Raw genomic sequence first — 72,089 nt, 5'->3', positions numbered from 1 at the left:
TGGGGCCCACCCAACTCGCATCTGCACTGGGGCCTACCCACCTCGCATCTGCACTGGGGCCTATCCACCTCGCATCGGGACTGGGGGCCTACCCACCTCGCATCAGCACTGGGGCCTATCCACCTCGCATCCGGACTGGGGGCCTACCCACCTCGCATCCGGACTGGGGCCTATCCACCTCGCATCCGCACTGGGGCCCACCAACCTCGCATCCGGACTGGGGGCCCACCCACCTCGCATCGGGACTGGGGGCCTACCCACCTCGCATCAGCACTGGGGCCTACCCACCTCGCATCAGCACTGGGGCCTATCCACCTCGCATCCGCACTGGGGCCCACCAACCTCGCATCCGGACTGGGGGCCCACCCACCTCGCATCGGGACTGGGGGCCTACCCACCTCGCATCTGCACTGGGGCCTATCCACCTCGCCGCCGCACTTGGCCAACCCACCTCGCACTGGGCCCACCCAACATCGCCTTCGCACCGGGCCCATCCAAAATCGCCACCGGATCGGACCTACCGAACATCGCCGCCGGACCTGGGCTCACCAAACATGGCCACCGCACCGCGCCCTACCCACCTCGTCGTTTCACCGGGCTGGCCGAACCGCGTCACCCTACCGACCATCCGCCCACTGGGACCTACCACGCATCGCCCGCCAACCCCGACTCTACTGCTGGGTCCGCCGACCCTGGCCACTCCACCGTTCTCCATCAGCCCGCAGCCGTTGCCTTACCTGCAGCCTGGACTCTTCCCCACTCACACACACACCCTGACCACTCCACACCAGGCATCAGCCTCGGCCTCAGTTCACTCACCTGCCTTCCTCCGACCCCAACCCCCATCCCTGCCGGGTGTTCATCATCCCCCCCGTGACCTCCTCCTCTCCGACACCGAACGGTCGGTCCTCAGCAGAGGTCTTACCTTTGTCCCCCTCCGTCCCCACCTCAATGAGTTCCGTGCCCACCATGGCTTGGAGCTCTTCTACCGTCGCCTCTAGCCTCACAACGTTCTTCCATGGGAAGGAGTCCTCACCCCCTATTAATGATCCCTTTTCCCGTCTCCAACGAACCCTCTCCTCGTGGAACCCCCCTCGTGGCCCTCCGGCTTTAGATCTTTTTATCCAAAACTGCCGGCGGGACATCAACCACCTCAACTTCTCCACTCCCGTCTCACTCCAATCTCTCCCCCCCCCCCCCCCCCCCCTGAACGTACAGCTATCAACTCACTCCACAACAATCCAGACTGGGTGATCAAACCCGCCGACAAGGGAGGTGCCGTGGTAGTCTGGCGCGTCGATCTCAACAAGGCTGAGGCCACGCGCCACCTCCTCCTACCTATCCCTGGACCATGACCCCACAGACGAGCACCAGGCCACTATCTCTAGCACCATCAATGGCTTCATCCACTCCTACTCCCTGCCCCCCCCCCCCCCCGAGCCTCCAACCTCATCGTTCCCCAGCCCCCGCACGGCCCGTTTTACCTTCTACCCAAAATCCACAAACCTGACTGTCCCGGTAGACCCATTGTCTCTGCCTGTTCGTGCCCTACCGAACTCATTTCCACATACCTTGACTCCATCCTATCCCCCCTGGTTAAATCCCTCCCTACCTATGTTCAACACACATCAGACACTCTCCGTCATCTCTGGGCATTCCGTTCTCTAGCCCTCACCCCCTCATCTTCACCTATGGACGTCCAGTCACCTTACACCTCCATCCCCCACCAGGATGGTCTCAAAGCCGTTTCTCCCTCGACCGGAGAACCAACCAATCCCCGTTCACTGATACTCTCCACCGCCTAACGGAGCTGGTCCTTACCCTTAATAACTTTTCGTTTGACTCCTCCCATTTCCTCCAAATACAAGGAGTAGCTATGGACACGCGCATAGGCCCCAGCTATGCCTGCCTCTTTGTAGGGTACGTCGAACGATCCTTGTTCGAGGCGTACCAGGGCCCCATCCCCGACCTCTACCTCCGCTACATAGACGACTGCTTTGGTGCTACCTCCAGCACCCACACACAACTGACTGACTTCATCCCCTTCACCACTAGCTTCCATCCAGCACTCAAATACACCTGAACCATTTCCCTACCATTTCTTGACCTCACTATCTACATCGCAGGTGATAGACTTCTGACCGACATCCACTATCAACCCACTGACTCCCATGGCTATCTGGACTACACTTCTCCCCACCCTTCTTCCTGTAAGGACTCCATCCCCTACTCCCAATTCCTCAGTCTACGCCGCATCTGCTCCCAGGATGAGGTGATTCACACCAGGGCATGGGAAATGTCCTCCTTCTTCAGGAAACGGGGGTTCCCCTCCCCTACTATAGATGAGGTTCTCACTGGGGTCTCTTCCATACCCCGTAACACTGCTCTCTCTCCCCATCCCCCCACTCGTAACAAGGGCAGAGTCCCCCTAGTCCTCACCTTTCACCCCACTAGCCGTCACATACAACAAATAGTCCTCCGTCATTTTCGCCACCTCCAACGTGACCCCACCACTCGCCACATCTTCCCATCTCCCCCCCGTCTGCTTTCCGCAAAGACCGCTCCCTCCGCAACTCCCTGGTCAATTCTTCCCTTCCCTCCCGCACCACCCGAAGTCCACAGGCTGAGCAGAGTGGAGATTCACGCTGGCGGCCCTCGGCAAAGGGATCCCAGGGCTCCACGATGTTGAAATCAGCACAGCCTGAGGCTGGGAGCTCCGCAAACCACAGCTCCATGATGTTGAAGCAGCAGGCCCAACACTCCAGAGCTTCAAACGGCGATCCATGTAAGGCATCGCCCGCTCCGCGGTGAATCCAATATGTATTTTAAACCCAACTTTTAATGACAACATACAGTAGGATCTATAAGTGTCACACTGTCACTGTCGGGTAGTCATGGTCCTCTAGTCGTGGGGGTGGGGGATTGTGGGTGGGGCCTCACAAGTGAAATAGCTTAGGGCCTCTCTTCATCTAAATCCGGCCCTGCCTCTGACCACCCATCATGATGCTTGAATGATGAGGTCCATTGCCATGGTGAAAACCAGCGGAGAAATGGTACAGCCTGCCATTATGCCCACCTCAAGGTGCTGCCAGGCGGTGGTGTTGTCCTGTGTTGTGACGCAGAACTGGAGGTCCTGAAAGTAAGATTTTACCAGCTTTGTGATGACCTTTGGGACCTGGAAACATAGAAAATAGGTGCAGGAGGCCATTCGGCCCTTCGAGCCAACACCGCCATTCATTGCGATCATGGCTGATCGTCCCCTATCAATAACCCGTGCCTGCCTTCTCCCCATATCCCTTGACTCCACTAGCCCCTAGAGCTCTCTCTAACTCTCTCTTAAATCCATCCAGTGACTTGGCCTGCACTGCCCTCTGTGGCAGGGAATTCCATAAATTCACAGCTCTCTGAGTGAAAAAGTTTTTTCTCACCTCAGTCTTAAATGACCTCCCCTTTATTCTAAGACTGTGGCCCCTGGTTCTGGACTCACCCAACATTGGGAACATTTTTCCTGCATCTAGCTTGTCCAATCCTTTTATAATTTTATATGATTCTATAAGATTCCCCCTCATCCCTCTAAACTCCAGTGAATACAAGCCTAGTCTTTTCAATCTTTCCTCATATGACAGTTCCGCCATCCCCGGGATCAATCTTGTGAACCTACGCTGCACTGCCTCAATCACAAGGATGTCCTTCCTCAAATTAGGAGACCAAAACTGTACACAATACTCCAGATGTGGTCTCACCAGAGCCCTATACAACTGCAGAAGAACCTCTTTACTCCTATACTGAAATCCTCTTGTTATGAAGGCCAATATTCCATTAGCTTTCTTCACTGCCTGCTGTACCTGTAAGCCAACTTTCAGTACAAGGACGCCCTGGTCTCGCTGCACCTCCCCCTTACCTAACCTAATCCCATTGAGATAATAATCTGCCCCCTTGTTTTTGCAGCCTAAGTGGATAACCTCACATTTATCTATATTATACTGCATTTGTCACGCTTTTGCCCACTCACTCAACCTGTCCAGGTCACCCTGCAACCTCCTAACATTCTCTTCACAGTTCACACTGCCACCCAGCTTTGTGTCATCCGCAAACTTGCTAGTGTTGCTCCTAATTCCCTCTTCCAAATCATTAATATATATGGTAAACAGTTGCGGCCCCAACACCGAGCCTTGGGGCACTCCACTCGCCACTGCCTGCCATTCTGAAAAGGACCCGTTCACTCCTACTCTTTGCTTCCGGTCTGCCCACCAATTTTCTATCCATGTCAACACCCTACCCCCAATACCATGTGCACTAATTTTATTCACCAGTCTCCCGTGCGGGACCTTATCAAAGGCTTTCTGAAAGTCTAGATACACTACATCCACTGGCACCCCTTCATCCAGAAGAACTGGATGTCACATTTTACTTGTCACATCCTCAAAACATTCCAGAAGATTAGTCAAGCATGATTTCCCTTTCATAAATCCATGTTGAATTGGACTAATCCTTTTACTGCTATCCAAATGCCCCATTATCACCTCTTTAATAATTGACTCCAGTATCTTTCCCACCACCGAAGTCAGGCTAACTGGTCTGTAATTCCCCATTTTCTCTCTCGCTCCTTTCTTGAATAGTGGGATAACATTAGCTATCCTCCAATCCACAGGAACTGATCCTGAATCTATTAACCATTGGAAAATGATCACCAATGCGTCCACTATTTCTAGAGCCACCTCGCTGAAGACCCTGGGATGCAGACCATCAGGCCCAGGGGATTTATCATCCTTCTGTCCCATTAGCCTACCCAATACTATTTCTCGCCTAATGAAAATTTCTTTCAGTTCCTCTACCCCCTTAGATCCTCTGTCCTCCAGTACATCTGGGAGATTGTTTGTGTCTTCCTTAGTGAAGACAGATCCGAAGTACCTATTCAACTCTTCTGCCATTTCCTTGTTGCCCATAATAATTTCACCTGTGTCTGCCTTCAAGGGACCCACATTTGACTTTGCTACTCTTTTTCCCTTAACATATCTAAAGAAGCTTTTACTGTCCTTCTTTATATTCCTGGCCAGCTTCCCTTCATAGTTCATCTTTTCTGCCCGTATTGCCCGTTTTGTTTCCTTCTGTTGTCCTATGAAAGTTGCCCAATCCTCTGGCTTCCGGCTACTCTTTGCTGTGTTATACATCTTTTCTTTTAGTTTTATTCTATCCCTAACTTCTCTTGTCAGCCCCAGTTGCCTCCTACTTCCCTTGGAATCTTTCTTCCTTTTTGGAATGAAATGATCCTGCGTATTCCCGATTATGCCAAGAAATTCCTGCCATTGCTTTGAGTGCAGGATGGAAATTAGTTGTAGAACTAATAAAGAACACACCAAGTACTGGTTCAACAAGTTTATTAGCATACAGTAAAGTTACACTGAAAGTAGTCACCACCGTGACTACATCCCGATTAATGACTAGTGGCTGAAAACGTTAGTAACATATGGTGATTGTAAGGTAAGACCCGTACTGAATTCTGGATCCGAGTGGTGTATAACATATGTGTGTTAGTATTAGGTAGAGCAGATCTACATCTTTATTCTTGAGAAAATAACATGACTACGAATACATATCTGTGAATACAATAAATCAGGTTTAACTGGCGTCTGATAAATTCACCACTGGAGCAGGTTAAGCACAGTCCCCATATCTAAGGGGTGGTTTGCAAATGCGACCCGAGCATGTACGATACAGGCTCGCATCTCCATCCTTCACTGGCGAGATTTGCGAGACCGGGGGCTGGTGGAGCACCGGAGACCCGTAAGACGGGTATGGGGAGACGGGAGAGTGGGACACCAATGGCGGTGGCGAGAAGGCAGGATACGTGCTGGGCGCAGACAACGGAGTCAGGGGTGGGAGAGTATTAGTCATACGGTGACACAGTGCAGGAACATCTGGATGCGGGATTACAGCTTGCGGTTCCTTCACTGCTAAAGGTGTTGATGGTTTCGCCGGTAAGTCCCGCCATCAGAGTCCACCATGTACTAGCATGGTTCTGGTGCCGGGCTGTGGATTGTACCAAGGCATCCGTAACCCTTGTCCATTTGAAGCCTTACAACTTGACCCCTTGCCAGCGGCTCGAGTGACCTGCTTGTCCCGGGCAATGTTTCTCCGTTGAGCGAGTCCAGGTAAACGTCGGTCTTTACAAAATGAGATCTTTCCATCAGCTGTTTGGCACTCCGGACCAAAGATCTTATAGCGGAGCAGATCTTTGCTCCGGACTGCCCTCTCGGCCAGCCTGTTGGATCGAGGGTATTCGGGACTGCTGGTAATGTGATGAAAGTCCCATCGTTGGGCAAAATTCTTGAAGCACTGGCTGGTGAACTGGCTACCGTTGTCCGACAGGAGTTTTGCGGGCGCCCCATGACTTGAAAAGTGTTGCGCTAGTTTGTGAACCACCACTGCTGCAGTGGGGCTGGGAAGCAAGTCAATCCCAAACCAGCCCGAGTACGAGTCGACTAGAACCAGGCATTGTTTATCATGCCATTCGAAAATGTCTGGTGCCAGTATGGACCATGGTAGGGCAGGGACTGGGTGAGTGAGAAGCGGCTACTTAGGTTGATGGGGTGCCAGGCTATTGCAGATCATGCAGGCTTCCACTTTCTTTCGTATAAACTCGGTCATTCTGGGCCAGAGAAACATGCTCTTGGCTCGAAGGGATGGTTGCCGCGATGTCCCCCGTGCTCCGAGTCGAAATACTTGTCTCGTACAGTAGTTGGAATGACCGCCTTGTGTCCTTTGACAATCACACCATCCTGGAGCACTAGCTCGTCACGGACCGGGAAGAACGGGCGAATGGCAACAGGTACCTTGTGCTGTTTTTCCAGCCAGCCATGCCGGATAGTCGAGGACAGGGACTGTAGGGTGTCATCGACTGCTGTCTGGGCAGCCAAGTCGTCCAGGCACTCTGTGGGAAGGTACAACACCATCATCACAATGTACGTGTCGTTGACTGTTTGTTGCTCGCAGGTCTTGCATGGGGCTCTGGATAGTGTGTCGGCTAGGTGCATGTCTTTGCCTGGCGTGTAAACCAGGTTGATATCGTACCTTTGAAGTTGCATCATCATCCGCTGCAGACGAGCGGGAGCAGCATGTGTAGATAAGACATAGACATATACACGGCATGTAATTTAAGATCATCTTTAATCTACATACAGACTTAACAGCACAGTAGCATGTTAGTTGTCACTGCATCCTGCCTGCTACCCGAACTGCGTAGCATAGGAAGTGGGTGTTAATATAAATGATACAGTAAGCTGCATACGTGTCGCTAGATGGCACTGCAAGTCAACCCTGCCAACTGGCCGAACCTCTCCTCCCCAAAAGAGAATTAACGAAGCCTTCGTGTTTCGACAGTTTTAGTGTTCTTGACCCTGGCAAACTCAGTCAGAGACATAACATTACAACGAGTCAATGAACTGGCCTCAACTACATTCTGTGGCAGAGAATTCCAGAGATTCTCCACTCTCTGTGTGAAAAATGTTTTTCTCATCTCGGTCCTAAAAGATTTCCCCTTTATCCTTAAACTGTGACCCCTTGTTCTGGACTTCCCCAACATCGGGGTTAAGGGGGGAATTGATAGAGGTTTTTAAAATGATGAGAGGGATAGACAGAGTTGACGTGGAAAAGCTTTTCCCACTGAGAGTAGGGAAGATTCAAACAAGGGGACATGACTTGAGAATTAAGGGACTGAAGTTTAGGGGTAACATGAGGGGGAACTTCTTTACTCAGAGAGTGGTAGCTGTGTGGAATGAGCTTCCAGTGAAGGTGGTGGAGGCAGGTTCGTTTTTATCATTTAAAAATAAATTGGATAGTTATATGGATGGGAAAGGAATGAAGGGTTATGGTCTGAGCGCAGGTATATGGGACTAGGGGAGATTATGTGTTCGGCACGGACTAGAAGGGTCGAGATGGCCTGTTTCCGTGCTGTAATTGTTATATGGTTATATATGGTTATCGGGAACAATCTTCCTGCATCTAGCCTGTCCAACCCCTTAAGAATTTTGTAAGATTCTATAAGATCCCCCTCAATCTTCTAAATTCTAGCGAGGACAAGCCGAATCTATCCAGTCTTTCTTCATATGAAAGTCCTGACACCCCAGGAATCAGTCTGGTGAACCTTCTCTGTACTCCCTCTATGGCAAGAATGTCTTTCCTCAGATTAGGAGACCAAAACTGTATGCAATACTCCAAGTGTGGTCTCACCAAGACCCTGTACAACTGCAGTAGAACCTCCCTGCTCTTATACTCAAATCATTTTGCTATGAATGCTAACATACCATTAGCTTTCTTCACTGCCTGCTGCATGCCCAATTTCAATGACTGGTGCACCATGACACCCAGGTCTCGTTGCATCTCCCCTTTTCCTAATCAGCCTGGCATACAGTATATGTGTTATTTACACGCCTTTTGATTTAGACACTGCTTTTAAAACGCGTTGACTGTACTTAGATGGGGCATCTTGCTCAATTCAAAATGTCTTGCTTTAAACCTCAGTGATGGTTAAAATAGAATTGTTAAGTTTTGCAGTTTTGACTAAACTCACGTGTCATCAATAAATGCCAGCAGAGGAAGCAAATTCCCCTTCCCTTCATTACGTCAGACTATTGTGAAAAGCAGAAGTGTCCGCACTTTTGAAATGAAAATGTCATGTAGGAAATGTTGAGTATTGTTTTTTTTGTTTTTTTTTTTTTTTGTTTATTTTATTAGAAGTTAATACAATACAAAACAATACAGTGGCACCTAATTTTAGGTGCCAACTATGTCATACCGTAATCCATTCCATGTACAACCTCTAGTTTTATGTTATGAGAGGGAAGTAAGCAAGACAAAAAAAAGAAAACAATAGAAAGGGGAAAGAGTGGAAAAATAGATGATAGAGAGTAGACAAATGTGAAGTGTGTATATAAAAAAGAAAAAGAAAAAAAGAAAAGAAAAAAGAAAAGGTGGAAAGTAGAAATAGAAGAGAAGGCCCCTTAAAAGAGAATTTTTCAAATCTATATTCGGAGATGTAGATCTATCCACGTCATGAACTGAAATCAGCAATCCTTATGGTACCGCTGCATCACATGATTCCAAAACATAGAAACATAGAAACATAGAAATTAGGTGCAGGAGTAGGCCATTCGGCCCTTCGAGCCTGCACCGCCATTCAATATGATCATGGCTGATCATCCAACTCAGTGTCCCGTACCTGCCTTCTCTCCATACCCTCTGATCCCCTTAGCCACGAGGGCCACATCTAACTCCCTCTTAAATATAGCCAATGAACTGGCCTCGACTACCCTCTGTGGCAGAGAGTTCCAGAGATTCACCACTCTCTGTGTGAAAAAATTTCTTCTCATCTCGGTTTTAAAGGCTTTCCCCCTTATCCTTAAGCTGTGACCCCTTGTCCTGGACTTCCCCAACATCGGGAGCAATCTTCCTGCATCTAGCCTGTCCAACCCCTTAAGAATTTTGTAAGTTTCTATAAGATCCCCTCTCAATCTCCTAAATTCTAGAGAGTATAAACCAAGTCTATCCAGTCTTTCTTCATAAGACAGTCCTGACATCCCAGGAATCAGTCTGGTGAACCTTCTCTGCACTCCCTCTATGGCAATAATGTCCTTCCTCAGATTTGGAGACCAAAACTGTACGCAATACTCCAGGTGTGGTCTCACCAAGACCCTGTACAACTGCAGTAGAACCTCCCTGCTCCTATACTCAAATCCTTTTGCTATGAAAGCTAACATACCATTCACTTTCTTCACTGCCTGCTGCACCTGCATGCCTACTTTCAATGACTGGTGTACCATGACACCCAGGTCTCGCTGCATCTCCCCTTTTCCTAATCGGCCACCATTTAGATAATAGTCTGCTTTCCTGTTTTTGCCACCAAAATGGATAACCTCACATTTATCCACATTATACTGCATCAGCCAAACATTTGCCCACTCACCCAGCCTATCCAAGTCACCTTGCAGTCTCCTAGCATCCTCCCCACAGCTAACCCTGCCCCCCAGCTTAGTGTCATCCGCAAACTTGGAGATATTGCCTTCAATTCCCTCATCCAGATCATTAATATATATTGTAAATAGCTGGGGTCCCAGCACTGAGCCTTGCGGTACCCCACTAGTCACTGCCTGCCATTGTGAAAAGGACCCGTTTACTCCTACTCTTTGCTTCCTGTTTGCCAGCCAGTTCTCTATCCACATCAATACTGAACCTCCAATGCCGTGTGCTTTAAGTTTGTAAGTCGATGAAAGGAGACCAACTCCTTAAGAATTGGTCATATTTATCTATTAGTCGGAGTCTCATTTCTTCAAGGCGTGCTATGTCCATCATATTCCTAATCCACAATTTAACAGTTGGTATGGTTGTATTTTTCCAAAATTTAAGTATCAATTTCTTTCCAATTATTAACCCATAATTAAAAAAAACATTTTGGTCTTTATTTAAATTGGTATCTTCTCCTATTATTCCAAATATAATCCATTCCATTTTGGGTTCTATTCTTGACTTGAAGAGCTTTGTAAATATATCAAATATATCACTCCAAAATTTATTCAACTTTGTACATCCTACAAATGAATGTGTTATATTAGCGTTTTGAAACAAACATTTATCGCATCTGGGAGAGACGTTTGGATAAAATTTATTCAACCTCGTTTTTGAATAATATAGTCTATGTAATAATTTGAATTGAATTAAATTATGTCTTGTATTAATAGAACAGTTATGTGTATTCATCAAATACTTTTCCCATCTATCCTTCGAGATCTTTATCATTAGCTTTATAAAACGCGTTGACTGTACTTAGATGGGGCATCTTGCTCAATTCAAAATGTCTTGCTTTAAACCTCAGTGATGATTAAAATAGAATTGTTAAGTTTTGCAGTTTTGACTAAACTCACGTGTCATCAATACATGCCAGCAGAGGAAGCAAATTCCCCTTCCCTTCATTACGTCAGACTATTGTGAAAAGCAGAAGTGTCCGCACTTTTGAAATGAAAATGTCATGTAGGAAATGTTGAGTATTGCAAGGAAGATGAGTAGGTTATAGTTTGGTTAACCCTGGAATTTCCATACTGGGGAGCATGATGGGAAAATGCTCATTGTAGACTTCAGGAAGTCCAGGGGCGGCACGCACACCCCCATCCACATTAAGGGGACGGAGGTGGAACGTGTTTCTAGCTTCAGGTTCCTGGGTGTTAACATCTCCGATGACCTCTCTTGGACCCACAATACCTCAACTCTGATCAAGAAGGCTCACCAGCGTCTCTTCTTCCTGAGGAGACTGAAGAAGGTCCATCTGTCTCCTCAGATCCTGGTGAACTTCTACCGCTGCACCATCGAGAGCATCCTTACCATCTGTATCACAGTATGGTATGGCAACTGCTCTGTCTCCGACCGGAAGGCATTGCAGAGGGTGGTGAAAATTGCCCAACGCATCACCGGTTCCTCGCTCCCCTCCATTGAGTCTGTCCAAAGCAAGCGTTGTCTGCGGAGGGCGCTCAGCATCGCCAAGGACTGCTCTCACCCCAACCATGGACTGTTTACCCTCCTACCATCCGAGAGGCGCTACAGGTCTCTCTGTTGCCGGACCAGCAGGTCCAGGAACAGCTTCTTCCCGGCGGCTGTCACTCTACTCAACAACGTACCTCGGTGACTGCCAATCACCCCGGACACTCCTCCCACAGGAAAAACACTATGTCTGTATATATGCTAATGTAAATATTTATTCAAATCATATGCTATGTCGCTCTTCCAGGGAGATGCTAAATGCATTTCGTTGTCTCTGTACTGTACACGGACAATAACAATTGAAGTTGAATCTGAATCTGAATCTGAAGATAGAATGTAGTTAAAGTAGTTAAAGGGACTGTCCCACTTGGCAATTTTTTCAGCGACAGCCAGCATCATTGACTGACATGTAAGGTCACCGAAAAAGATGTGGCGTGATGCGGCGTGACGTGTTGTGATGACGTAGGTGGGCGGCGCGACTCTTGTCAGCAGCGGCCTCTGCATTCCGTCTGTCTTTTTATTGTTTTCTGTCTTGTTCTATGTAGTTTTTATTGTTTTTTTTGTCGGGGTATGTGTGTGGGGGGGTGGGGGGAACTTTAAGGTCTTTCCCCTGCACGGGAGACCCGACCTTTTCTTTGTCGGGTCTCCGTTGTCGTGGGGCTGCAACGTGGAACGGCCTCCAACAGGAATGACCTGGGGCTCCAGTCGCGGAGCTGCGGATTTACTCACCATCACGGAGCTGGCCGAGTCCTGAGCGGGTGGAGCTGTGGTGGACGCTGCTGTGACCCGACACCCGGAGATTCGGAAGCTCCTACCGCAGGTCTGTGGACAGTAATACCGGGAGCCCGCGGGTCCCTGGTGGGAGACCGCTTTTCGGGGCTTCCGCAATGGCGACTTCTCCCGCCCGAGTTGCAGGGTTGAAGATTACCTGGAGCGGGGCCTTACGTCACCGCCCCGCGCGGCTTGGAATGGCCGCGGGACTTTGTGAGCGCCCGCCGGGGCTCCAACACCAAGACCCGGTGCTTGGCCTTGCACCACCCGGCGTGGTTTTAATGGCTGCGGGACATTTAACATCGCCCGCCGGGGGCTTTGACTCTGTCTTTGACTCTGAAATGGGGGGGAGAGGGGAGTGCAGGGGAGAGATATGTTTAAGTTTTGCCTTCCATCACAGTGAGGAGGACTCACTGTGATGGATGTTTATGTGAATTGAATTGTGTTGGTGTGTGTCTTGGTTCTTTTTTTGTATGGCTGCAGAAACCAAATTTTGTTTGAACCTCATGTGATGTTCAAATGACAAATAAAAGGTTTTGTATTGTATTGTATTGTATTGTTTTGTATTGTATTGTATTGACGCACGGTGTTTCCTCAAGTGTCGCAACATTTTTTTTGTCGCCGCTGGATTTTGAAATGTTCAAAATCTTTCGTCGACCCTGACACGTCATTCAATGACGCCCGCAGTTGCCGAGAAAATCGCCAAGTGGGACAGGCCCTTAAGGCTGATGCATTCTGTTGTGAAACAGGCTTCCTTATCTGTGGGGAGGGGGGGGGGGCGGGGGGGGGGAGGGGGGAGATAGTCCTTCACCATCATTGTGGCCGGATTCACCACATTGTCTTTGACTATCAATCAGTAAATGCTTATCCGCTGGTAATAATATGCTCTCCCATTTCACTTGTTGATTATCTGATACTGTCTTTAACTTCCCTGCCTCTAAAAGTTGCACCACACTATGAGGTGAATGTAAAATTATATTTGCCATCAAAGTAATGTGCTCTAAGATTTCAACTGTCCATGTTGCACAGTCAAGTGCTTGAGCACATATAACCATATAACCATATAACAATTACAGCACGGAAACAGGCCATCTCGACCCCTCTAGTCCGTGCCGAACACATAATCTCCCCTAGTCCCATATACCTGCGCTCAGACCATAACCCTCCATTCCTTTCCCATCCATATAACTATCCAATTTATTTTTAAATGATAAAAACGAACCTGCCTCCACCACCTTCACTGGAAGCTCATTCCACACAGCTACCACTCTCTGAGTAAAGAAGTTCCCCCTCATGTTACCCCTAAACTTCAGTCCCTTAATTCTCAAGTCATGTCCCCTTGTTTGAATCTTCCCTACTCTCAGTGGGAAAAGCTTTTCCACGTCAACTCTGTCTATCCCTCTCATCATTTTAAAAACCTCTATCAAGTCCCCCCTTAACCTTCTGCGCTCCAAAGAATAAAGCCCTAACTTGTTCAACCTTTCTCTGTAACTTAGTTGCTGAAACCCAGGCAACATTCTAGTAAATCTTGGATACTATGCTACTGGCCTCATTCTATCCCCATGTTTAGCTGTGTAGTGTCCTCTTCCATTATCACAATGCAGATCGAAGGGTTCAGTTAAATCTTGGAGTCCCAATGCTGGGGAGGAGGTCAGGGGTTGCTTGATTTTTGCAAATGCCCAAATTTATTTCTCCCACGCAATCTACTTTCCCTCTCTCAACCGTTTGCCTTCCCTCGGGATTTTCCTTAAATCTCCTTCCTGTAAGACAGGGTCTGGCATAATTGACCAGCAGAGCACTGCATGGACCCTCATTTGCATTTTACCGGACACTTGCTGAACTTCCAGCACTTGCATCAATACAAGCATTTACAAAATAATTTATAAGCTCAAAATCAGCAATCTGTAACTCTTGAGCAATATTTTTAAAATGCAGAAATACATTGTTAGTAAGAAAAGCAATGTTGAAAATTATTCCCCAATTGTTCCAATCAAAGAAAGCAAATGGCATGTTGGCCTTCATAACAAGAAGAGTTGAGTATAGGAGCAAAGAGGTCCTTCTGCAGCTGTACAGGGCCCTAGTGAGACCACACCTGGAGTATTGTGGCAGTTTTGGGGTCCAAATTTGAGGAAGGACATTCTTACTATTGAGGGAGTGCAGCGTAGGTTAATTCCCGGGATGGCGGGACTGTCATATGCTGGGAGAGTGAAGCAGCTGGGCTTGTACACTCTGGAAGGATGAGAGGTGTTCTTATTGAAACATATAAGATTATTAAGGGTTTGGACACGCTAGAGGCAGGAAACATGTTCCCGATGTTGGGGGAGTCCAAAACCAGGGGCCACAGTTTAAGAATAAGGGGTAAGCCATTTAGAACTGAGATGAGGAAACACATTTTCACACAGAAAAACGAGAGTTGTGAGTCTGTGGAATTCTCTGCCACAGGTGGAGGCAGGTTCACTACCACAGGTGGAGGTGGAGGCAGGTTCTCTGGATACTTTCAAGAGAGAGCTAGATAAGGCTCTTGAAGATAGCGGAGTCAGGGGATATTGGGTGAATTGAAGGGCCGAATGGCCTACTCCTGCAGCTATTGTCTATTGTCTAATCTATCTTCCTAAATGACAATTTCAAATACATAGTCCAAATGTATACTAATCACAATTTCCCCAAATGCCGATTTTTTTCCTGAAATGTTGGCATCTCATATCCGTAATATTCATATCCATAACTCACATTTCAAACACTTTAACCTGGATTCCACATGGCCAGTTTCTGAAATCAATTAAAAATGAAAGAATTAGGAAGAAAACAAACAGACAAAACACAGATAAAACGAAAAAAAACTGCATCTTTGCACGTCTCCTTCATTCAAACCTTTGTAAGAAAACAAAGAATAAACAGTTAATTTCCACATTGAAAGCTTCTAACAAATGTCCAAAGCATAAAAGATGAATGGGTTTGAGAGGTCCCCTCACACAACTTCTTAATAGGACACTGCCTCTTAAAACACAAGAGGTACTACAAATATATTTCACATAGAGGAGCGGAATCATTCAATCACATCCTAGTCAATTATGCTGTTATATTTACCTTTTGATGTAGGTTCTTTGCCATGGCTGTGAATATAATTACTCCATTTTAATATTTACCCTTTTCTTGTCCCTGCCACCATGCTTTTTCTCAGCAAGGGGTGCTTCCTGATAATAATCTTTCTCTATCATTTTCCCAATTACTCTTTATTGCAGTTGACTATAGTCTGTACTATGGATCGCTCAGGCCCCATTTGATGTCAACACTTTTCTTATCCGTATCTATCGTCAGTCAGCACATCAAATGCCTTACAGGAACTTTATACTGTTTTAAACCACTATTGCATAGAAACTTACAAAATTCTTAAGGGATTGGACAGGCTAGATGCAAGAAGATTGTTCCCGATGTTGGGGAAGTCCAGAACAAGGGGTCACAGTTTAAGGATAAGGGGAAAGTCTTTTAGGACCGAGATGAGAAAAAAAAAATTCACACAGAGAGTGGTGAATCTGTGGAATTCTCTGCCACAGAAGGTAGTTGAGGCCAGTTCATTGGCTATATTTAAGAGGAAGTTAGTTGAGGCCAGTTCATTGGCTATATTTAAGAGGGAGTAAGATGTGGCCCTTGTGGCTAAAGGGAAAGGGTAACCTTTTACCCCTGGGTGAAAATGTCAAAGACTAGAAAGCCTAGATGAGAGGGGCAAAGTTGAAAGGAATTGTGCAGGGCAAGTTTTTTTTGCATGCAGAGAGTGGTGGGTGTCTGGACCATGCTGCTAGAGGCAGATATGACAGGTTTTTAGATAGGCACATGGATGTGCAGTAACTGGGTGGGTGTGGATCACGTGCAGGCCGAGGAGATAAGTTGAATTTGGGATCATGTTCATTACATTAAATTAATTAGACGTTATAGAGTTACAGTGTGGAAACAGACCCTTCGGCCCACAATGTCTGTGCTGACCAGTGATACCCACACACTGGCACTATCCTACACACTAGGGACAATTTACATACGGAGTTGGCACATTCTCCCTGCAATTGTATGAGTTTCCTCCCACGCCCAAAAACAACAACATGTGGGTTTTAGGTTAATCGGCACTCTGACTTGCCAAACCAGTTCTGTCAAACTACACAACTCCTCCCCCTTCAATCGTGGGGTAGGCCGAGACTGACTCTTTCCACCAAGCCTTTCCACTCGTCGCTTTAACTTCATGTTTCATGTATTACATGGAGAGTTTGAGCAGTCTAAGACTTCATTCCTTGCAGGATGAAGGATGATCTTATAGAGGTGTACACAATCATGAGGGGCATAGAATACACAGAATTAGAGTAGGGGAATTAAGAACTAGAGAGCAGAAGTTTAAGGTGAGGGGTAAGAAGCTGAAGGGCAATGCTTTCACATGGTGATATATGGAACAAGCTGCCAGAGGAGTTAGTTGAGACAGGTACTATAACATTTAAAAGATAGGTACCTGTATATGGATAGGAAGTGTTTTGACAGATATGGACCAAACGCAGGCAAAAAGGACTAGCTTCGATGTGGGTCTTGGTCGGCATGGACAAGTTGGGCTGACGGGCTTGTTTCTGTGCTGTACAGCTCTGTGATTGACTCCTTACTTTGTGGCTATTTCCACTTGATCATGACTTTCCCACCAGCGAAATCATCGCAACAACTATCCTGTCAGGAACCCCCAAGCATCTTAAATAGTGCTGTATAGTTTCAGACCCTTTGGCCCACAATATCCGTGCTGCCCATAACGTATAGAACAGCACAGGATCAGGCCCTTCGGCCTGTAATCTTGGTGCTGACCATTATACATAGAACAGTACAGCAGAGAAACAGGCCCTTCAACGCTCTCTCACCGCTCCCCTCTCCCCCCGCTCCCCTCTCTCTCCCCACTCCCCTCTCCCCCCGCTCCCTCCCCACTCCCTCTCTCTCCCCACTCCCCTCTCTCTCTCTCCCTTCTCTCTCTGTGCTGGTTTCACTTCCGCCGCAGGTGGGCGGGGAGAGGCTGTGTCTCACGGAGCGCAGCCTGCCCGGGGAGAGTCAGGAAGGGGAGGGGGAGGGGGAGGGGGAGGGGGAGGGGGAGGGGGAGGGGGAGGGGGAGGGGGAGGGGGAGGGGGGGAGGGGGGGGGGGGGAGGGGGAGGGGGAGGGGGAGGGGGGGGGGGGGGAGAGGGAGAGGGAGAACCCCTATCCCAGGCAGGGAGAGATCAGAGACAGAAAGCCGGTCTCTTTCCCCAAACAGAGACATCAGCCAGATCAGAGTCTCTCCAGAGTGAGAGCAAGGCCCTCTTTCCCTAGACAGAGGGAGATCCCAGGCAAAGAGAGATCAGGCAGAGATCCCAACAGATCACAGAGAGAGATCAGAGATTACAGACAGAGAACAGAGATTACAGAGACAGACAGAAATCTCAGATCTTAAAGATTACAGAGATAACACACACACAGATCACCGACAGAACACAGAGAACGGATACATCACACACAGAGATCACAGACAGAGAGATCGCAGACAGATTGGAGAGTGAGAGGACATATTGATCCCAGATGTCTGAAGAAAGGTCTCGACCCAAAACGTCACTCATTCCTTGTATCCAGAGATGCTGCCTGTGCCACTGAGTTACTTCAGCATTTTGTGGCTGGATTCCAGATATACAGACTGCAGAGATTGCAGAGGGAAAGAGATTTTAGTTTAGTTTAGTTTAGAGATAGGGTGCAGAAACAGGCCATTCGGCCGCAGAGTCCACGCCGGTGGGCAATCCCCGCACACTAACAGTATTCTACACACATTAGGGACAACTTACATTTTTTTTAACTGAAGCCAATTAACCTACAAACCTGTATGTCTTTGGAGCTTGGGGGGAAACTGGAGATCTCTGATAAAACCCACATGGTCACAGGGAGAAAGTACTAACTGCATGCAAACTGCACCCGTAGTCAGGATGGAACACGGGTGGGTCTGTGGCGCTGTAAGGCAGCAACTCTACCGCTGTGGCCAGAGAGAGCAGTCGGACAGAGAGATGACTAATGAGAGTTTTTTGTCAACAGAAGCCGACATTGGGGAGAGCACTTGGTAGCTGACTACCTCCCGCCTACGAGAATCTCCGCAAATTCAAATTACATCGAGTGTTTATACTCCTAAGAACAAAGATAATGTAGAGAATGTAGAACTGGCGATTGAATTGTTGTGATGATAACTGAACATCTGTCAACTAGTTTGTCAATTGATTGAGAGAGGCAGCACGGAAACAGGCCCAGAACTAGTCCGGACCGGGCCGGACCCGGGCCTCTGATGCTGTGACAGCAGCTCTACCAGTTGCGTCACTGTGGCGGCCTGACATCTGTGGGGAACTTTGTGGTTCAAAGTGAGAACTGAAATTTTAAAAGGTTTTATAATGAGGGCATAATGTAAAAAGCTGGTGTACGATGGAACTGCAGATGCTGATTTAAGCTAAAAACCGAGCGGTGCTGGCACGAAGGGCCGAATGGCCTACACCTGCACCTATTTTCTATAGGGGGGGTTGCACGTAAGGTCATCGGGTCAAAGGGCGTGATGCACGTAGCAGCTCAATCCATGTGGAGGACATGGCAGCTTCCGGCACACACTGTTAACACACAGAACTCGTACCTTCTTACCTGTTAAAAACAGCAGAAATTGTCATTTTTAGCGCTATAAATATTTGTGGGTACCGTCATTGAAAGCGGGAAATCTTTGCTCTGAATCTGAGCACCAAGGTGTAAGCGGCCGAAGAAGCGCATCCCTCGGGACAGCCCCTACTCTCCCCCCCCCCGGGGACAGCGGGGACGGGTGGAGCAAGGACGGGTGGAGCGGGGCCACGGCTCCAGGCAACGTCAGCTGCAGCAGAGTTGGGGACGGTCTGCTCCCTCCACCCACCCAATCACTGCACCGACACCCCGACCTCTTCCTCCCCCCCCCCCCCCCCCCCCGACCACCTCCTCCTCCTCCTCCCACCCCCGGCCGTGGGGATAGACGTCCCGGGGTCCGCGGCTGTGCAACCAGTCCGGATGTTGGGCCAGAAGAAGGGCCCGCTGTGCTGCCAGCCATAGTAAATGCTTACCTGCAGTTCATCGCGTGTAATCCAGTTGGCGTTGCGTGGCAACAGTACGGGTCACGGGTCGTGACCTTGACTGCCTGCAACCTCCCTATAGACACAAAAAGCTGCAGTAACTCAGTGGGACGGGCAGCATCTCTGTAGAGAAGGAATGGGTGACGTTTCAGGTCGAAACCCTTCTTCAGAATGAAGAAGGGTCTCGACCCGAAAATGTCACCCATTCCTTCACTCCGGAGATGCTGCCTGTCCCACTGTTACTCCAGCTTGGTGTAAAACGATCTTGTCTCCTACTGGATGTCAAGTAAGTCACGAGTAAATCACAAGGTTCTGGAGGAACTTAGCAGGTCAGGCAGCATCCATGAAGGAAATGGACACATGATGTTTCATGAGTCTGAAGGGCCCTGACCTGAAACGTCATTCCCTCCACAAATGCTGCCAGACCCAATGAGTTCCACCAGCACTTTGTGTTTTACTCAAGATTCCAGTGTCTGCAGTTTCTTGTGTTGTCAAATAAGACATATTTGATGTCCAAGATTGCCCATCATAGTTATCTAATCCTCAATAAGAGCGCAAAACAATAAACAATTTAACAAATATGTTTAACCAATATTCAGCATCTCTTGGCCATTTTTCAATATGGAATAGGTTATTTCAAGTAATTATGCAACATAAATAGCTTTGAAATCATTTAGGTCAAGATATGTAAGAAAGGAACTAAAATACTCTAGGAATGCATTGTTATTTAATAGCAAATATTTTAATGAAAAACATCATCTTTACAGAAAACATTCAAAATCACCTACACAACAGAAACATTTAAATCCTCAAATATTTTAGTATAATGGAAACATTAAGCAAATCTTTTGGGAAGACTGGGATAAAATAATGATTTTGAAAATATATTGAGATTGCATCTGAAATGCTTTTTAAATGCATTTCAAACGTTTACAGGTTACATCATTAATACTTGGGATGATAACAAAACACAAAGTGCTGGAGGAACTCAGCAGGTCAGGCAGCATCTCTGGAGGGAATGGAGAGATGACGTTTCTGGACGCGATTCTTCTTCAGATCAGTAAATCAGTTAACTAGCTTGTCTGGCAGCTCGTTCCATACACCCACTACCCTCTGTGTGATACAGCTGTCCCTCAGTTACCTTTTAAATCTTTCCCCTATCACCTTAAACCTGTGTCCTCTGGTTCTAGATTCTCCAACTCTGGGGGAAAAAAAATTGACTTTTTTGTCAATGGCATTTGAACATAATGTTAAATAAATTGAATGGAATGTAATGGGAAGAATTGTGAGTGAGATGAGGGAGAATTTTACATGAAATGTCTGGTCTTTTGTGGCCTTAATTTTACAGAATGGAGTATCTGCACCTTACAGTTATCATCAGTAAATGTATATCCAACATTATATCAAATATTAGCAGGCATAGCTCGAAGGTTGGAAGCGTAATAGTTTAAAGGAAGTGCAGGGCAGGTTTTCCTGCAGAGAAGGAGGTGGGTGCCTGGAACATGCTGCCAGGAGTGGCAGTAGAGGCAGATACCATAGTGGCGTTTAAGAGGCTTTTAGATATACTGGGAACGGAAGGATATGGAGCACATGCAGGCAGAGATTAATTAAGTCTTCGCATCATGTTTGGCACAGACTTGGTGGGCTGTGGGGCCTGTACCTATGCTGTATTGTTCTATGTACATTATATGCTATGAGTTAGATATTCCGTTGGAAGCTCCTGAACGCTCCTGTAAATCTCAAAGACGAGTCATGATCTCGCCTAACTTGCCAATATCAAATTGCTCTGAATTAAAATATGCTGTGTATTGGCAGCAATTGGAAGCAACAGATGTATATATCATGTGCATCTACCCGATCTATTCCTTTCATGATTTTGTATACCTCTATAAGATCACCCCTCATTCTCCTACGCTCCATGGTATAGGCATATGGATGAGAAGGGAATGGAAGGTTATGGTATGAGTGCAGGCAGGTGGGACTAAGGGAAAAAAGTTGTTCGGCACGGACTTGTAGGGCTGAGATGGCCTGTTTCCGTGCTGTAATTGTTATATGGTTATATGGTTACTTAACCTCTCCCTATAGTTCACATCATCTAGTCCTGGCAACATTCTCGTAAATCCTTTCTGTATCCTTTCCAGCTTGACAACATCATTCATAGAACATTTTGCCCAGAACTAAAAACAATGCTCAAAATGCGGCCTCACCAACGTCTTATACAACTGCAACACGACCTCCAAACTGCAACTGACTGATGAAGGCCAAAGTGCCAAGCCTTTTTGACCACCTTATCTACCTGCGACTCGACCTTCAAGGAATCATGCACTTGTACACTTGCACTCCTTGATCTCTCTGCTCTACAACACAACCCAGAGGCCTGCCCTTGTTCGACACCTCACCTCACACTTCTCTGTATTAAATTCCATCAACCATTCCTCCGCCCACCTGACCAATCGTTCCAGATCCTGCTGCAATTGTTCACAACCATCTTCACTATCTGCAAAAACACTAACTTTTATATCATTAGCAAACATGCTAATCTTGCCCTGTATGTTCTCATCCAAATCATTAATGCAGATGACAAACAGTAACGGGCCCAGCACCGAACCCTGTGGCACACCACTAGTCGCAGGCCTCTATTCTGAGAAGCAACCTTCCACCATCACCCTCTGCTTCCTTCCAGGGAGCCAATTTGCTATCCATTCAGCTATCTCTCCTTGGATCCCATGAGATCTAACCTTCTGGAGCAGCCTACCATGCGGCAGCTTGTCGAAGTCCATACTGAAGTCCATGTGCACATATCAATCTTTTTGCTCATGTCTTCAAAAAAATCAATCAGATTTGTGAGACATGACCTGGATGATGGTGTGATAAATTGGATTAGTAAGTATGCAGATGATATGAAGATAGGTGGGGTTGTGGATAATGAAGTAGATTTTCAAAGTCTACAGAGAGATTTATGCCAGTTGGAAGAGTGGGGTGAAAGATGGCAGATGGAGTTTAATGCTGATAAGTGTGAGGTGCCACATCTTGGCAGGACAAATCAAAATAGGACGTATATGGTAAATGGTAGGGAATTGAAGAATGCAGGTGAACAGAGGGATCTGGGAATAATTGTGCACAGTTCCCTGAAAGTGGAATCTCATGTAGATAGGGTGGTAAAGAAAGCATTGAGTATAGAAGTTGGGATGTAATGTTAAAATTGTACAAGGCATTGGTGAGGCCAATTCTGGCGTATGGGGTACAATTTTGGTCGCCTAATTATAGGAAGGATGTCAACAAAATAGAGTACAGAGGAGATTGACTAGAATGTTGCCTGGGTTTCAGCAACTAAGTTACAGAGAAAGGTTGAACAAGTTAGGGCTTTATTCTTTGGAGCGCAGAAGGTTAAGGGGGGGGGACTTGATAGAGATCTTTAAAATGATGAGAGGGATAGACAGAGTTGATGTGGATAAGCTTTTCCCACTGAGAGTAGGGAAGATTCAAACAAGGGGACATGACTTGAGAATTAAGGGACAGAAGTTTAGGGGTAACATGAGGGGGAACTTCTTTACTCAGAGAGTGGTGGCTGTGTGGAATGAGCTTCCAGTGAAGGTGGTGGAGCAGGTTCGTTTTTATCATTTAAAAATAAATTGGATAGTTATATGGACGGGAAAGGAATGGAGGGTTATGGTCTGAGCGCAGGTATATGGGACTAGGGGAGAATACGTGTTCGGCACGGACTAGAAGGGTCGAGATGGCCTGTTTCCGTGCTGTAATTGTTATATGGTTATATGTACAAAACCATGCTGACTATCCCTAATCAGCCTTGTCAGTCTAAATGCCAGGATATCCCATCCCTCAGAATACTCTCCAGTAACGTACCAACTGCAGATGTTGAGCTCACTGGCCTATAGTTCCCAGCATTTTCCCCGCAGCCCTTCTTGAAGAGGCACACCATTTGCCACTCTCCAATCCTCAAGCACCTCTCCTGTATTTAAGAACAACACGTAAATTTCAACAAGGGCTCCCGCAATTTCCTCTCTAGTTTCACGCAATGTTCTCGGATATATCTGATAGATTTGTCTACCTTTAAATACGACAGTACCTTCAGTACTTCCTCGACGATAACCCTGACTGCTCTCATGATACTTCCAGTAACTGCTCCAATTTCTTCTGTCCTACTGTCTTTCTCCTTGGTTAATACAGAGGAGAAATACTCATTGAGCACCTTGCCCATCTCCTGTGGCTTTTATTCCTGAGAGGTCCCACTCTCTCTCTAGTTCCCCCTTTCCCCCTTATGTATTCATAAAATCTTTTGGGATTGTCTTTTATGCTGCCGGCCAGTGCTACCTGGCCCTCTTTTGCCCTTCTGGTCTCCTTTTTTAGTTTGCTCCTTAGTTCCCAAAATTGCTACAGTGATTGATCCTCCAACTCCTCCAAGGCTCACAGCTTATGGCAAGATATAAAGTTAACTTTACATATTGGTACAAAATCCCTCTGGAAATAGTCAGCAGACCAGGCAGCATCTGTGGAGAGAGAAACAGAGTCAATGTCCCTTCAACAAAACTCAACAATGTTCACATCACGCACTGCTGTGTTAGTTACCCTAACACACCTACATTTTCATGATCTCCTTGCCTTGCATCAAACTGCAAGGTCATTGTGGTTAACAGCCTGAATTAGGCACATTACCAACACGGAAAGATTGAACAAACTTGAATTGTTTTCTCTGGAACGACAGAGATTGAGGGGAAGCCTGATATATTCTATCTATCTACACATACCTAAAACTCTGATCTTTTTATCTTCCGGTTTGGCGGTCATTCTATTTACGCAAAAATGGTTCGCGATAACGCTATGATTTTTCGCCAGTTCACTCACTGTTCTCCTGTGCTGCGATTGCACCAAGTTTCGTTCAGATTGGTTGAATGTCGTAAATGTTAGCGAGGTTTATAAATCTTAAAAACCACGCGTGCGCAGATCGATCTCTTCACCTGGCAATCAGCGCCGCGCGGATTAATCTCTTCCCGTCACTCCCCAGGACGATCGGCCCCTTCCTGCGCCATCGCGTCTTTATAAGGGTGGCCAGCGGAAGGTTTCCAACCGGACTTTCGGAGGGACCCGAAGCAGCCCAGCCCCGCCCCACCCCAAGCAGGTCACCCAATGGGTCCCACTTAGTCTAGTTGCTGCCTGACCCGCTGAGTCACTCCAGCACATTTGTATTACATGACATTTTGCCAGGAATGGCAATATGATCCAATGGTTTAGTTTAGTTTATTGTCACATGTACCGAGGTACAGTGAAATGTTTTTTGTTGCATGCTATCCAGTCAGCAGAAGACTAGTCAGCGGAAAGACTATGCATGGTAAAATCAAACTGTCCAAAGTGAACAGATAAAGGCAGGAGAATGGGGTTGAGAGTGAAAGCGTCTAACATCGGTGGTGGGTAAAATGTTAGAGACAATTATTAAAGAAACACTAACGGGGCACTTGGATAAACATGACTTCATCGGACAGAACCAGCATGGTTTTGTGAAGGGGAAGTCCTGTTTAACGAATCTGCTCGAATTCTTTGAGGAAGTAACAACCCGGGTGGATAAAGGGGAACCGGTGGATGTGGTATACTTGGACTTCCAAAAGGCTTTTGACAAGGTGCCACATAAGAGACTATTGCTAAAAATAAAAAATTATGGGATTGGGGGTAATATATTAGCATGGGTAGAGGATTGGCTAACAAATAGGAAGCAGAGAGTGGGGATAAATGGTTCATACTCGGGATGGCAACCGGTAACTAGCGGGGTTCCGCAAGGGTCGGTGCTGGGACCCCAGTTGTTCACAATTTATATAAATGATTTGGAGGAGGGAACCAAGTGTAATATATCAAAATTTGCGGACGATACAAAAATGGGAGGAAAAGTAGGGGATGAGGAGGATAGGAAGAGTCTGCAAAAGGATATAGATAAGCTAGGTGAGTGGGCAACAACTTGGCAGATGAAGTTTAATACTAATAAATGTGAAGTCATTCACTTTGGGAAAAAAATGATAGGGCAAGTTATTTTCTAAATGAGGAGGAGCTGCGTTGTAATGCAACGCAAAGGGATCTAGGGGTATTAGTACATGAATCACTAAAAGTTAGTATGCAGGTGCAGCAAGCAATCAGGAAGGCCAATGGAGTTTTGGCCTTTATTGCTAGGGGGATTGAGTATAAAAACACGGAGGTCTTGCTGCAGCTGTACACAGTATTAGTGAGACCACATTTGGAATACTGTGTACAGTTCTGGGGTCCATACTTAAGAAAGGATGTACTAGCCCTGGAGGCAGTGCAGCGAAGGTTTACAAGATTAATTCCTGCAATGAGGGGATTGACATATGAGGAAAGGTTAAGTAGGCTGGAACTCTACTCTTTGGAGTTTAGAAGAATGAGAGGCGATCTCATTGAAACATATAAGATCGTGAGGGGCCTTGATCGGGTGGATGCACCGAGGATGTTCCCAATGATCGGGGAAACTAGAACTAGGGGACATAGTTGCAGAATAAGGGGGGGCTCTTTTAAAACTGAGATGAGGAAGAACTTCTTCACCCAGAGGGTGGTTAATTTATGGAATTCACTGCCCCAGGGAGCAGTGGAAGCAGAAACTTTAAATATATTTAAGACTAAAATAGATGGTTTTTTAGCTGCCAAGGGGATAAGGGGCTACGGGGAGAGGGCAGGGATATGGACCTAGGTATGGTTAGTATAGTAAGACCTGAGTGATCTCCTGGACAAGTGTCGATCGCCTGGATTGGGGTCGGAGAGGAATTTCCCGGATTTTTTTCCCGAATTGGACCTGGGTTTTTATCCGTTTTTTTTGCCTCCCCCAGGAGATCACGAGGTTTTTGGGGTGGAGAGGGGTGATAGCGGTATAAAGGGGAGGGTAGTGTCTTGTGTTCTGTGTCTTGTGTCTACTGTTTGTGGGTAAGTGTGTCTGTTTAGTGTTCAGCCATGAGCGAATGGCGGTGCGGGCTCGACGGACCTGGTGGTCTACTCTCGCACCTACTTTCTATGTTTCTATGTTTCTATGAAAGATGCACCAACCATGATTGAATGGCGGAGTAGACTCAATGGGCTGAATGGACTAATTCTGCTCCCACCACATAAATTTAAAAGGGTACAACATTTAGTGCAAGATAAAGTTGGGAGGGAGGTCAGGACTGCAATCTAGTTGGTGAGATGACGGTTCAATTGCATGATAACAGCTGGGAAGAAACTAGCTATTTTAAAACCTAGCCTTGTCGAAACCATGCTTTGGAGGCAATAAGTCATATTTACCTCAAAATGTTAAGCGACACTTTCGGTAAATCCTTTTCTTTGTTTCCAGATGAAATATCTCACATCTGATTTCCAAGTCATGATCAGATGGTTCTGGAATAAATTTTATTTCTGTTGTTGAAGAGAAGAGGCCAGTGGTGGCAACCCGAGGTTGACTATTATGGACAGGCCCTGCATAGGGTTGTTCTCCTTTGAACCACTTCACCTCAATTTTCTGAGGTACATAATCAGTCAACGAAACCGTGAAAGATGCCTCTGTGCTTTCCTCTGGAGCTTTGCAGTTGATTTCAGACACATTGGGGACATTACCTTAAAATAGAGTAGAATATGCACATATTGAGATGGTCTCACTTTCGACAGTGGATAGTTTAGTTCAGAAATACAGCAAGCTGGGCTCTTAGGCCTAGCTAATCCACACTAGCCATAGCTAACATGTTCACACTAGTTCTATGTTATCCCATTTTCTCATCCACTCCCTATACAGTAGGGGACAATTTACAGAGGTCAATTAACTTTTACTTTAGACTTTGGAGATACATAGTGGAAACAGGGCCTACGGCCCACTGAGTGAGCCGACTAGTGATCAGCCCATTCACTAGCCCTAACCTAAACACAAGGGACTATTTACAATTTTACCAAAGCCAATTAACCTACAAACCTGCAGGTCTTTGGGATGTGGGAGGAAACCAGAGCACCCGGAGGAAGCCCACTCGGTCAAGGGGAGAACGTGCAAACTCAGCATAGATAGCACCCGAGGTCAGGATCGAATCCGAGTCTCTGGTGTTGCAAGTCAACTCCACCTCTGCGCCACCCAAAGTTTTCTTTTAAAACCTTAGTACCCGACTGATCAATTCCATCCTTGTTAACAATTTTTTAAGTTAAGGCTTTCCACCAGTTTCACTTACCTGGAAGTGGTAAATATAAGTGTTTGGTAATAACTTCAGATGTAACTTCATCTTTCACCTCAAAGACAAGTTTCTTGTTGTAATGAAAAGCTGTGGGTGTCAGGTCCAGACAGGAGCACAACTGATAAATTCCATCTTGTTCCTCCCTGGGGTCTGTATTCCTGACTCCTTTCAAAATAGGTTTATTGTCCATTAGCCAATTGGTGGTGATTCCATTCTGAGAAAAATTGGTCACGTTGCATTTAAGAACTAGAGGCTGGCCATAGAATGGAGTTTCTGGCTCAAGAATTATATCAGAAAGCATTGGAGTTCCTATTTGGAAAAATAAAACAGACAACAGTTTAGATATTGCTCAATTTTATTATAGTGCAGTTGCCGTAAACAAATCTGCCTTTTCCCAGAACAATTGCACTCAAACTGGCATTTATTTTAGTTTTGTTGTCACGTGTACCGAAGTATGTGTGCTCTCCAGTCAGTGGACAGGCTATACGTGATTGCATTCGAGCCATCCTCGGTGTAGATACAGGATAAAGGGAGTAGCTTGAATATAGTTTAGTGCAATATAAAGTACAGTAAAGTCTGATCAATTACAGTCTGATGGTAGAGAGTAGGTCAGGACCAAAGATCTTATAGCAGAGCAAGATGGCCTACTCCTACGCAAAACATGTAGTACGGTCATGGGCAGATTCATGGGTGATGATTATAGGACTCATTTTAGCAACCAGCCTCCGCCATCTTGTTCCGGGGGGGGGGGAGACATTGTAGTGTGGGGGGAGGCGAGGGAGTGCCGGGGGGGGGGGGAGACATTGTAGTGTGGGGGGAGGCGAGGGAGTGCCGGGGGGGGGGATAGGGTTTAGTGTGTGTGAAGTTGCGGGGAGGTTTACAATGTTTATTATTTAATGTCCCGTCTAGTCTGAAATAAAGTTCATCATTGGATATAAAAATCAGAAGAAATATAATTGTGTGTGTTATATGATTATATACATTTATATCACATTCATGTTTGTGTGTTTATAAACATTTTATTCTTTAACAAGAATTAACAGAAGTATGAACTAACAGAATTATGAATCTAACCCTATATCACACACACAAACTGTTCCCCCGCAACGTTGATTACACTGCGAGTCGGGTCGGGTATGATCCGGTTACTAAAATGGGCAGGGAAAAATGCCCAGGATCCTCTCCATAGCGTACTACACGTCAGCCCATTGCATTTCGCAGGAGTAGCCTATCTTTCCCCGCTATAGGATCTTTGGTCAGGACTGCTCACTAATTGTTGGTAGGATGGTTGTATGAACATTGACTTAACCATATAACCATTACAGCACGGAAACATAGAAAACAAAGAAAATAGGTGCAGGAGTAGGCCATTCGGCCCTTCGAGCCTGCACCGCCATTCAATATGATCATAGCTGATCATCCAACTCAGTATCCTGTACTTGCCTTCTCTCCATACCCCCTGATCCCTTTAGCCACAAGGGCCACATCCCTCTTAAATATAGCCAATTAACTGGCCTCAACTACATTCTGTGGCAGAGAATTCCAAAGTTTCAGGTATGAAAAATGTTTTTCTCATCTCGGTCCTAGTTTAAGGATTCCCCCGTATCCTTAAACTGTGACCCCTTGTTCTGGACTTCCCCAACATCGGGAACAATCTTCCTGCATCTTGTTTTTGTAAGTTTCTATAAGATCCCCCCCCAATCTTCTAAATTCTAGCGAGTACAAGCCAAATCTATCCAGTCTTTCTTCATATGAAAGTCCTGACATCCCAGGAATCAGCCTGGTGAACCTTCTCTGTACCCCCTCTATGGCAAGAATGTCCTTCCTCAGATTAGGAGACCAAAACTGTACACAATACTCCAGGTGTGATCTCACCAAGACCCTGTACAACTGCAGTAGAACCTCCCTGCTCCTATACTCGTCCTTTTGCTATGAATGCTAACATACCATTCGCTTTCTTCACTGCCTGCTGCACCTGCATGCCTACTTTCAATGACTGCTGTACCATGACACCCAGGTCTCGTTGCATCTCCCCTTTTCCTAATCGGCCATCTCGGCCCTTCTAGTCCGTGCCGAACACTTATTCTCCCCTAGTCCCATCTACCTGCACTCAGACCATAACCCTCCATTCCTTTCCCGTCCATATACCTATCAAATTTATTTTTAAATGATAAAATCGAACCTGCCTCCACCACTTCCACTGGAAGCTCATTCCACACAGCCACCACTCTCTGAGTAAAGAAGTTCCCCCTCATGTTACCCCTAAACTTCTGTCCCTTAATTCTCAAATCATGTCCTCTTGTTTGAATCTTCCCTACGCTTAATGGAAAAAGCTTATCCACGTCAACTCTGTCTATCCCTCTCATCATTATAAGACCTCTATCAAGTCCCCCCCCCCACTTAACCTTCTGCAATGTTGGGTAATAATCCCCCCACAAGTTGTCCCCTTCTCCTCACAGTGCCCCACACTGGTGCACATCCATTTATCCTATTATCTCTTCCCTCCCCTTCCACCTGTATCCCTCACTTTGGCTTCACATTGCAACAGAATCAAAGGTACAGGTGCACCACTGATTTTCCAGCACCTGGTGGAACAACACATTTAATCCAGACAAAATTAGGAGAGTGCACTTGTTATCCCCCCCCCCCCCTCCCCAACCCACCCCTGGGAAGTCACCCCAAAAATGTGAAGCCTTGGCTTGGTAAAACGGCCGACCTCGACCTCATCAGGACTTCCGCGGCCGACTGGCGAGTCACATTTGCCCCCTGTGGCCGGCAGATCTGTTCCCAAAGCCAACTTCCGAGGCAGGTGCCGAGCTAAACTGATCTCATCAACTGATACTTGAACCCTATCCCTGCATATCCATGTGCCTATTTAAATGCAATTTAAACGCAGCCATCGTATCTGCCTCCACCACTACCCGTAACAGCTCATTCCAGACACCCACCACACACTGTCTAAAAAAAAACTTGCCCCGCACATCTCCATTAAAGTTACCACCTCTCGATTCATAGCTATGCCTTGCATTCTTTGCATTTCCACCCTGGGGAATAAGGTTCTGACTGTCGACATTATATATGTCTCCATAATATCATATACAGTTGGGACCTTTCTTCAGACAGGAAGAAGAAAAAGGCGGGGAAACCGAACTAGTCCAAGCCACAAAGTAGATGATGAACGCATGACAAGATCATGAGAGGAATAGAGCAGGTAGACTCAAACAGTCGCTTGCCCAGAGAAAGGGAATCAAGAACCAGGGGACATAGATTCAAGGTAAATGGGGGAAAGGTTTAATAGGAATCTGAGGGGTAACTTTCTCACACAAAGAGTGGTAGGTGTATACAATTAGGTAGGTACTTGGATAGGACAGGTTTAGTGAGATATGGGCCAAACGTAAGCAGGTGGTACTAGTGTAGATGGGACATGTTGGTCGGTGTGGACAAGTTGAGCAACTGGGCCCGTTTCCAGGCTGTATGACTATGACATACCTCCAAGGAGTAAGCAGTGAAAGACCTTAGCGGGTCGATGAGCAGTTTGAAAGTGAAGAGCCTCAACTTTGAAATTGATTTGATGGTCATCAGGTAAAATCTTATACTTCCACTGGCTTTCACAGCAGAAGAAGCCAGTGTTTTTATCGATCTCTGGGTCAGTAAAAGTGATCTCTTTAGCATCAATCATCTTCTCATTTTTGAACCACATGAACTTAACATCCTTTGGATAGAAGCCACGTGCATGGCACGAGAATGTTGTCAAATCTCCTGGTTTGGGATATTGTGGTTGAATTTTCATGTCGTCCAATAACGGTGGAGACACTGCAAAAAAAACAAAACAACATTAACTCTTGGATAGAATGTAATACAAAAGCAAATGCAGATGCTGGTTTATACCAAAGATAGACATAAAATAGACATGGAGTGAATGTGGAGAGGATGTTTCTACTAGTGGGAGAGTCTCGGACCAGAGGCCACAGCCTCAGAATAAAATGATGTTGTGGCGGCTCCCAAGGGTCGGGCCATTTCCACTATCGAACTCCTCGGCACGGGCATGGATGAGTCCGGGGGCGGCCCTTAGCTACAGGGATAAAGGACAGGGGTTTAGGTGCAATCTCTCTCTTGCAGACTTGTCTGGTCAGGAGAAGGACAGCAAATAAAATGCTTCCCGAAACACCAGGCTCCTCGCCTTCATTTCGGGATTATCATCGCGTTACATTGGTGACCCCGACGTGATGCCCACCGGACGCCGCTCCAGAGGTCGTATGAAGGCCCGTTCCGGATGTTGGATCACAGACAGACAACCTTTGTGTTGTACATGGGGGTCCGGCCGGAGGCTGTGTCGATTGACCGGTTAAAGCCGGCACATTTGGACATTGACCAACCTCGGCCGCGAGGTCGCCCCCCCTTCGCAACTCCCTCCGCCTGACACTCCACCTGTCCTCCCGCCGGACCCTCGACCTGTGCCACCGCCGGCCCCTCTGTCGGCCGACTTCCATACGCGGTCCGGTCGGGTTGCATGCCTCCTGTTCTGGGAGGGGGGGGGCTTCTGTGGCGGCTCCCAAGGGTCGGGCCATTTCCACTATCGAACCCCTCGGCACGGGCATGGATGAGTCTGAAGGCGGCCCTTAGTTACAGGGATAAAGGGCAGGGGTTTAGGTGCAATCTCTCTCTTGCAGACTCGTCTGATCAGGAGAAGGAAGGCGAATAAAATATCTCCCCAAACACCTGCCTCCTTGCCTTCATTTCGGGATTTTCATCACACTTCAATGTATCTTTTCAAAGGAGATGAGGAAGAATTTATTTAGTCAGAGTGTGTGAAATATGTGGAATTCATTGCCACAAAAGGCTGTGGAAGCCAAGTCAATGGATATTTTTAAGGTGGGGGTTGACCGGGGTGATTAGTACGGGTGTCAGGAGTTATGGGAAGAAGGCAGGAGAAGGGGGTTGAGGGGGAAAGATAGGTCAACTATGAATCGATGATGAAGTAGACTTGATAGGCTGAATGGTCAAATGAAATGGCAGTAGTAACTCAGCGGGTCAGGCAGCATCTCTGGAGAACATGGATAGATGACGTTTTGGATTGGGACTGAAGAACGGTCTGAAGATAATAATAATAATAATAATAATAATAACTTTATTTATAAAGCACTTTAAACAACCGCAGTTGCCACAAAGTGCTGTACATGAGGACTCATGGACAAAAAGTTATTACACACCATTAAAAACTGTAAAACGAAGGACTAAAAAACAGTAAAAATTAAAAGACATTAAAAGCACTAAGAACAGGAGCAATGTCTCAGCCAGTGTCGAAAGCCAGAGAATAAAAATGTGTTTTTAGGGAGGATTTGAAGATGGACAGTGAGGGGGCCTGTCTGATGTGCAACGGCAAGGTGTTCCAGAGTGCCGGAGCAGCAACAGAAAAGGCTCTATCCCCTCTGAGCTTCCGCTTAGACCTTGGTACCTCAAGGAGCAGCTTATCAGCTGACCTGAGGCACCGGGCAGGAGCATATAGGTGGAGCAGCTCAGAGAGGTAAGGCGGGGCGAGCCCATTCAACGATTTGAAAACAAATAAGAGAATTTTAAAATGAACTCGAAAGTGCACTGGGAGCCAGTGAAGGGAGGCCCAAATTGGCGTAATGTGCTCCCTCTTTCGAGTTCCGGTCAAAAGGCGAGCGGCAGCATTTTGAACCAGCTGGAGACGAGCCAATGAAGCTCGTGCGACTCTAGAGTAGAGTGCGTTACAGTAATCCAGCCTAGATGTAATAAAGGCATGGATTACTGTTTCAAAATGCTGCCGCTCGAGGATGGGCTTCACCTTTGCCAGCTTCCTTAGGTGAAAGAAGCTGGACTTAACCACCGCGCCTATTTGTTTATCTAGTTTAAAATCACCGTCCATCCTAAAACCCAGGTTTAAAACTGTTGGCTTTACGGACAATGCCAGTGGACCCAAGTCAACAAAGGGAGGTTCACGGCAGCCATTGGGGCCAAACAAAATCACCTCTGTCTTTTTTTCATTAAGTCCCAGAAAGTTTAAGGCCATCCAGGACTTAATGTCCTCAAGACAAGACAGAAGTGATTTTAGAGAATAGTCGTCTTCTTTCCTGAGTGGCATATATAACTGGCTATCATCTGCGTAAAAGTGAAAGAAGATGCCATGCCTTCTTAAAATTGAGCCCAGAGGAAGTAGGTATAGGGGCCCTAAAACTGAGCCCTGTGGAACCCCATATGCCAAGGGAGTGGAGGAGGATTCAAAGCCAGCAAGGCTTACACGCATGGTTCTGTCTGCCAGATAGGACCTGAACCATCCCAGGGCACTGCCACAAATGCCCACTTGGCGCTGTAATCGGGAAATTAAAATTTCATGGTCCACTGTATCGAAGGCGGCAGATAGGTCTAGCAAGACAAGAACCACATAATTACCGGAGTCGTTTGCCAGGAGGATGTCGTTAAAAACCCTTAGCAGAGCCGACTCTGTGCTATGCATAGCTTTGAATCCAGACTGGAAAACCTCCCGAATATTGTGCTCATCCAGGAAGAGTTTCAGCTGAGCATAAACTACTTTCTCCATGACTTTAGAGATAAATGGCAACTTGGAGATCGGCCTAAAATTGGCCAGAACAGTTTGGTCCAGGCCGGGTTTCTTAAGTAGTGGTTGCACTACAGCATGTTTAAAATTTACGGGGACAACCCCAGAACACAAGCTACTGTTTATGATGGCGAGAACCGACTGCCCTATACTCGGGAAAACCTCTTTAAAAAGAAGAGGAGGGACAGCATCACAAGGGGAACCCGACGGCTTAATATGGCTAACCACATCCTCTAGACCCGACAATGTCAGAGGCACAAACTTATCGAATGCCACCAGGCATGGGGCCGGAACAGAGGGGTCAGAGGCAGGAGCTGAGATGAGAGCCCTTATAGAAACAACCTTATTGATAAAGAAGTGCAGGAAGTCATTGCACAATTCGGACGATGCTTCCAGGCAGACAGGCTGTGGGGCATTTAAAACAGAATCAATGGTTTTGAATAACACACGTGGGTCGTGACGCTTAGACACTATTATATTAGACAGGTAATATCTTTTGGCCTCTTTAACAGTATTTTGGTAATTTCGCCAGCTGTCCTTTAGAATTTGCGATGAAACCTGCAGCCTGTCCTTCTTCCACTTTCGTTCAGCTCTGCGACACTCCCGTCGAGCTGTACGAGTTGCGTCACTGAACCAGGGCTCGGGTTTAGCTCTGGGCTGCAAAGTTTTTAACGCAGCCACAGAGTCCAGTATAGTTCTGCAGGAGGAGTGGAACCAAGAACTAATCTCCTCCGTACCAAGGGAAGTGGACAGAGGGGGCACAGAGCTGATCGAAAGCAGCAGTGATGGGTCCCGACCCAAAACATCACCCATCAATTTTCTCCAGAGGTGTTGCCCACCCCACTGAGTTCCTCCAGCACTTTGTGTTTGTCACTAATTCTTGCAATTTAAGATTGGAACTCAGACAATAGGTGCAGGAGTAGGCCATTCGGCCCTTCGAGCCAGCACCGCCATTTAATGTGATCATGGCTGATCATCCCCAATCACTACCCCGTTCCTGCCCTCCCCATATCCCCCGACTCCGCTATTTTTAAGAGCCCTATCTAGCTCTCTTGAAAGTATCCCGAGAACCTATTCACCGTATCCAGAGAACTTATCCAAAGTATCCACCGAGGCAGAGAATTCCACAAACTCACAACTCTCTGTGAAAAAAAGTGTTTAATCGTCACTGTGGCCCCTGGTTCTGGACTCCCCCAACATCGGGAACATGTTTCCTGCCTCTAGCGTGTCCAAACCCTTAATAATCTTATATGTTTCAATAAGATATCCTCTCATCCTTCTAAACTCCAGAGTGTACAAGCCCAGCCGTTCCATTCTCTCAGCATATGACAGTCCTGCCATCCTGGGAATTAACCTTATAAACCCAAGCTGCACTCCCTCAATAGCAAGAATGTCCTTCCTCAAATTAGGGACCAAAAATGCGCACAATACTCCAGGTGTGGTTGCACTAGGGCCCTATACAACTGCAGAAGGACCTCTTTGCTCCTATACTCAAATCCGCTTGTTATAAAGGCCAACATGCCATTCGCTTTCTTCACTGCCTTCTGTACCTGCATGCTTACTTTCATTGACTGATGAACAAGGACCCCCAGATCCCGTTGTACTTCCCCTTTTCCCAACTTGACGCCATTTAGATAGTAATCGGCCTTCCTGTTTTTGCTACCAAAGTGGATAACCTCACATTTATCCGCATTAAACTTCATCTGCCATGCATCTGCCCACTCCCCCAACCTGTCCAAGTCACCCTGCATTCTCATAGCATCCTATTCACAGTTCACACTGCCACCCAGCTTTGGGTCATCTGCAAATTTGCTAATGTTACTTTGAATCCCTTCATCTAAATAATTGATGTAAATTGTAAATAGCTGCGATCTCAGCACTGAACCTTGCGGTACTCCACTAGTCACTGCCTGCCATTCTGAAAGAGACCCGTTAATCCCTACTCTTTGTTTCCTCTCTGCCAACCAATTTTCTATCCATGTCAGCACTCTACCCCCAATACCATGTGCCCTAATTTTACCCACTAATCTCCTATGTGGGACCTTATCAAATGCTTTCTGAAAGTCCAGGTACACTACATCCACTGACTCCTTGTCCATTTTCCAAGTTACATCCTCAAAAAATTCCAGAACATTAGTCAAGCATTTGTAAATCCATGCTGACTCAGACCGATTCTGTTACTGCTATCCAAATGTGCCGCTATTTCATTTTTTATAATTGACTCCAGCATCTTCCCCACCACCGATCTCAGTCTAACTGGTCTATAATTCCCTGTTTTCTCTCTCCCTCCTTTCTTAAAAAGTGGGATAACATTAGCTACCCTCCAATCCACAGGAACTGATCCTGAGTCTATAGAACATTGGAAAATTATCACCATGCATCCACGATTTGTAGAGCCACTCCCTTAAGTACCCTGGGATGCAGACCATCAGGCCCTGGGGATTTATCAGCCTTCAGTCCCATCAGTCTACCCAACACCATTTCCTGCCTAATGGGATTTCCTTCAGTTCCTCCGTCACCCCAGATCCTCTGGCCACTACTATATCAGGAAGATTGTTTGTGTCCTCCTTAGTGAAGACGGATCCAAAGTACCTGTTCAACTCATCTGCCATTTCCTTGTTCCCCATAATAAATTCACCTTTTTCAGTCTTCAAGGGTCCAACTTTGGTCTTAACTAATTTTTTCCTCTTCACATACCTAAAGAAGCTTTTACTATCCTCCTTTATATTCTTATTTGACTATCCTCCTATATATCCTCCTTTATATAACTTGGACCTTGAAGTGCAGGGGCGGTGAAGGGGTGATTTTATAGAGGTGTATAAAATTATGAGAGGAATAGATCAGGTAGATGCACAGAGTCTCTTGCCTAGATTAGGTGAATCGAGGACCAGAGGACATAGGTTGAAGGTGAAGGGGAAAAGATTTAATAGGAATCTGAGGGGTTACGTTTTCACACAAAGGGTGGTGGGTGTGTGGAACGAGCTGCCAGAGGAGGTAGTCGAGGCTGGGACTATCCCAATGTTTAAGAAACAGTTAAACAGGTACATGGTTAGGACAGGTTTGGAGGGATATGGACCAAACGCAAGCAGGGGTGGACTAGTGTAGCTGGGACATGTTGGCTGGTGTGGGAAAGTTGGGCCGAAGGGCCTGTTTCCATGCTCTATCACTCTAGGTATATGAACAACAATGGACTCCGATATTCAATCTTTCAAAATAAAAAAGAAATAAAACATTCCCTTACTCAGTTTATCCAATTTACGGTCAGTTCTTTTTGTGCCGATGATACTTTCATGCTGGAATTTGCAGGTTAATATCTTTCCAAGGTCTTCTCTCGCAGGGATGAACTTCAGATGATCTGTGAAGCTATAACGACCATCGGAGCCCAAGGTGGGTTCAGTTTCAGCTTTAGTTTCCTGCATTAGTTTGTTATCCATTTTCCAAGTAACTGTAATGTTCTTTGGGAAGAAGGAATGTATCCTGCAGGCTGAAACAGCAAATTCTTCTGCAATTGGAATTTCCGGCGCCAACTTAATGTCTTCACATTCTGGGATTGCTGAAGAGAAAGGGAAGGAAAAAGTTGTGAAAGGTTCAGACATTCTGCAGGGATTTTTGTTCGAGTCATATAACACGGAAATAGGCCCTTCAGTCAAGCTTGTCCACAACCAAGATGCCCCATCTCAGCTCATCCCATTTATAGACATTTGGCTTGTATCCCTTTAAACCTTTCCTATCCATGTATCTGTTCAAGTCTTTGAAATGTGTTATAGTACCTGTCTCAACTACCTCCTCTGGCACTCTTTCCACACACCCAATACCTTCTGATTGAAAACGTTTCCCCTCAGATTTCTACTAAATCTTGCCCCTTTCACTTTAAACTTATGCCATCCGGTTTGTTGATCCCCCTATCCTGTGTAAAAGACGCCTCTATAAGATCAGCCAACCTGCCCTCCAAAAAAATGTTCTAACCTGCTCAAACTCTCCCTCTTGCTCAGGCCCTCAAGTCACAGCAACATCCACATAAATCTTCTCTTCACTCCTTGAAGCTTAGTGACATCCTTCCTATAGCAGGGTGACCAAAACTGAACAACTAAATGTTGCCTCGCCAACATCATGTACAACTGTAACATAACATCTCAACTTCTATCCTCAATACCATGACAAATGAAGGCCAATGTACCAAAATCCTTCTTTATCACCCTATCTACCTTCGACACCACTTTCAGGGAACAACGCACCTGCACTCCTAGGTCCCTCTGTTCTACAACATTTCCCAGGGTCCTACCATTCATTGTAAGGTTCTGCCTTGGTTTGATTTACCAAATATGCAGCACCTGGCACTTTAGACTTTGGAGATACAGAGTGAAACCGGCTCTTCAGCCAACCGAGTCCATGCCGACCATCGATCGCCCCATACTCTACCACAATCCTACACACGGGGCAATTTACAATTTACAAAAGCCAACTAACCTACACATCTGTAGGTCTTTGAAGTGTGGGAGGCCAGAGCACCCAGAGAAAACCCACAGTCACAAGGAGAACATACAAACTGTATTGATCTGCATTAAACTCCATTGGCTATTCCATAGCCCACTTGCACAGATGATCAAAAGCCAAATGTGATTTTTGATAATCATCTTCACTGTCCACGATACCACCTACTTTGAAAGGGTAATTAAAAAGTGTTGATATTAAGCCAGAGTGGACATTGGTAGCACATTCACCTGAATTATCATCCTGATGCCTGGTCTAACCTGCATATAGATTTGGTAAAATACATTCTTTGGTCTGCCCGAAACTTGTTGGTCTCCCAGCACATGGCCACTGGCACATTCCAGACTGCAGGAGTACGTGCTGAGGGGAAGAGCCTGCTCCTATTGTATCTTACAATCCATAATAGGAATAGAGAAATTCTGACTGTACCTTTTACGTCAAGTTTGACCTGATGTTGTGTGTTTGAAGCCGTAGCTGGATGTTCAACTTCACAAACATACACTGTTTCATGGTCTGCGAGAATCGTCGGTGTAAATTTTAGGAAACTGGTGACACTATAAGTATTGTCTTCATTGGTCAACTCATTTAGAGAGTGGGAATATTTAGGCAGATCCTTTTCCCCAGCAGCAATAACATCTTCGCTTCCAAACACAGTTCTCACAATTTCTTTCAATCCCATGTTCTCTTTTGCTTTGTTGGGTTTTTGGTACCAGGTGATGGCCAGTGGTCTTGGCTTAAATCCGTCAATAGGACAAGACAGAGCAATCATCTCTTCATGAATAATGTGAGGCGGAGCAAGAATATTAGTCATCTTTGGTGCAACTGTTTTTATTTGAGAAAGGAAAAAGGAGAGAAGATTTCATGGTTTTAGAATTGACAGTGCATTGTATAAAACTTGCTGAGTTTATTTTGTCTAGTGCAGTTACATAGAAACATAGAAAATAGGTGCAGGAGTAGGCCATTCGGCCCTTTGAGCCTGCACCGCCATTCAATATGATCATGGCTGATCATCCAACTCAGTATCCCGTACCTGCCTTCTCTCCACACTCCTTGATCCCTTTAGCCACAAGGGCCACATCTAACTCCCTCTTAAATATAGCCAATGAACTGGCCTCAACTACCTTCTGTGGCAGAGAATTCCAAAGATATATGAAAGTCCTGACATCCCAGGAATCAGTCTGGTGAACCTTCTCTGTACTCCCTCTATGGCAAGAATGCCTTTCCTCAGATTTGGAGACCAAAACTGTACGCAATACTCCAGGTGTGGTATCACCAAGACCCTGTACAACTGCAGTAGAACCTCCCTGTTCCTATACTCAAATCCAGTTGAGATGTAACTGCAATCCAGCCATTTTAACAGACCCACACACACTAGTAAGATTTACTGCATAGTATTTCGGATTATTCGTGAGATATAATTACAGAAAGGACGGCTAACTTAAAAGTATATATTTAAAACAGAGTAATTTTGGGCGGAACAGTGGCGTAGCTGGTAGAGCTGCTGTCTCATAGAGCCGGACATCCAGGTTCGATCCTGACCTCCGGTGCTGTCTGTGTGGAGTTTGCACATTCTCCCTATATGTGGGAGTTTCCTCCCACATCCCAAAGACGTGTGGGTTTGTAGGTTAATGCCCTCAGCGTGTAGTGAATAGGTGAGGAAGTGGAATAATATGGAACAGGTGATCGATGGTTGGTGTGGACTTGGTGGGTAGAAGCGCCTGTTTCCATGCTGTCTCTCTAAGCTAAACTACATTTTACCTGAGATATTGATTTAGTAAGACGCTTTTATAAACAAATAAAGATCATTGTTTTCTTGACATCATTTAGTCTACTTTAGAAACACAGCATGCAAACAGACCCTTCAATTAAAAAAACCCACAGCAACCATCGATCACCTGTTCACACTAGTTCTATGTTATCCCACTTTTTCAACCACTCTCTTAACACTAGGGGCAATTTACAGAGGCCAATTAACCTACAAACCCGCACATCTTTGGAATATGGGATGAAACCGGAGCACCGGGAGAAAACCCAGCAGTCACAAGGAGAACGTGCAAACTCCACACAGACAACACCCCGGGTCAATCTCCGAGCCTCTGTCCCTGTGAGGCAGCAGCTCTACCTGCTGCACCGTGTGCCACACTGTATACTTACTTCCTTCAACTTTCAATTGGATGGATTTAATAATAGGCTTTCCAAGAGTGCTATGTAAAACGTGAAGAAAGAGGACAGTTCCGTCATCTTTATCAATATCAGGGATGAATATAATTTTGCATTTTGCACTGGGGCGGCCATCATGTGTAACAGCTGTCATCTCAATGCGGAAAGACTCCTTTGCAGAGTCGCCGTTGCAAATAAGTCTTTGCTGGTCAATAGCTTCAGGTGCTTGCGAGTGGCCAGGTGCAGAGCTCCATTGGAAAATCTCACTTTTATTTCCCCCCTCTCTTTGTAGAAAACAACAAAGCGAAATGTTTGCAGGCTTATATCCTAATATATGACAAGTCAGAACAGTTTCTTCCAAATGTATAATGTGTGGTGGTTTGTCGATTTCAGACACTTTAGGAGGTACTAGAAAAAATAAATACATTTTGATGTTATTCTTCTTTTGGAAGAGGTTTATGTCACTTTAAAAGTATCAGAACAAATTCATCATTCATCTACATAAAACATCCACTGTAATAAATATGGATGTAAGAACACCTGGCTCAATATCTCATTACATTTTTGGTATCTCCACATTTATAAATAACATGAGAATCAGTAAGTAGATCAGAGACAAAAATAAAGCCAAGGATATGAAAAAATGAATCGAAATCAGGATGCAAGGACAAAAGAACTGGAAATGCAGAGGTGAGAAATGCTGGTGTACCTCAAGAACAAAGAAAGATCAGCCGATGAAAGTTAGACGTTAATAGAAATGAATGGATGTGGAGAGGATGCTTCCACAAGTGGGAGAGTCTAGGACCAGAGGGAACAGCCTCAGAATAAAAGGACGTACCTACCTTTAGAAAGGAATCACAAACCTATCAATTCTTGAAAACCTATCAATTTATTTGGCTTTAGAAATACCCAATGATTTGGCCTCCACAATTGCCTGTGGCAATTAATTCCACAGATTCATCCCCCTCTGGCTAAGGAAATTCTTCCTCATCTCCATTCTAAAGGAACGTCCTTTTACTCTGAGGCTGTGGCCTCTGGTCCTAGACTCTCCCACTACTGGAACCATCCTCTCCACGTCCACTCTATCTATCTAACTAATGTTTTCCAGGAGATCAGCTAAAATTATCTGACAGTTCACATTCAGACGAGTGAATAAATGCATGAAATATAGAACATTGAACAGAGTACAGCACAGGAACAGGCCCTTCAGCCCACAATGCTCATGCCGAACGTAAATTAATCTGCTCTGCCTCCACAACCACCCCCTGGCAGCATGTTCCAGGCAACCCCCAACACACCTCTGTGTAAAAAAAATTGTCGTCCATATCTCCATAAAACTTTGCCTCTCATCTTAAAGTTATGCCCTCTGGTCTTTGACATTTCCACCCCAGGGATAAGATTCTGATTATCTATGCTTCGCATAATTTGACAATTTCTATCAGATCTTTCCTCAGCCTTTTCCTCACTCTAGAGAAAATAATCAAAGTTTAGAAACATAGAAAATAGGTGCAGGAGTAGGCCATTCGGCCCTTCGAGTCTGCACCGCCATTCAATATGATCATGGCTGATCATCCAACTCAGTATCCTGTACCTGCCTTCTCTCCATACCCCGATCCCTTTAGCCACAAGGGCCACATCTAACTCCCTCTTAAATATAGCCAAAGAACTGGCCTCAACTACCTTCTGTGGCAGAGTTCCAGAGATTCACCACTCAAGTTTATCCAATCTTTCCCGTATTTAATACCCTCTAACCCAGGCAGCATTGTGGTAAACCTCTCCCCATGCCTCCACATCCTTCCTGTAAAGTAGCGAGCATAACTGCATGCACTACTACAAATATGGCCTAACTAAAGTCCTATAAAGCTGCAACATGACTTCCTGCCTCTTATACTCAATGTCGTGTCTGATGGAGGCAAGCATTCTATACCATACCATATCAAACACAGAAAACGATCTTAGGCAAAACGGTTTTGAATGTTCAGGGAAGGAAACTTTACCTTTTCTAAAAATCTTTAGATACATTAAAAATCCTCCGATCATGATCAAGGAACACAGCAGTATACTACCAATAACACAGCCTGTTATTATTCCCCCTGGCACAACGACTTCTGGCTCTGTAAGAAAAAAAGTTTTAATAACAATTAGCAAAAAAACCTATATTCATTACACAAGACTATTTCCAAAACAACGACATAGGCAGCATAGTAGCACAGCAGTAGAGTTGCTGCCTCACAGTGCCAGAGACAAAGAAAAGCTTTTCAATGTACCTCAGTACAAATGACAATCAAGTAATCTAAACCTGGGTTCGATCCTGACTCCGGGTGCTAATTGTGCGGAGTATGTACGTTGTCCCTGTGACCTCGTGAGTTTCCTCCGGGTGATTCGGTTTCCTCCCACACGCCAAAGTCGTGGGGGATTGTGAGTTACTTAGATTCTGTAAATTCTCGCTTGTGTGCAGGATGCAAAACTGGGATAATAGAGAACGGCCTCCTCCATGGCCAGAGTGAGGACCATCGTAAGTTGGATGAGCAGCACCTCATATTTCGCCTGGGAAGTTTGCACCCCAGCGGTATGAACATTAACTTCTCTGCTTTCAGGTAGTCTTTACTTTTTCCTCCCCTTCTCAGCTCTCCCTCTGCCCACTGGCTCCACCTCTTCCTTTCTTCTTCCCCTTCTTCCCCCCCCCCCTCCCCCCTCCCCTCACATCAGTCTGAAGAAGGGTTTTGGCCCGAAATGTTGCCTATTTCCTTCACTCCATAGATGCCACCTCACCCGCTGAGTTTTGTCTAACAGAGAACTAATGTACATGGTTGACATGGACTCAGAGGGTCGAAGGGTCGGTTTCCACGCTGTATCTCTAAACTAAGCGAAACTAGTATTCCCTATTGGATCCGGGATATTTTGCTTCAGATAACAATCTCAAATGTATTTGATGAATTTGCTTTGTAACGCTGCTTCACAACTTGGTGTGTCTGGTCTCTATTGAGACTGAATGCCCGGCACAATTCATTTTTGTTCCAAACGTCTAGATTTTGTGCTCCAAACGGCTCGCATTAAAATGCAAGACCTGAAGAGTCCCGATTTGAAATGTCACCTATCCATGTTTTCGAGAGATGTAGCCTGACCCAGTATACCAGTAGAGGAGCTTTGAATTTCAGGTTAATACCATAGGATTACAAAATCAGGGGACATAAGTAAGGGAAAGATTTAAAGGGAACCTGAGGGACAACTTTTTCCCACACAGGTGTATATGGAACGAGCTGCCAGAAGAGGTAGTTGAGGCAGGTGCAATAACTACATTTAAAAGACACTTGGACAGATACATGGATAAGAAAGGTTGAGAGGGACATGGACCAAACGCGGGCAGGTGGGACTAGCTTAGATGGGGCATCTTGATCGGCATAGGCAAGTTTGGCCAGATTCCTTGCTGCAGATGTTGGTTTACATAAATAAATGCCTCCTAGTGTGCAGGGTTGTTTAAGAAAGAACTGTAGATGCAGGATAAATCGAAGGAAGACCAAAATGCTGGAGAAACTCAGCAGGCGAGGCAGCATCGATGGAGCGAAGGAATAAGTGACGTTTCGGGTCGAGACCTTTCTTCAGACTGATGGGGGGGGCAGGAAAAAGAAAGGAAGAGGTGGAGACAGTAAGTAGGCTGTGGGAGAGCTGGGAAGGGGAGGGGAAGGGGAGAGAAAGCAAGGACTACCTAAATTGGAGAAGTTAATGTTCATATCGCTGGGGTGTAAACTACCCAAGCGAAATGTGAGGTGCTGCTCCTCCAATTTGCGGTAGGACTCATACTGGCCATGGAGGAGGCTCAGGACAGAAAGGTCGCATTCGGAATGGGAGGGGAAGATGAAGTGCTGAGCCACCGGGAGATCAGGTTGGTTAATACGAACCAAGCGGAGATGTTGGGCGAAGTGATCGCCAAACTTGCGCTTGGTCTCACCGATGAAGAGCAGTTGACACCTAGAGCAGCGGATGCAATAGATGAGGTTGGAGGAGGTGCAGGTGAACCTCTGCCTCACCTGGAAAGACTGCTTAGGTCCTTGGGTGGAGTCGCGGGGGGAGGTAAAGTGACAAGTGTGGCATTTCCTGCGGTTGCAAGGGAAAGTACCAGGGGAGCGGGTAGTTTGGGTGGGAAGGGACAAATTGACCAGGGAGTTACGGAGGGAGCCGTCTCTACGGAAAGCTGAAAGGGGAGGAGATGGGAAGATTTGGCCTGTGGTGGGATCCCGTTGGAGGTGGCAAAAATGTTGTTGTATGTGGCGGCTGGTGGGGTGGAAGGTACATCAATGATCTGGATGAAGGTGTGGTAAATTGGATTAGTAAGTATGCAGATGATACCAAGATAGGGGGTGTTGTAGATAATGAAGAGGATTTCCAAAGTCTACAGTGATTTAGGTCATTTGGAGAATGGGCTGAAAGATGGCAGATGGAGTTTAATGCTGATAAATGTGAGGTGCTACACCTTGGCAGGACAAATCAAAATAGGACGTACATGGTAAATGGTAGGGAATTGAAGAATGCAGTTGAACAGAGGGATCTGGGAATAACCGTGCATAGTTCCTTGAAGGTGGAATCTCATATAGATAGGGTGGTAAAGAAAGCTTTTGGTATGCTAGCCTTTATAAATCAGAGCATTGAGTATAGAAGCTGGGATGTAATGTTAAAATTGTACAAGGCATTGGTGAGACCAAATCTGGAGTATGGTGTACAATTTTGGTCGCCCAATTATAGGAAGGATGTCAACAAAATAGAGAGAGTACAGAGGAGATTTACTAGAATGTTGCCTGGGTTTCAACAACTGTTACAGAGAAAGGTTGAATAAGTTAGATCTTTATTCTCTGGAGCGCAGAAAGTTAAGGGGGGACTTGATAGAGGTCTTTAAAATGATGAGAGGGATAGACAGAGTTGATGTGGACAAGCTTTTCCCTTTGAGAATAGGGAAGATTCAAACAAGAGGACATGACTTCAGAATTAAGGGACAGAAGTTTAGGGGTAACATGAGGTGGAACTTCTTTACTCAGAGAGTGGTAGCGGTGTGGAATGAGCTTCCAGTGGAAGTGGTGGAGGCAGGTTCGTTGGTACCATTTAAAAATAAATTGGATAGGCATATGGATGAGAAGGGAATGGAGGGTTATGGTATGAGTGCAGGGGAGGTGGGACTAAGGGAAAATAATTGTTCGGCACGGACTTGTAGGGCCGAGATGGCCTGTTTCCGTGCTGTAATTGTTATATGTTATAAGGTGAGGACAAGGGGGACTCTGTCCTTGTTACGAGTGGGGGGGGGGGGGGGTGGGGGTGGGGAGTGAGATCTGAGCTACGGGATATAGAGGAGACCCCGGTGAGAACCTCATCTCAAAGTTTCATTTATTGTCACATACACCAATTGGTGTAGTGAAATTCAAGTTGCCATTGCAGCACATTAATAAGAATACAACACAACATTAAGGAGAATTTAACATAAAACATAAAAACATCCCCCACAATGGTTCCCAAAGTCCAGTCCCCATGTCCACCCATAGTCTGGCCTATTGAGGCCTCCGCAGTCGCCGCTACGGGGCCCGATGTTTCAGGCCCTTCTCGCCAGGTGATGGTGCTCTGGCGTCGGGAGAACCCTCTCAGCGGCTTGGGATGCCTGGAACGGTCGCATCATTACCAGAGACCGCAGCTTCCGAAGCTAACATGCCGCGCTGGACGGAGCTCCACCACTGGCGATCTCAGCGAGAGATCCCAGGCTCCGTGATGTTAAAGTCAGCGCCGCTGCCCACGGCTGGCCGCTCCACAGTCCCGCAGTTCCGCGATGTTTCATCGGCGGACTCAGCATTCCGGAGCTCCAGCGCGGCGACCCGGGCAAGGCATCGCCCGCTCCGCGATAGCCCTCCAGCGCTGTGCTGCCGCCGAAGCCGTGGTTCTGGCCAGTCCCGTCAGGAAACGCCGCTCCAGACCCAGATGGTAGGCCGCGAGGACGGGTCGAGATGCTGCCTCTCCGACCAGGTAGGCACTGAGAGATACAGTTTCCCCCTCCCCCCACACTCCCCACACATAAAAAGAGCAGACCTCCAATCAACACTTTTTAACGTACTAAAACTAAAAAAAAGAAATGAAAGGAAGAAGAGGGGAAGTCAAAGAGGGGAACCCCCTTCTCCCTAAAGAATGAGGACATCTCCAATGCCCTGGTTTGGAACACCTCATCCTGGGTGCAGATGTGGCGTAGACGGAGGAATTGGGTGTAAGGGATCGAGTCCTTACAGGAAGCAGGGGGGCGGGGGAGATTGGTTGGTTCTGCAGTCGAGACGGGGTTTGGTTGGCCCAACCAATCCCCATCTACAAATACTCTCCTCTGCCTAGTTGAGCTGGTCCTTACCCTCAATAACTTTTCCTTTGACTCCTCCCATTTCCTCCAAATACATGGTGTAGCTATGGGCACGCGCATGGGCCCCAGCTATGCCTGCCTCTTTGTCGGGTACGTCGAACAATCCTTGTTTGAGGCGTACCGTGGCCCTATCCCCGAACTCTACCTGCGCTACATGGACGACTGCATTGGTGGTACCTCCTGCACCCATACAGAACTCATCCATTTCACCACTAACTTCCATCCGGCACTGAAACTGACATGGACCATTTCCGACATCTCCCTACCATTTCTAGACCTCACTATCTCTATCGCAGGTAACAGACTACTGACCGACATCTACTACAAACCCACTGACTACCATGGCTATCTAGACTACACTTCTTACCACCCTGCTTCCTGTAAGGAGTCTATCCCAATTCCTCCAGCTATGCCATATCTGCACCCAGGATGAGTTGTTCCAAACCAGGGCATCGGAGATGTCCTCATTCTTTAGGGAACGGGGGTTCCCCTCTTCGACTGCAGATGAGGCTCTCATCGGGGTCTCCTCTATATCCCTTTGCTCCGCTCTCACTCCCCATCCCCCCACTCGTAACAAGGACAGAGTCCCCCTTGTCCTCAAATTCCACCCTACCAGCCGTCACATACAACAGATAATCAACTGACATTTTCGCCACCTCCAATGAAATCCCATCACTGGCCGTATCTTCCCATCTCCTCCTCTTTCGGCTTTCCGCAGAGACGGCTCCCTACGTAACTCCTTGGTCAATTCGTCCCTTCCCACCCAAACCACACCCTCCCCTCCCAAACCACCCCCTCCCCTGGTACTTTCCCTTGCAACCGCAGGAAATGCCACACTTGTCATTTTACCTCCCCCCTCAACTCCACCCAAGGACCTAAGCAGTCTTTCCAGGTGCAGCAGAGGTTCACCTGCACCTCCTCCAACCTCATCTATTGCATCCGTAGTTCTAGGTTTCAACTGCTCTACATTGGTGAGACCAAGTGCAGGCTTGGCGATCACTTCGCCCAACACCTCTGCTAGGTTCACATTAACCAACCTGATCTCCCGGTGGTCCAGCACTTCAACTTCCCCTCCCATTCCGAATCTGACCTTTCTGTCCTGGGCCTCCTCCATGGCCAGAGTGAGTCCCACCGTAAATTGGAGGAGCAGCACCTCATATTTTGAACATTGACTTCTCCAATTTCAGGTAGTCCTTGCTTTCTCCCTCCTTCCTTCCCCTTCCCAGCTCTCTCACAGCCCACTGTCTCCGCCTCTTCCTTTCTTCTTAACGCCCCCCCCCCCCCACCCCCACATCAGTTTGAAGAAGGGTCTCGACCCGAAATGTCACCTATTCCTTCGCTCCATTGATGCTGCCTCACCCGCTGAGTTTCTCCAGCATTTCTGTCTACCTAGTGTGCAGGGAGTGGATAAGAAAGTGGGATAACATAGAACTAGTGTGAACAGGTGATCGATGGTTGGCATGGATTTGGTGGGCCGAAGGGCCTGCTTCCATGCTGTATCTTTCAATCAGTTAGAATCATGCCGCACAGACAAATGCCCTTCAACCCAACTTGTTCATACTGTCCAAGATACCCATCTACTCCAGACTAACCTGCCCATATTTGGCCGATCTATGGTCGGTGTGGATTCATTGGGCTGAAGGGCCTCTTTCCACATTACCTCTATAACTGAAATTAAACTTACCTCTGACAGTCAGATGGGTGGTCAACTCTGTGTCCTTACCAAGTGATCTATGTCTCACTAAGCAGACATAAGTGTTACCATCGTCCTGGAGTGTTGGACGTAGCCTCATGTGGCTCGACACATTGTAGGTTCCATCCTCATTTTTAACAGGAGCTCCTGTGCAAATGTGGTCTAGGATCTTCTGTTCTCCACTCTTTGATTTCTTGAGCCAGCTTATCTGAATGGCCAAGGGGTAAAACGCAGTACTGTCACATTTCACCGATTTCTCCGTCCCATTCTCAATTGTGATCGCAGTTGCGGATAAACTCATTTGTGGTTTAGCTGTGAAGATAATAATCAATGTTAGTCATACAGTGTGGAAACAGGCCCTTCAGCCCAATCTGCCCACCCGTGCCAGCATGTCCCATAGTCATACAGTGTGGAAACAGGCCCTTCGGCCCAATCTGCCCACACGAGCCAGCATGTCCCATAGTCATACAGTGTGGAAACAGGCCCTTCAGCCCAAATCTTCCCACCCGTGCCAGCATGTCCCATAGTCATTTGATATTAGTCGACATTTAAAAATATCTTTTTAATCCGGAATGCAAAAGTCCCCGGGTGTTGTGCCTCTTGTGAACAGGTTCACCCACTTAGAAGCTGTCGGGACAGAAGACGTTATCACACTGAGCGGCGGACTGGCTTGCGAAGCAAAAAGGGCTGTTGAGCCAAAACCAAAGAGGCCTACGTCAGGCAACGCCATTGTAGTTGGAGACTCCATTGTGAGAGGTACAGACAGGGGTTTCTGCGGCAACAGACGGGATTCGAGGATGGTGTGCTGCCTTCCTGGTGCCAGGATCCAGGATGTCACGGACAGAGTGCAGAAAATCCTCAAGGGGGAAGGTGAACAGCCGGAAGTGGTAGTGCATGTCGGCACAAACGATATCGGAAAGAAGTGGATGAATATTCTGCAGCGTGACTTTAGAGAGCTCGGAAAAATGCTGAAAAGCAGGACCTCCAGGGTTGTTATCTCCGGTTTGCTTCCAGTTCCTCGTGCTGGCGAGAGCAGGAACAGGGAGATACGGGACCTGAATGTGTGGCTGAGGAACTGGTCCACGGGGCAGGGATTTAGATTCTTAGATCACTGAGATCTGTTTTGGAGTAAGGGGGAACTGTACAAAAGGGACGGATTGCATCTTAACAGGTGGGCGACCAGCATTCTGGCAGACAGGTTTGTCACTGCTACACGGGTGGTTTTATACTGAATAAGGGGGGGTGGGGTGTCAAATGGGATAGTCGAGGACGGAGTTAAAGGGAAAGGGAGCAAAGGGATGGTTAATTACCCCAGAATTAACGGGAAAGGAAGCTCACAAAGAGATAGGAGCGTATGGCCAAGTGTAATAGGGATCGATGTGAAAGGTGAGATGCATAAGGAATTAAAAGTATTGTACATGAATGTGCGAAGTATAAGAAGTAAAGTAGATGAGCTCGAGGCTCAGTTAGAGGTTGGTAGATATGACATTGTGGGGATTACTGAGATGTGGCTACAGGAGGATTGGGGCTGGGAACTAAATATTTAGGGTTATACATCGTATAGACAGGACAGGCAGGTGGGAAGAGGAGGGGGGGTAGCTCTGCTGGTGAGGGATGGAATTCAGTCCCTTGCGAGGGGAGACATAGGGACTGACGAGGTAGAGTCACTGTGGATTGAGTTGAGGAATTGCAAAGGCAAGAAGACACTAATTGGTGTTATTTACAGACCCCCAAATAGTAGCCTGGATGTAGGGTGTAAGTTGCAGCAGGAGTTAAAACTGGCATGTAACAAAGTTAATGCCACTGTGGTGATGGGGGATTTCAATATGCAGATAGACTGGGAATATCAGGTTGGTTCAGGACCCCAAGAAAGAGAGTTTGTAGAATGCTTCTGAGATGGATTCTTAGAGCAGCTTGTAATCGAGCCGACCAGAGAAAAGGCAATTCTGGATTTAGGTGTTGTCCAATGAACCAGATATAATAAGAGAACTTGAGGTAAAGGAACCACTTGGAGGTAGTGATCATAATATGATTAGTTTTAATCTGCAATTTGAGAAGGAGAAGGTTAAATCGGAAGTGGCAGTGATGCAGTTGAACAAAGGGGACTATGAAGGCATGAGAGGGGAGCTAGCCAAGGTAGACTGGAAAGGGATCCTAGCAGGAATGACGGTGGAAGAGCAATGGCAGGAATTTCTGGGCATAATCCGGAAGACGCAGGATCATTTCATTCCAAATAGGAAGAAAGATTCTAAGGGAAGTAGGACAAGAGACGTTAGGGATTCTAAGGGAATGGCTGACAAGAGACGTTAGGGATAGAATAAAACTAAAAGAAAATATGTATAACACAGCAAAGAGTAGCCGGAAGCTGAAGGGAAGCTGGCCAGGAATATCAAGGACAGTAAAAGCTTCTTTAGATATGTTAAGGGAAAAAGAGTAGCAAAGTCAAATGTGGGTCCCTTGAAGGCAGACACGGGTGAAATTATTATGGGCAACAAGGAAATGGCAGAAGAGTTGAATAGGTACTTCGGATCTGTCTTCACTAAGGAAGACACAAACAATCTCCCAGATGTACTGGAGGACAGAGGATCTAAGAGAGTAGAGGAACTGAAAGAAATGTTCATTAGGCGAGAAATAGTATTGGGTAGGCGAATGGGACTGAAGGATGATAAATCCCCTGGGCCTGATGGTCTGCATCCCAGGGTCCTCAGGGAGGCGGCTCTAGAAATAGTGGACGCATTGGTGATCATTTTCCAATGTTCAATAGATTCAGGATCAGTTCCTGTGGATTGGAGGATAGCTAATGTTATCCCACTTGTCAAGAAAGGAGCGAGAGAGAAAATGGGGAATTACAGACCAGTTAGCCTGACTTCGGTGGTGGGAAAGATGCTGGAGTCAATTATTAAAGAGGTAATAATGGGGCATTTGGATAGCAGTAAAAGGATTAGTCCAAGTCAACATGGATTTATGAAAGGGAAATCATGCTTGACTAATCTTCTGGAATTTTATGAGGATGTGACAAGTAAAATGGATGAAGGGGTGCCAGTGGATGTAGTGTATCTAGACTTTCAGAAAGCCTTTGATAAGGTCCCGCACGGGAGACTGGTGACTAAAATTAGAGCACATGGTATTGGGGGTAGGGTGTTGACATGGATAGAAAATTGGTTGGCAGACCGGAAGCAAAGAGTAGGAGTGAACGGGTCCTTTTCAGAAAAGCAGGCAGTGGCGAGTGGAGTGCCGCAAGGCTCGGTGTTGGGGCCGCAACTATTTACCATATATATTAATGATTTGGAAGAGGGAATTAGGGGCAACACTAGCAAGTTTGCAGATGACACAAAGCTGGGTGGCAGTGTGAACTGTCAAGAGGATGTTAGGAGGTTGCAGGGTGACCTGGACAGGTTGAGTGAGTAGGCAGATGCGTGGCAGATGCAGTATAGTATAGATAAATGTGAGGTTATCCACTTTGGCGGCAAAAACAAGGGGGCAGATTATTATCTCAATGGGGTTAGGCTAGGTAAGGGGGAGGTACAGCTAGACCTGGGTGTCCTTGTACACCGGTCACTGAAAGTTGGCTTACAGGTACAGCAGGCGGTGAAGAAAGCTAATGGAATGTTGGCCTTCATAACAAGAGGATTTCAGTATAGGAGTAAAGAGGTTATTCTGCAGTTGTATAGGGCTCTGGTGAGACCACATCTGGAGTATTGTGTACGGTTTTGGTCTCCTAATTTGAGGAAGGACATCCTTGTGATTGAGGCAGTGCAGCGTAGGTTCACGAGATTGATCCCTGGGATGGCGGGACTGTCATATGAGGAAAGATTGAAAAGACTAGGCTTGTATTCACATGGAGTTTAGAAAGATGAGGGGTGTTCTTATAGAAACATATAAAATTATAAAAGGACTGGACAAGCTAGATGCAGGAAAAATGTTCCCACTGTTGGGCGAGTCCAGAACCAGGGGCCACAGTCTTAGAATAAAGGGGAGGTAATTTAAGACTTAGGTGAGAAAAATCATTTTCACCCAGAGAGTTGTGAATTTATGGAATTCCCTGCCGCAGTGGAGGCCAAGTCACTGGATGGATTTAAGAGAGAGCTAGATAGAGCTCTAGGGGCTAGTGGAGTCAAGGGATATGGGGAGAAGGCAGGCACGGGTTATTGATAGGAGATGACCATGATCACAATGAATGGCAGTGCTGGCTCGAAGGGCCGAATGGCCTCCTCTTGCACCTATTTTCTATGTTTCTAATCCGAATCAAGTAATGAGTGCACAAATTGAAACGTTTAGTTTAGGTTCGAGATACACCTTCGGCTCATCGAGTCTGCGCTGACCATCAATCACCCCGTACATTAATTCTATCTTACACACTAGCGGCAATTTACAGAAGTCCACACGGTGACAGGGAAAATGTACAGACTCCATACAGATAGCACCCGTAGTCAGGATGGAACTTGAGTCACTGGCACTGGACGGCAGCAAATCTATCACTGTGCCACCCACAGCCTTTCCCCACAATCAACTAGAATGCCGATGGAAAGAACTGTAGGTGGGCTGGTTTACAAAAAGACACGAATTGTTGGGAGTAACAGTGGGTCAGGCAGCATCCCTGGAGAACATGGACAGGTGATGTTTCGAGTCGGAACACATGGGTTACTCCAGCATTTTATGTCCTTTCCGGGTAGAAAGTTGATGTATTAGGTGGTATTAGCTACAAGGAGAAGTTGGACAGACTTGCATTGTTTTCTCTGGAATGTCGGAGGTTGCGTAGACACATGGTGGAGATGTGTTGGGTATTTTTATTTTTAGTTTACAGGTGTATAGCTACACAGCTTGCAATTACATATATATATAACGATTGAGTGAATAATTTTTTGTGATCCGTTTCAAAGAGTAGATTGTCAGAATGTTTAATCCCTGGGTGAAAATATCAAAGACATATAATCAGAGGACAAATTCATTAGACTTCAGGCTTTAGAGATACGGAGTGGAAACAGGCCCTTTAGACCACCGAGTCCATGCCGACCAGCAATCACCCCGTACACTAGCACTATCCTACACAGTAGGGACAATTTAATAATTTTACCAAAGCCAATTAACCTACAAACCTGCACATGTTTAGAGGGTGGGAGGAACCCGGAGCAAACCAATTACAGGGAGAACGTACAAACTCCACACTGACGAGGTCAGGATCGAACCGGTGTCTCTGGAATGTGAGATAGCAGATCTACCCGCTGCGCCACTGTGCATGCCTGAAATATTTGTTAATTGTTTTTACCTGAAACAATCATTGTAGATTTGCCGCTTCCCTGGTCCGGGCTGATGAAGACTACGCAGGTATAATCTCCTTCTTCATTAAATTGAACAAGTGGCAGGAAGAGAGAGGCAATTCCCTTCTTTAACTCATCATCAAAAATCGCAGCATCTTTTCTGTAAGGTGTATGCTTTCCTGCGCTGAATTTATACACTTCCGCCCTGGGGGCCCCCAACGTTTTAAGGTACCAGATGACACCCACATTTTGAAGGTTGATCTCACTGGTCTTGTAACCAGACACTCGGCATTCAAGAAGGGCATCTTTATTCACAAAGACTTCCACCATTTTTGAATTCATTGACACAACCAGATCTCCTCCTTCTGCAATCATAGAGAAACAAGTTGCCAGTCTACAAACAAATCGCCAAACAAAAAGTAGGAAACAAATGTTTAGAGAATTTTGCCACGGTGGTGCAGTGTGAAAATTTAGTTTAGAGATAGAGTGGAAACAGCCCCTTTGGCCCATCGAGTCCATGCCAACCAGCGATACACAAGCACTATCCTGGTGAATCTGTGGGATTCTTTGCCACGGAAGGCTGTGGAGGCAGTCAGTGGATATAGTTAAGGCTGAGATAGGTAGATTTTTGATTAGGACGGGTGTCAGAGGTTATGGGGAGAAGGCAGGAGAATCGGGTTAGGAGGGAGATAGATCAGCCATGACTGAATGGTGGAGCAGACTTGATGGGCCAAATGGCCTAATTCTACTCCCATCACTTATGTTCTTATGATCCTACACACTAGGGACAATTTATAAATTTACTGAAACCAATTAACCTAAGAAACTGCACGTCTTTGGAGTGTGGGAGGAAACTGGAGCACCCGGGGAAAACCCACGCAGTTACAGGGAAAACGTGCAAACTACGTATACAGCACTTGAAAATGTATCATGAATTCATATTCACTTTAGCAAAATAATCCCAATAATCTGAAGAAGGGTCTCGACCCAAAATGTCACCTATTCCTTCGCTCCATAGATGCTGAGTTTCTCCAGCATTCTTATCTACCCCAGATTTTTAATTCATTTGTTGATAAACATTGTCCTTCAGGTTCCTATTAAATCTTTCTCCCCTCACCTTAAACCTATGTGGTTCTTGATTCCCCTACCCTGAGCAAGAGTGTATATTTATCTATTCCCCTCGTGATAGTATACACCTCTATAAGATCACCCCTCAGCCTCCTGCCCTCCAAGGAATAGTCCCAGCCTGCCCAACCTCTCCCCAGAGCTCAGGCCCTGCCAAAATCCTGCTGAATCCTCTCTGCACCTTTTTCAGATTGATGGCAATAAACTGTAAAGAGTGCAGAGAACATTTAGTATCAATGCAACTTGTCACTGGTTGGTGTGAGATTGAGTGTACAGTGGTGGGAAAATGAGTGTACAGTGGTGTGAGATTGAGTGTGCATTGGTGTTTGATTGTGTGTACATATGTGTGAGTGTGTGTACATCGGTGAGAGTAAATGGGCATTGGTGAAAGCGTGTATGTTGGTGTGAGATTGAGTGTACGTAAGTGTGAGAGTGAGCGTACACTGGTGCGGGTGTACACTGGAATGGGTGTACACTGGAGTGAGTGTGAGTGTACACTGGAGTGAGTGTACACTGGAGTGAGTGTGGGAGTGTACACTGGAGTGAGTGTACACTGGTGTGAGTGTGCATTCCTTGGTGAGGGGGCGGCGGGATGCGGCGGCAGTGTCGTCCTTGCCTCTGGGTGTGAGAGAGGTAGCGTCCCAGCCCCGCCTTACCTGCGGCCCCGAGCAGGGCGAGCACAGCGATGAGTCCCGGGAACAGGGCCGGCCACAAGTCGCCACTGCACGGCATGGCCGCCTCGCTTCACCCCGACACCAACCTGGTGCCCCGACACCCGCGGCCCTGAGCCCCGCCGCCCTGGTGCCCTGAACCCCGACACCCGTGGCCCTGAGCCCCGCCGCCCTGGTGCCCTGAGCCCCGACACCGCCCAAACCTCCGCACTCTTTACTTTCACTTTCGCCCGTACACTGACGCTGCGCTGGCGTGACAGGCGGGCGGGGAGAGCTCGTCTGTGTCCGCCCCCGGCTCCACAGGCGATGGGCAACCGCGTTCACACATACACTGTTCTGTCCAACACAGAGAGACACACACACAGCTCTCCCGGGCAGACACACACACACTGGTGCACACTCTGCCACCCAGCTTTGTGTCATCCGCAAATGAAGATGCTTAATAGCACATAGGCCAGTCCAGCAAAGGGAAACGTGCTGGAGTAACGAGGTGGGTCAGGCAACAACTGTGGAGGGGATTGGTTTTATTGTGAAAACAAACTGTATCTATAATAACTAAATATATAAAATAAATACATAGAGTACAGACTCGAACTGGGCGCCGCCGGCCCTGTAGGGAGACGCCGGCGCGGTGCCGGGTCGGAGTCTTCAGTGTTGAATCGGAACCCCGAGGACGAGGTCGGAGCCTCGGACAACCTGGCTGTGGATGGAGCTCCAGGTCCGGGCCGTGGATGGAGCACCAGGTCCGGGCCGTGGATGGAGCACCAGGTCCGGGCCGTGGATGGAGCTCCAGGTCCGGGCAGTGGATGGAGCTCCAGGTCCGGGCAGTGGATGGAGCTCCAGGTCGGGCCGTGGATGGAGCTCCAGGTCCGGGCCGTGGATGGGGCTCCAGGGGAGCCTAGTACTTCTCGCTCCAGGGAGCGAAATACCAAGGAATAAGTACTTTTTGTAACTTTGTGGTGACTCTTTTCTATACTTTTTATGCAAAAACAAAGATTTTCACTGTACCTAGCTGGGTACAAGTGAATAAAGTATCCTCATCATCAAAAAACAGGGTGCTGGGGTAACTGGGGTCAGGCAGCATCTGTTGTGGGAATGTGTTTTATGTCAAAATTAAACTTTAGTCATGATAAAATATGTATATAAAACTCTTAATTGAACAGTACTGCAAAACACAAAGTACTGGAGTGCATCAGGAATCATCTATGGAGGGGATTTTTAATTTCAAAGATACATTTTATTTATAATAATACATATAATTCTTAATAGAGAACAGTACTGCAAAACACAAAGTGCAAGGGAAACTCAACGCGTCATGCAGCATCTGTTGAGGGAATGGAGAGACAACATTTTGATTTGGGAGTTTAAGAAGGAACTGCAGATGCTGGAAAATCGAAGGTACACAAAAAAGCTGGAGAAACTCAGCATTTTGAGTTTGGACCCTTCTTCAGACTTTAATCAAATGTCACCAGTGCATTCCCTCCACAGATGCTGACTGACCCGCTGAGTTGCCCCAGCACTGTGTTTTGTTCAAGTTTCCAGCATCTGCAGTTCCTTGTGTCTCCATAGAGGAACAGGCCCTTCGGCCCACAGTGTCCGCACCTAACATGACCCTTCTTTGGACTGAATGGAGACAGGGGGGGGGGGGCAGAAAAGGGTGGGAAATAGCGGTAAGCACAGGACTGAATTTGGCAAGTGACAGGTAGATACAGGTGAGGAAGGTGATGATAGGCATTTGCAGGTGAGGTTAGGGGGTGATTGGTGTAAAGGTGAGGTTTGGGGGTGATTGGTGTACAGCTGAGGTCACAATCACAATAATACTTTATTAGCCAAGTATGTTTTGCATCATACGAGGAATTTCATTTGCCAAGTCAGTCATACAAGTACAAAGCAACGGAACACACAAAATACATTTTAACATAAACATCCACCACAGTGACTCCTCTACATTCCTTACTGTGATGGAAGGTGTTAAAAAGTTCAAATCTCTCTCTTCTTTGCTCTCCGTGGTCGGTGGCCTTGAGCCCTCCGTTGACGGGATGATCTTGACTCCCGTAGCTGGTGGCATTTTGGCCCTCTGCACGGGGCGATGAGCTCCTGCATCGGGGGGATGTCAGCTCCCCCGCGCCGGGCGATCGAACACCGTGTCGGGGCTGGTCGAGCCTCTGCGTCGTTGGAGCTCCCGACTAGCCTCTCCCGCGGTTGGAGCGATCCCAGGCAAAAGATCGGCTCCGATGTTAAGTCCATGCCCCGCTGTGGGGCTCAAAATCAATCCAAGGAGTCCTCCAGCTCCATCGCTGGTCGGCCGCGGAGCGACCAGAGATGCGACCCGGAAAAAAATTGCATCTCCGGCAAGGTAAGAAACTGAAAAAAAAGTTTCCCCCAACCCCCTCCCCCCACATAAAACAAACCCGAGAACATTTACACAAACTTTTAACACATACTAAAAACATTTAAAAAGACAAAAAAATGGACAAACTGTTGGCGGGGCTGCCAATCTTTCGGCACCCCTGGTGATTTGTGTACAGCTGAGGTTAGGGGTGATTTGTGTACAGCTGAGGGGCTGCACCATTAACAGACTGGCTCAGAACAATGCCTAACGTCAATGGTTATACGGTTCCCTAAACCCTTCCAATGCATAAAAGGAGTAGAATCGTAAATATCACAACAACTTCCCTTCAGTTCCCTTCTTGCAATGTGTCCTGCACTCTCCCACATTCCCACACTCTTTCCTATCAGCTCTCAGTCACTCTCTTTCTCTCCCCCTCCACTTCCCTGTCTCCCCCTCTCCCACATCTTTATCTCTTCGCACCTCCCTCCCCTCCCCTCCCCACCGCATGCCTTGATGCCACACAGTAATGATGTGGCGATTTCAGTGAGGACGGTAAATTTAAAGGACGACAGGAGAAGCAGATGCCAGAATCTTGAGCAAAACACAAATTACTGGAGGAACTCAGCGGGTCAGCGTAGAGGGAAACGGGCAAGCAATGTTTCAGGTTTGCAGAACGGGAACTGGGGCTAAGTAAGCTAACCATATTAATTCCCCTTCCTATATCCATGCTGTTCTGGGCCTTACCAGGCTTTGTTTCCACCCCTAGGTTTCAGTCGGGACCCTTCTTCAGTCTAAAAACTCCACACAGACAGCACCTGATATCAGGACTGAATCAGTCAGATTCTACAATTAGTCTGAAGAAGGGTCCTAACCCAAAATGTCACCTATCCATGTCCTCCAGAGATGCTGCCTGAGCCGTTGAGTCACTCCAGCACTTTGTGTCACTTTTTCATATTACACATAGGTTTAAGTTGAGAGGGGAAAGATTTAATAGGATCCTGTGGGTGTAAGGAGTAAGCTGCCGGTGGGGGTAGTTTAGGCAGTTACCATCACAATGTTTCAGAAACATTTAGACAGGTACATGGATAGGATAGGTTTAGAGAAATAAGGACCATATTCATGCAGATATAACCATATAACCATATAACAATTACAGCACGGAAACAGGCCATCTCGGCCCTACAAGTCCGTGCCGAACAATTATTTTCCCTTAGTCCTACCTTCCTGCACTCATACCATAACCCTCCATTCCCTTCTCATCCATATGCCTATCCAATTTATTTTTAAATGATACCATCGAACCTGCCTCCACCACTTCCACTGGAAGCTCATTCCACACCGCTACCACTCTGAGTAAAGAAGTTCCCCCTCATGTTACCCCTAAACTTCTGTCCCTTAATTCTGAAGTCATGTCCTCTTGTTTGAATCTTCCCTATTCTCAAAGGGAAAAGCTTGTCCACATCAACTCTGTCTATCCCTCTCATCATTTTAAAGACCTCTATCAAGTCCCCCCTTAACCTTCTGCGCTCCAGAGAATAAAGACCTAACTTATAACAATTACAGCACGGAAACAGGCCATCTCGGCCCTACAAGTCCGTGCCGAACAACTTTTTTCCCTTAGTCCCACCTGCCTGCACTCATACCATAACCCTCCATTCCCTTCTCATCCATATGCCTATCCAATTTATTTTTAAATGATACCAACGAACCTTCCGCCACCACTTCCACTGGAAGCTCATTCCACACCGCTACCACTCTCTGAGTAAAGAAGTTCCCCCTCATGTTACCCCTAAACTTCTGTCCCTTAATTCTGAAGTCATGTCCTCTTGTTTGAATCTTCCCTATTCTCAAAGGGAAAAGCTTGATCACGTCAACTCTGTCTATCCCTCTCATCATTTTAAAGACCTCTATCAAGTCCCCCCTTAACCTTCTGCGCTCCAGAGAATAAAGACCTAACTTATTCAACCTATCTCTGTAACTTAGTTGTTGAAACCCAGGCAACATTCTAGTAAATCTCCTCTGTACTCTCTCTATTTTGTTGACATCCTTCCTATAATTGGGCGACCAAAATTGTACACCATACTCCAGATTTGGTCTCACCAATGCCTTGTACAATTTTAACATTACATCCCAGCTTCTATACTCAATGCTCTGATTTATAAAGGCTAGCATACCAAAAGCTTTCTTTACCACCCTATCTATATGAGATTCCACCTTTAAGGAACTATGCACGGTTATTCCCAGATCCCTCTGTTCAACTGTATTCTTCAATTCCCTACCATTTATCATGTACGTCCTATTTTGATTTGTCCTGCCAAGGTGTAACACCTCACATTTATCAGCATTAAACTCCATCTGCCATCTTTCAGCCCATTTTTCCAAATGGCCTAAATCACTCTGTAGACTTTGGAAATCCTCTTCATTATCCACAACACCCCCTATCTTGGTATCATCTGCATACTTACTAATCCAATTTACCACCCCTTCATCCAGATCATTGATGTACATGACAAACAACAAAGGACCCAACACAGATCCCTGAGGCACCCCACTAGTCACTTATTCAACCTTTCTCTGTAACTTAGTTGTTGAAACCCAGGCAACATTCTAGTAAATCTCCTCTGTACTCTCTCTATTTTGTTGACATCCTTCCTATAATTGGGCGACCAAAATTGTACACCATACTCCAGATTTGGTCTCACCAATGCCTTGTACAATTTTAACATTACATCCCAGCTTCTATACTCAATGCTATGATTTATAAAGGCTAGCATACCAAAAGCTTTCTTTACCACCCTATCTACATGAGATTCCACCTTCAAGGAACTATGCACGGTTATTCCCAGATCCCTCTGTTCAACTGTATTCTTCAATTCCCTACCATTTACCATGTACGTCCTATTTTGATTTGTCCTGCCACCTCACATTTATCAGCATTAAACTCCATCTGCCATCTTTCAGCCCATTCTTCCAAATGGCCTAAATCACTCTGTAGACTTTGGAAATCCTCTTCATTATCCACAACACCCCCTATCTTGGTATCATCTGCATACTTAGTAATCCAATTTACCATACCTTCATCCAGATCATTGATGTACATGACAATCAACAAAGGACCCAACACAGATCCCTGAGGCACCCCACTAGTCACCTGCCTCCAACCCGACAAACAGCCATCCACCATTACCCTCTGACTTCTCCCATTCAGCTACTGTTGAATCCATCTTGCTACTCCTACATTTATACCCAACAGTTGAACCTTCTTAACCAACCTTCCATGAGGAACCTTGTCAAAGGCCTTACTAAAGTCCATATAGACAACATCCACTGCTTTACCCTCGTCAATTTCCCTAGTAACCTCTTCAAAAAATTCAAGAAGATTAGTAAAACATGACCTTCCAGGCACAAATCCATGTTGACTGTTCCTAATCAGACCCTGTTTATCCAGATGCTTATATATATATTATCTCTAACTATCTTTTCCATTAATTTGCCCACCACTGAAGTCAAACTAACAGGTCTATAATTGCTAGGTTTACTCTTAGAACCCTTTTTAAACAATGGAACAACATGCGCAGTACGCCAATCCTCGGGGACTATTCCCGTTTCTAATGACATTTGAAATATTTCTTTCATAGCCCCAGCTATTTCTACACTAACTTCCCTCAATGTCCTAGGGAATATCCTGTCACAACCTGGAGACTTATCCACTTTTATATTTTTCAAAAGTGTCAGTACTTCTTTTACTTTGAAACTCATAGTATCCATAGCTACTCTACTAGTTTCCCTTACCTCACATAATTCAATATCCTTCTCCTTGGTGAATACCGAAGAAAATAAATTGTTCAATATCTCCCCCATCTCTTTTGGCTCTGCAGATAGCTGTCCACTCTGTCTCTCCAATGGACCAATTATATCCCTCGTTATCCTTTTGCTATTAATGTAGCTGTAGAAACCCTTTGGATTTACTTTCACCTTACTTGCCAAAGCAACCTCATATCTTCTTTTAGCTTTTCTAATTTCTTTCTTAAGATTCTTTTTACATTCCTTATACTCCTCAAGCACCTCATTTACTTCATGCTGCCTATAATTAGTGTAGATCTCCCTCTTTTTCCGAACAAGATGTCCAATTTCCCTTGAAAACCAGGGCTCTTTCCAATTTTTACTGTTTCCTTTCAACCGAACAGGAACACAAAGATTCTGTACTCTTAAAATGTCCCCTTTAAATGTCCTCCATTTCTCTTCTACATCCTTCCCATAAAACAAAATGTCCCAGTTGACTCCTTTTAAATCATTTCGCATCTCATCAAAGTTAGCTTTTCTCCAATCAAAAATCTCAACCCTAGGTCCAGTTCTGACCCTCTCCATAATTATATTGAAACTAATGGTATTGTGATCGCTGGACCCGAAGTGCTCCCCAACGCATACCTCCGCCACCTGTCCCGTCTCATTTCCTAACAGGAGGTCCAGCACCGCCCCTCCTCTAGTAGGTACCTCTATGTATTGCTGCAGAAAACTATCCTGCACACATTTTACAAACTCCAAACCATCCAACCCATTTACAGAATGTGTTTCCCAGTCTATGTGTGGAAAGTTGAAATCTCCCACAATCACTACCTTGTGCTTACTACTAATATCTGCTATCTCCTTACATATTTGCTCTTCCAATTCTCGATCCCCATTTGGCGGTCTATAATACACCCCTATAAGTGTTGCTACACCTTTCCCACTTCTCAGTTCCACCCAAATAGCCTCCCTAGATCAGCCCTCCAATCTATCCTGCCAAAGCACTGCTGTAATATCTTCCCTGACAAGCAATGCAACACCTCCACCTCTTGCCCCTCCAATTCTATCACACCTAAAGCAACGAAATCCTGGAATATTTAGTTTCCAATCACAGCCCTCCTGCAACCATGTTTCACTGATCGCCACAACATCATACTTCCAGGTGTCAATCCAGGCTCTAAGCTCATCCACCTTTCTTAAAATGCTCCTAGCATTAAAATATGCACATTTAAGAAACCCACCACCTCTTATTCTCTGTTTATTTCCTTTTTCTTCTTTCTCCTCTTGTGTCCGAGTGCTTCCCTTTTCTGCTTCCTGCCTCCCATTCTGTCTACTAGCTTTCTCTATTTGAGTCCCTCGCCCCAACCATTCTAGTTTAAAGTCTCCCCAGTAGCCTTTGCAAATTTCCCCGCCAGGATATTGGTCCCCCTCGGGTTCAAGTGCAACCCATCCTTTCTGTACAGGTCCCACCTTCCCCAAAATAAGTCCCAATGATCCAGAAACTTGAATCCCTGCCCTCTGCACCAGTCTTTCAGCCACGCATTTATCCTCCACCTCGCTCCATTCCTACTCTCACTGTCGCGTGGCACAGGCAGTAATCCTGAGATTGTTACCTTTTTGGTCCTTTTCCTTAACTCTCCTCCCAACTCCCTAAATCCTCCCTTCAGGACCTCTTCCCTTTTTTTACCTATGTCATTGGTACCTATATGTATAACGACCTCAGTCTCCTCTCCCTCTGATTTCAGGATATCTTGGATGCGTTGAGACACGTCCGAGACCTTGGCACCAGGGAGGCAGACCACCATCCTGGTCTCCCGACTGCGTCCACAGAATCGCCTATCCGACCCCCTAACAATAGAGTCCCCAATTACTATTGCCCTCTTCTTTTTGTCCCTACCTTTCAGAGCAACAGGGCCGGTCTCGGTGCTGGAGGCCCGTCCGCTGTCGCTACCCCCGGGCAGGCCGTCACCCCCCTCCGTACTCAAACAGGAGTACTTATTTGCAAGGTGTACCGACATTGGAGTACTCACTCGTCCCTGCCTCTGCCCCTTGCCCTTCCTTAGCATGATCCACATGTCTCTCTCCCGTGGTTTTGGAGTGACCACCTCCATATAACCATATAACAATTACAGCACGGAAACAGGCCATCTCGACCCTTCTAGTCCGTGCCAAACACGTATTCTCCCCTAGTCCCATATACCTGCGCTCAGACCATAACCCTCCATTCCTTTCCCGTCCATATAACTATCCAATTTATTTTTAAATGATAAAAACGAACCTGCCTCCACCACCTTCCCTGGAAGCTCATTCCACACAGCCACCACTCTCTGAGTAAAGAAGTTCCCCCTCATGTTACCCCTAAACTTCTGTCCCTTAATTCTCAAGTCATGTCCCCTTGTTTGAATCTTCCCTACTCTCAGTGGGAAAAGCTTATCCACGTCAACTCTGTCTATCCCTCTCATTATTTTAAAGACCTCTATCAAGTCCCCCCTTAACCTTCTGCGCTCCAAAGAATAAAGCCCTAACTTGTTCAACCTTTCTTTGTAACTTAGTTGCTGAAACCTAGGCAACATTCTAGTAAATCTCCTCTGTACTCTCTCTATTTTGTTGACATCCTTCCTATAATTAGGCGACCAAAATTGTACCCCATACTCCAGAATTGGCCTCACCAATGCCTTGTACAATTTTAACATTACATCCCAACTTCTATACTCAATGCTCTGATTTATAAAGGCCAGCACACCAAAAGCTTTCTTTACCACCCTATCTACATGAGATTCCACTTTCAGGGAACTGTGCACAGTTATTCCCAGATCCCTCTGTTCACCTGCATTCTTCAATTCCCTACCATTTACCATGTACGTCCTATTTTGATTTGTCCTGCCAAGATGTAGCACCTCACACTTATCAGCATTAAACTCCATCTGCCATCTTTCAGCCCACTCTTCCAACTGGCATAAATCTATCTGTAGACTTTGAAAATCTACTTCATTATCCCCAACCCCACCTATCTTAGTATCATCTGCATACTTACTAATCCAATTTACCACACCATCATCCAGACCTCCCTATAACTCCTCTCTATGACCTCCTCACTCTCCCTGACCTGACAGAGGTCATCGAGCTGCTGCTCCGGGATCCTAATACGGTCCCTTAGGAGCCCCATCTCGATGCACCTGGTGCAGATGTGGACGTCTGGAGGGCCATCCGACTCCATGACCTCCCACATCTGATGGTACAAGTTTCGATGGGGTATATTGGTTGGTGTGGATGTGGACAAGTTGAGTCAATGGGCTTGTTTCCACGCTATATGACTGTTAATGGAAGTTATATTTTAGCTAAATGAGACCATATCTGAAAACCTTTACAGTATTGGTTATTTGGTTAAGAAGATGCAAGAAACTGCTAGAATTTTGAGTAACTTATACTGAACATTTTCAGGAAAATATGTTGGGGTAAGGAAGGTGCATAAGCTTATTTCTGCTGTTGTTTACTATAATGAGAGCAGACTGATTGAAACAAATTAAATCTTGAGGGAAGTTGATGGGATGATTGTGGAAAATATATTTCTTCATGGGAGAGAATATAAACTGGGACTCAGCTGAAAAAGAAGGAAGGTGAAATGGAGCCTGTGTATGCTGAAAGTGGTGTTTTATCTCACGTTCAGGGCAGTGGAAAGAGAACTCTGCTCAAGTTGTCGAACTTTGAATCCTCTACTGATAAGATCTGATCAACATTTCAAACTTTACTGTAGAGATAATGAAGGGCAGGCGAGATGAAAGTTTTTTTTAGCAAACATTAGACAATCTGATGTATAGGAGTGAAGAGGTCCTTCTACTGTTGTACAGGGCCCTGGTGAGACCACATCTGGAGTATTGTGTGCCGTTTTGGTCTCCAAATTTGAGGAAGGACATCCTTGCTATTCAGGGAGTGCAACGTAGGTTCACGAGGTTAATCCCCAGGATGGCGGGACTGTCATATGAGGAAAGATTGGAAGTGCGATGGTTAAGTGGAAATGAAATGAAATGAAATGACAATGCCATGAGTTGTTTGGCCTGCTGCCCTGCCTGTGCTTGAAACTGCTATGTTTTATTAGGTCTGACTGTGTTTGGAAGGAATAAATGCTTTAATAGGTCCGACTGTGTTTGGAAAGAATAAATACTTTATTAGGTCCAACTGTGTTTGGAAGGAATAAATGCTTTATTAGGTCTGACTGTGTTTGGAAGGAAGAAATGCTTTATTAGGTCCGACTGAGTTCAATCCACAAGTCCCGCTCAATTTGTGACTTCCGCTTAGTGGACACGTCGCACTGATTGCGTAATTTCCGGTGAGTGCAGAGGTCGCGCTGATTGTGGAAGTGCTGCTGACTGTGGAAGCCCCACAGTGGAGAGGCCGCACTCAGCCGTGTGAGTGGATTCAAGAAAGTTTACTGTCATATATATGGTGTATGAGTCAGTGTGTGTGAGTGTGAGTGTGTGAGTGTGAGTGTGTGTTTGTGAGTGCGTATGTGTGAGTGTGTGTGTGTGTGTGTGTGTGTGTGTGTGTGTGTGTGTGTGTGTGTGTGTGTGTGTGTGTGTGTGTGTGTGTGTGTGTGTGTGTGTGTGTTTGTGTGTTTGTGTGTTTGTGTTTGTTGGAATTGATGGAGAGGTGGTATATTGCGTTGGGGGACCAGCCCTCCCATGTGAAGCTGGTCCCACAGTCTAGTATACAACTAAAACTCTCATCTTGTCCTTTTCCGGTTTGAGTTGTTTTTACATTTGTGCAAAAATGGTACCCGATGGCGCTACGATTTCCCCCCACCTTACTCACCATTCTCCTGTGCTGCTAGCGCACCAAGTTTTGTTTCGAATGGTGGAATATTACAAAGGTTATGAAGGTTTTTGTTCTTCTCCCCTGCATTCGCTAGGACCGCGACCCCCCTTCCGGCACCCACTGTCAATCATCATTGGCGGCGAGGAGAGTAAAGCTAAAGGAGCGGAATGAAAGTTGAACGCTCCCACCGACCCCCTCCTGAAGCCGTCCTGTCCCCAGCTGCAGTCCATTCGGCACACAACACTTGCACTAGTCCAAGAAATGTCCCCTTGGCCCACAATGTCCATACTAGCCCCATGGAACGCAGTCCCTTCGGCCCACAACACTACTAGCCCTCCAGAAAGTCCCCCCTCCTGCCGGCCCCCACCTGAAGGCGTCCCCGTCCCCAGCAGCAGACGCTCCTCCCCCCCACTGGCCCCCACTTTAAACCGTCCCTTGCCCAGCTGCAGGAAGCTCCCCACCCCGCTCCAGCTGCCCCCGCTTGAAGCCGTCCCCATCCCACTAAAGCGACAGCCCCCGTCAGGCCACCAGCCCCCGACAGCCCCCGCCCGAAGCCACCCCTCTCCGGGCTACAGAACACTACACCCCCACCCTGCCTGAAGCCGTCACCGTCCCCAGCTACAGAACGCTCTCGCCGGCCCCTGCCTGAAACTGTCCCCATCCCCTGCTACAGGATGCACCCCCTCACCCCACCCCCCCCATTTGGCCCTACAAAACCTGTACCAGCCCTCCAGAAAGTCCCCTATCCCGGCTATAGGATGCTCCCCCCACCCTGTCTGAAGCCGTTCCCCCCTCCCCCAGCTGCAGGACGCTCAACCTCTCACCACCCCCCCCCCCCCCCCCTCTCACCGGTCGCCGCCTGAAGCCGTCCCCTCCCCGGCTACAGGACACTCAATAGACAATAGACAATAGGTGCAGGAGTAGGCCATTTGGCCCTTCGAGCCAGCACCGCCATTCAATGTGATCATGGCTGATCATCCCCAATCAGTACCCCGTTCCTGCCTTCTCCCCATATCCCCTAACTCCGCTATCTTTAAGAGCCCTATCTAGCTCTCTCTTGAAAGCATCCAGATAACTGGCCTCCACCTTCCTCTGAGGCAGAGAATTCCACAGACTCCCCACTCTCTGTGAGAAAAAGTGTTTCCTCATCTCCTTTCTAAATGGCTTACTCCTTATTCTTAAATTGTGGCCCCTGGTTCTGGACTCCCCCAACATCGGGAACATGTTTCCTGCCTCTAGCGTGTCTCCCGCTGGCCCCTGCCTGAAACCGTCCACCTCCCCCGGCTACAGGATGCTCCCGCCAACCCCCGCCTGAAGCTGTCCCCATCTCAAGCTGCACAATGCTCCCCACCGGTCTCCGCCTGAAGCCGTTGGGAACGCCAACGACAGGCCCGTCTGAAGCTGGCATTTCCATGGCTACAGAACACTCCTGCTGGCCCAGCCTGAGGCCTTCCCTGTACCCTGGCTGCAGAACTCTCCCGCTTGGAGCCTTCTCCCACCCCCGGCTGCAGGAAGCTCCATGCTGGCCCCCACTTGAAGCCATCCCCCTCCACCGGCAGCAGGACGCTCCCCACCCCACCGGCACCCACCAGAAGCTGGCTATCCCCAGCTGTAGCATGTTCCTTCCACAGGTCCCCGCATCGCTCCCCTCCAGGGCCGGATTTAGATATAGAGGCCCTAAGCTATTTCACTTGTGAGGGCCCCCCCTCCCAATCTCCCACCCCCACGACTAGAGGACCATGACTACCCGACAGTGACAGTGTGACACTTTTAGATCCTACTGTATGTTGTCATTAAACAGTTGGTTTTAATGGTTATTGGATTCACCGCGGAGCGGGCGATGCCTTACCTGGATCGCCGTTTGAAGCTCTGGAGTGTTGGGCCTGCTGCTTCAACATCATGGAGCTGTGGTTTGCCGAGCTCCCAGCCTCAGGCCGCACTGATTTCAACATCGCGGAGCCCTGGGAACCCTTTGCCGAGGGCCGCCAGCGTGAATCTCCACCCAGCTCAGCCTGTGGAGTTCGGGAGCCGCGGTCTCCGGTAGGAAGTGGTCGATTCGGAAGTCCAAGCCGCCGAGACTGTTATCCCGTTCTGACGTCGGATGGTGACCTCCAAATTTCACTGTACCAATGGCCATGGGGGGAGTCCAAGAGGAGAGGGTCCGTTGGAGATGGGCAAAGGGATCATCAATGGGGGCGAGGACTCCTTCCCATGGAAGAACTGTGTGAGGCAGAGGCGATTGAAGAAGGGCTCCAAATCGCGGTGGGCGCGGAACTCATTGAGGTGGGGACAAAGGTGAGGCCACTGCTGAGGACAGACCTTTCGGTATCTGAGAGGGGAGGTCAGGGGGGATGGTGAACACACGGCAGGGATGGGGGTTGGGGCCGGAGGAAGGCAGGCGAGTGGACTGAGGCCGAGGCTGGTGGAGGGGTGGTGGGTGATCAGGGAGTAGGGGGGTATGAAGACTGTAGTGTGGGTGGGGAAGAGCTGGGGTCACATGGTTTGAGGGGAATGGGGAAGACCCAGTGGAACAGCCACTGAGGTTACCAGGGTTGGGGGGCCTAGCACTATGACCCAGCGCAGTCAAACCCGGGGGAGTGGGAATCTGCAGCGTAGGAACTTCAAGCCTGGTGCTGAGGTGACGACTGCGGGCTGCTGGAGGGCGGTGGAGTGGCCAGGATCAGCAGGCAAAGAGTAGGAGGTCCCGGTGGGCTGATGGTCGGTGGGGCGGCGAGGTGAGTAGACCCCCTAGATCTCGAGGCCCTAAGCTTAAGCTTGTCTAGCTTATCCGTAAATCCGGCCCTGCTCCCCTCCCCACCGGCCCCGCCTGAAGTCCTCGCCTGGCTGCAGGACTCAACAAGAAAGAATAGACTGAATAAATCTTATCTTTAACCTTTAAATTGTTGTTATATTTTAGGAGTTATTCACATTTTAATCTTTAATAAATCCCTTTTCCACTCTCCTGCGCAGTAGCACGTATGTGTGCTACGTCACAATGGGAACCCTAAGGGTAGGAATGGTTGTGCCACCGGAGAGCCGCTAAGTGTGAATGAGGGGGGGGGGGTGGGGGGGGGGTGGTTGAGGGGGGATGGAGTGAATGCGTGGGGGGGGGAGATGGGCAAGGGGCGGAATGGGGGGAGTGAGGGGAGGAGGGGGGATCAGGGGCATCACAACGGGAACCCGTCAGCCGCACCTGCGCAGTTGGGGGCTATGCGTGAGTGGTGGAACATTGTGGGACCAGGCCTCCCGAATGAAAATGGGACTAACGCGTCCCACTTAGTCTAGTATTTAACTAAAACTCTTCCTTTTGTTCTCGTGCCAGTGAGGGACAGGGTCGTGTCAGCTTTCTTTTAATCTCCTTAATTTCTATCTTCCAAACGCTAGGCCACAGCCTCCCCATTTTCACACATGCTACTCACATTTTTCCGTGGATCGGATATCATCCTGCCGCATTTTAACCTATATTTCACACGTTTCTAACCTTTTAAAAACAGCTTCAAAATATTAAAGTTTTCTAAGCTCTCATTTTGAAGAAAAAAAATCTGACTGACGCCACAATCAACTCGCAAGGCAGGATGGGTCACTCCAAGGGGGACCCAAGCATTCTAGGCCAGTCTCCTCCATCTCTCTAACCCCCTCCATCTCTGCCCTTCGCCCTACCTCACCTCCCTCTCCCTCTCTACCCCCTTCCCCATCCCGCTCGGCCCAGCTCGGCTCCGTTGGGCCCCGCTCAGCCCCACTGGGACCCGTTCTGCCCCGCACGCTCGGCTCGGACCCGTTAAGCCCAGCTCCATCGACTCCGCACAAAGAGGTGAGGGAGGGTTTGGGGGATTGGAGGGATAAAATCCTGGGAAGTTGATCAGGGAAAGTGGGGGGATTGAGGGAGAGGAGGGGGTAGGGAGAGTTGTTTAAACGTCTACACTCCCCCTCACGCCTCAAAATATTAAAGTTTTCCAAGCTCTCATTTTGTAGAAAGAAATTCCGACTAACGTCACAATCAACTGGCAAGTCTGGTCCTCGGGTACACGCCCGCCCGCGCCCTCCCTCGGGGTCCTCGGGTCCACGCACGCACGCGGCCCGGTGGGGAGGCTGCTGTCGCGGGCTTAGCCCGGCAACTGGGCCTGGAGCTGGAGTGAAGGCCGAGCCAGGGCTTGAGACGGGGCTATGACCGGCGTCGAAAAAGATGCCGCCGGTGGAACCGAGGACGAGCCGAGGTCAGGGACGAGCCCGGAGGTGAAATCGGGGCCTGGACTGGAGACCATGCGTGGCCGAGCTGACGGCTGCAGTCTACAGCCAGGGCTGTGCTGAGTACGAGATCCAGGCCCTGGCCCTGCTCTACGACCTGGGTAGGTGCTGGGACAGGGAATGAGAGTGAGGGGAGGATGAGGGAAATGGGGTGGGGTCTCTACCCCGCTCCTTCTCTGCCCCTCTACCCTCTCTACTCCTCTCCCTCTCTACCCTGTACCCCCTCCCACTCTAACCCCCTTCCCCTCTACCCCCCTCCCTCTCTACCCCCTCCCCCTCCACCCTTTCTACCCCCTCCATCTCTACCCCCTCCCTCCCTCTCTGCCCCACCTCCCTCTCCACCCCCCTCCCTACCCCAGCCAAATCATTAATATATATGGTAAACAGTTGTGGCCCCAACACCGAGCCTTGCGGCACTCCACTCGCCACGGCAGTGAATAAAGCTAATGGAATGTTGGTCTTCATAACAAGAGGATTTCAGTATAGGAGTAAAGAGGTTCTTCTGCAGTTGTATAGGGCTCTGGTAAGACCACATCTGGAGTATTGTGTACAGTTTTGGTCTCCTAATTTGAGGAAGGACATCCTTGTGATTGAGGCAGTGCAGCGTAGGTTCACGAGATTGATCCCTGGGATGGCGGGATTGTGATATGAGAAAAGATTGAAAAGACTAGGCTTATATTCACTGGAGTTTAGAAGGATGAGGGGGCTCTTATAGAAACATATAAAATTATAAAAAGACTGGACAAGCTAGATGCAGGAAAAATGTTCCCAATGTTGGGCGGGTCCAGAACCAGGAGCCACAGTCTTAGAATAAAGGGGTCATTTAAAACTGCGGTACCTGCTTCCACTACCTGCAACCTCCGGGAACCGCACGGAAACCTTGGGTGGGGCGCAAAGTTTCTAGAGGTTTCCGTTCAGGTTTAAGTGGGACAGGGGCATTAGATAGAACTCT

At 47.1% G+C, this 72,089-nt stretch overlaps 1 protein-coding gene across 1 annotated transcript; it reads right to left on the bottom strand.

Moving 5' to 3' along the window:
- Positions 1 to 23,640: 23,640 nt before the first annotated feature.
- LOC116984369 lies at positions 23,641 to 56,118 on the bottom strand. The gene is made up of 11 exons (XM_033038527.1): positions 55,948 to 56,118; positions 54,175 to 54,531; positions 48,900 to 49,220; positions 42,834 to 42,950; positions 40,831 to 41,244; positions 39,106 to 39,498; positions 37,427 to 37,738; positions 31,095 to 31,418; positions 27,603 to 27,914; positions 26,698 to 27,006; positions 23,641 to 23,915 (listed from the first exon to the last, which is right to left on the bottom strand). The coding sequence occupies exons 1-10, from the start codon at positions 56,021 to 56,023 to the stop codon at positions 26,699 to 26,701; spliced, it is 2,934 nt and encodes a 977-aa protein (XP_032894418.1). The 5' UTR covers positions 56,024 to 56,118; the 3' UTR covers positions 23,641 to 23,915; position 26,698.
- Positions 56,119 to 72,089: the final 15,971 nt, after the last annotated feature.

The sequence above is a fragment of the Amblyraja radiata genome, chromosome 20, assembly GCF_010909765.2.
Source record: "Amblyraja radiata isolate CabotCenter1 chromosome 20, sAmbRad1.1.pri, whole genome shotgun sequence".
Lineage (NCBI taxonomy): Eukaryota > Metazoa > Chordata > Chondrichthyes > Rajiformes > Rajidae > Amblyraja > Amblyraja radiata.
This window is presented reverse-complemented; position numbering and strand designations above follow the sequence as displayed.

What these genes read in the sequence shown, in the direction of transcription:
- LOC116984369 (XM_033038527.1), bottom strand. Translation starts at nt 56,023, where the DNA reads ATGCCGTGCAGTGGCGACTTGTGGCCGGCCCTGTTCCCGGGACTCATC. An exon ending in ATCTACAATGATTGTTTCAG is followed by an intron (nt 49,221 to 54,174) that starts GTAAAAACAATT and finishes TTATCTTCACAG; the next exon opens with CTAAACCACAAATGAGTTTA. An exon ending in CCGTAAATTGGATAAACTGA is followed by an intron (nt 31,419 to 37,426) that starts GTAAGGGAATGT and finishes TTTTTTTTGCAG; the next exon opens with TGTCTCCACCGTTATTGGAC.